The sequence below is a fragment of the Aquarana catesbeiana genome, linkage group LG02, assembly GCF_042186555.1.
Source record: "Aquarana catesbeiana isolate 2022-GZ linkage group LG02, ASM4218655v1, whole genome shotgun sequence".
Classification (NCBI taxonomy): Eukaryota; Metazoa; Chordata; class Amphibia; order Anura; family Ranidae; genus Aquarana; species Aquarana catesbeiana.
The window spans coordinates 149,460,963-149,533,051 of record NC_133325.1 but is presented as its reverse complement, the minus strand read 5'-3'; the positions used below and the strand labels follow the sequence as shown (position 1 = coordinate 149,533,051).

General features: G+C 44.6%; 1 protein-coding gene across 1 annotated transcript; it reads right to left on the bottom strand.

Annotated features, from left to right (window-relative positions):
• Positions 1-29,586: 29,586 nt before the first annotated feature.
• Positions 29,587-57,881, bottom strand: COPZ1 (COPI coat complex subunit zeta 1). Its single transcript, XM_073613630.1, has 9 exons — positions 57,751-57,881; positions 46,321-46,389; positions 42,309-42,390; positions 40,063-40,154; positions 36,534-36,589; positions 35,239-35,316; positions 34,514-34,565; positions 32,394-32,432; positions 29,587-30,636 (listed from the first exon to the last, which is right to left on the bottom strand). The coding sequence occupies exons 1-9, from the start codon at positions 57,766-57,768 to the stop codon at positions 30,589-30,591; spliced, it is 534 nt and encodes a 177-aa protein (XP_073469731.1). The 5' UTR covers positions 57,769-57,881; the 3' UTR covers positions 29,587-30,588.
• Positions 57,882-72,089: the final 14,208 nt, after the last annotated feature.

The following is a 72,089-nucleotide window of genomic DNA, read 5'->3' as shown; positions in this document are numbered from 1 at the left end:
AAGTTTTTGTTACGGCAGTGTGGCGGATTAGAGGGTCTGTGCAAAGAGGTGAGATAGTTACAAGCTGGCATGGTGTTACCCCCCTTGGTGTCAGTTGTCTTAATGGGAGCCTGCTTCCCTGAAAGTCAATTATAGTCAATTTTGAAGCTGTCCTTGAGCCAGTGGGGTGCAGATGGGGACAAGCGTGGGTTTTAGAAAGCTTTTTTGGATAGGCGGACATCAAGGACCCACTTCTCGTAACTGACAGTTGTTATGTTAAAGGGCTGCTTTGGCTGCTTAAACACACAACCTGCAGTCAGTGTGTTTTTAATGGGGATTTCATCCAGGGGATGGAAATTGCCGAATCCACCAGTCATGACTGAGAAGAGGTCCTGCCTGAGGAGCACAGAGCTAACTCTTATGCTCTGTACACACGAGCGGATTTTCTGACAGAAAAATCTTGGGTGGTTTTTCCAACGGAATTCCGCTCAAGCTTGGCTTGCATACACACGGTCACACAAAAGTTTGCGGAACTTTCGACCGTCAAGAAGGTGACGTACAACACTACGATGAGCCGAGAAGATTAAGTTCAATGCTTCCGAGCATGTGTCAAATTGTTTCCGAGCATGCAAAGGAATTTTGTGCGTCGGAATTGGTACAGCCGATCGGAACATTTTCCGAACGAAAAATAGAGAACATGCTCTCAATCTTTTGCTGACTGGAATTCCGCCAGCAAAAGTCCGATGGAGCATACACACGGTCGCATTTTCCGACCAAACGCTCTCTCATCGGTCTTTTGCTGGCTGAATTTCCAATCGTGTGTACGGGGCATTAGTAATTTAATTTTAATGACATATATTGGTCTACTTTTAGATTTCACTCACATGGGCATACTACTACAATGTATACCCATGTGAGGGCTATGTTTGTTTGCCCACACAGGCAGGCAATCCCATTCATGTCAATTGGGATGCAGCGGTTGCACAGATGCAGCTGCTGCTCCCAATTTGACAACCGTGCAGGTACATGTGCTTGCCCCCCGAAAATAACTTTCACTTCCTCTACCATAGGCAGAACAGGAGGTAAAAGGATATCGCTCCCAAAAATATGGAAAATCCTGTCTTAGGCAGTTGTCCCCACAACAGATGCTCCATTGGAATATTTTCCCTCTGATCCTGTTCGAGTGACAACTCAAAATGTTGGGTTTTGCCTCCCTTTCATCCCTGGTGAGAGTGGTCCAAAGGACAGACAGAGAGGGTGAATCTCCCAATCTGGGGTGCAGACAGCTATAAAAAGGTCTAAGCTTTCCCCACACAATCCAGTGTTTGAATCCAAGAGAGAGTGTGCTCTCGTGATAGCTGAGGTGAGTTTCAACGGCCGAAGAGTAGGCTGAAGTGTCACAGGAGGCTATTTACTAAAACTGCAAAATCTGGTGCAACTCTGCATACAAACCAATCAGCTTCCATTTTTTTTTTTGTCAAAGCTTAAAGTGATTGTAAAGGTTCGTTTTTTTTTTGTTTGTTTTTTTTTAAATAACACACATGTCATACCTACCTCCACTGTGCAGCTCGTTTTGCTCAATTGTGGCCCCCAACATCCTCTTCTGGGGTCCTCCGGTGGCTCTCGCGGCTTCTCCCCGCATCAGATAACCCCCTAGGAGAAGCGATCTCCTGGGGGGGGTTACCTTGTGGGCGCGCTCCCAAGCCCAGCATTTGCATTCACAGACACGAATGCCGGACTCGGCCCCGGTGCCCGCTTCATTGGATTTGATTGACAGCAGCGGGAGCCAATGGCTGCACTGCTATCAATTTAGCCAATCAGGACACGAGACACCACCTAGAGCTGGTGTGCTCATCCCCGGCGCGAGAAAAAGAGGGTTCAGGTAAGTAAAACGGGGGCACTGGGGGGGCTGCTGCACTGCAAGAAGTTTTTCACCTCAATGCATAGAATGCATTGAGGTGAAAAACCACGAAGGTTTACAACCCCTTTAATGGAACATGCTGAAGTTAGAAGCTGATTGGCTACCATGAACAGCTGTACCAGATTCTGAGTGCTCCAGTTTTATTAAATCAATCCCATAGTAACAAGAGTGAAATGGCCTATAGCAATAGCAGGTACGTTATTCAATATTGTTCATAGCAGCTCAGATTGTTTTCATCTACTGGTGTCCCTTAAACTGTATAGGCATGTTTAAACGAACTCTTTAGAGAAAACCCGGCTTATATAAAAATGCTGCGTTTTTATGAAGTGCACTGCACCACAACTAAACGTGGCATTATGGCATGAACAGACCACATAGAAAACACATTTTTAACTTGCATTGTTCTTTGCAGACCAATGCAGCTCAATGCATATATGCATATATCTTTCAGTAGAGATATCCAGTGGCATCATTAGGGTTGGTGTCACCTGGTGTGGTAAAACATGGTGTCAACCAGAGCAGTGGACACTGGGCATGGTAGAACATCAAGCTCTTTCATGTCTAGCCTGCTACGGTGCCGGATGGGGGTGACAACAGGTATCACTTGCTAATTGATAGTGTCACCTCTCTGACAGGTGTCACCCGGGTGCAGTCCACACCCCCATAGCGACACCGCTGGAGATAGTTTCCTTTAGGATGGCTTAACACCTGTCGACCGCTGTGCATTGCATTAACATCCCACGGACTGCCATCACACAAGAGCAGATGAAAAAACATACCTGCACCTTTTTTCCAATGCAGAGGAACTACAACGCAATACATGTGCATTGTAAAAGTGCGTTGGCATACCATTTAAAATAAAAGGCATCACAACCCACCAGTGTGTGCAATGTAATGGTGAGACGGGCTCATAAAACAGTATGAGTATGATCCCTTGCACATTGGAACTCTCTGATTTTTTGGAGCACAAACTACAACAGTTTATAAAGAATGTGAATTGTACCCAGCATCTCCAATGTATATTTAATAGAAAAAAATTAAAACCCTGACTGCACAAAATATGCAAAAAGCTTTTAAAATATAGCTTGTTAATAATTCATTTTATGGGACACGGTTCTTGAGAGTACTTTGGAATGCACAATGTACTTTTCAGAACTATGTACATTCTAGTCATTATAGCCAATGCCCTATAGACTACAACTTGCAGAGCACAAGTGCGGATGTACTTTATGGTATCTGCATTTTCTGCTTAGTACCCTGAGCCAAAATTCAGAACATTTTGTACCCAACATGTTTACTGATAATGAACAGTTTTGTTTGGGATTTGGTTTTGAACAATATTACATTTGAAATGCAATGTGTTACGGATAAATATGAATTAGCGTTTCATTATTTCGTGATACATAAAATTAGCCAGCGCAGCCTGTAGTTTGGGGGTGAACCAATACGTTTGGTGCTTTGCTGCAGATGTTCAATAAAATGAATGTAATACTCAAATCTATCACTGGAGGGCAGCAAAAGCCCATTATTTCTGGAGCTTTGGTGGAAGTAGAGTACTGTACAGTATAGTCATTGTACAATGCATACAGTTCGAAGTTTAACTTATACTCTTTATTGGCTAACTTAAAACAGAACTGAACCCTGAATTGTAAAGCGTGCGAGCATGAGGGATTTAAATGCAGAAGAGACAGACTTGTTTCTTCTGCAAAAAAAACAAAAACTTTTTACCTATCTCCTAGCAAGATGCGTTAGAATGAGTTGTGAACGCGCAGCTCAGTGTACATTCTCAGCATGCCTTGGTTCCAGGATAAATGAACTTTCATGTGTATGTGCGAGAGTTATGTCATCCCGGCCCAGCCAATCAAGGAGGCCGAGGAGCCCAAACACGGAAGAAGATGTCGGTGTCGGCAAATGAGCGTGCTGAAGCGGCATTGCTGGAATAATGGAAAGTATTGACGGGTTTAGTTCTGCATCAAAGCAGAATGAAACCCTCCTAACCTTTACAGCCAAGGAAGCTGCCATCTTAGACTCCGATCTGCGGTCGCTGTGGTGCTACACATGTAATCAGCTATGACACCAGCCATTTGATTGCTTGACAGGTTGAGAGCACAATCAACTGTGACAGTTATTATTCACAGCATGCCTTGAATGTAATTCTTTTGGGAAAACCTAAATCCATGAGTTTAATGGAAGTATACCCTCCTATCCTTCACAGCCAAGGAAGCTGCCATATTGGCCTCTTTTGATCTGCAGATGTGATCCGTCTTGACAGCAAATGATGGTTTGACAGTTTGGCTGGGATCTAAACTAAGCTCATTAGTAAAGGCAATTCATTGGGGGCATGCCTTCAATGTTACTGTATTTAGAAACTATGAAATCAATTGGTTTAGTTCCACTCTAAAGTGATTGTGAATGATCACCTTGTAAAACAACCCATTCAGTTCAAAAACAAAATGAAAGACATAACATTTTTTGTATAGTTATAAAATACATTATAAATAACTGTTTTTCCCTTTTTTATAAGTGATCACAATCCCTCTGTTCTCAGCTGCATAAGAGCTGGGGGAGCAGGGGGAGCAGAAGCAGCAGTACACTGAGCTTCCCAGTGAATGGCTGTGAGGGGGGGCGTGTCAGGACAGTCTGATCATTGGAGGAGAGTACACTGAGTTCCCAGCATAGCTAGAGAACTGGCCATGCTGTGCTCTCATGCTTAATGTGGTCAGTTTTTAATAGGAAAGCATAGGGACTGGCAAGAATACCAGGGATTTCACACAAAGGAAGCAATTCAAAGAAAACAGGATACTTTCTCATACAAGTACATGGTACAGCAGCCACATATCAGGAATATGAAGTTTTGGGGTAACAAACACTTTAACAACTTCCCTGCCATATAGCAATATGACTGCCGCAAAGTGGTTTCATTATCCTGACTGGACGTCATATGACAGAGCGGCACAGAGCGGCGATCGGTGGTATTGTGTGTCACTCTGACACACCACATCTCTGATCTTGGTAAAGTGCCTATGATGTAGGCTCTTTACCATGTGATCAGCTGTGTCCAATCACAGCTAATCACATCGTAAACAGGAAGTACCGTTCATCGGCTTTTCCTCTATTCGCGCTGACAAGGCGTGGGTAAAGGAGAGCCAATCGGCTGCTCTCCTGACAGGGGGGGGGGTCTGCGCTGATAATCAGCACATTGATTATCAGTGCAGACCCACTAAGAATACCCACTAGAGCCCACCAGGGATGCCCACCCGTGGCCACCGGAGATGCCTACCCATGACCACCAGGGATGCCTACCCATGACCACCAGGGATGCAAATCAGTGCCCATTAGAGGTGCCAATCAGTGCCCATCAGTAATGCCTGCCAGTGCCTACTCATAAGTGCTGCCTATCAGTGCCATCTATCAGTGCCACCCATCATTGCCCATCAGTGCCACCTATCAGTCTCTCGTGAGCGTTTGCCAGGAAGGGAGGGGGGGATGAATCATAATGGGGCCAATGAGAGCTGCAGAGCTGGAGGTGTGCCTCTGTGTAAATCCTGGAAGTGAACAGGTAGAAGCTTCAGCTGCCCACAGTTAAAATGGATGCAACCAGACTCAGTGCAGGGAGATTTTTACAGGATATTTGGCAAGTACAGAATCACAGTATATATAAAATAATTTGCAAAGTGGTTGGAGGGAAACTTCAGAATGGCAAAGATGTTTTTATTACAAATTATGTGAGCAGACTGCAGTTCCTCTTCAGGTAAGCCAATGATGAGTATCACTTAAAGTGAAATTAAAGTGGGGTTCCACCCAAAAAACAAAAATACCTGTAAAAATTCTAAAAAGAAAAACAAAAAAAATTTGGATATTTTTTTTTTTTTCCACTTAATGCCTGTTGCTAGGGGGTCCCTCGTAGTCTGCCTCTTCCTTTGCCTGGGCTGGTGACATCACTTCCCCCCAGGCACAGGAAGGGCTCCGCTCTGCTCCCTCCCTCCTGTCAATCATCTGGGACCCAATACAGGTCCCAGGTGATTGAGCGGCCAATCACGGCGCGCGGCGCCGCTTGCGCATGCGCAGTGGGTGCCAGGCTGTGAAGCCACAGCCCGGCGCCCACAGTTGAAATGCCGGCGCCGACGAGCGGAGGGGGGGGGACGAGCGGGGGGGGGACGAGCGGGGCTTCGATCCCCCGCATCGCTGGACCCTGGGACAGGTAAGTGTCCAATTAAAAGTCAGCAGCTGCAGTATTTGTAGCTGCTGACTTTTAATTTTTTTTTTTTTTGACGGCCCCCCTGGGTGGAACTCCTCTTTAACCCCAAAAGCAAACAATTATTCTGAATTACACCTTACTAATTCTTAGATGTTAAAGTGGTTCTAAAGTCAGAAGGTTTTTTTATCCTAATGCATTAGGATGAAACACCTTCTGTGTGCAGCAGCCCCCATCAGCCCTCCTAATACTTACCTGAGCCCCATCTTGATCCAGCAATGTTGCAGGAGAGTGTCAGCTGGCCATGACTCTCTCTCCTCATTGGCTGAGATAGCAGCGGGGCACTATTGGCTTCAAAGTCAGTGAACCAATGAGAAGAGAGAGGGGGCAGGGCTGAGCCGCGGCTCTGTTTCTGAATGGACACACAGAGCAGGCTCGGCTTGGGTGCCCCCATAACAAGCTGCCTGCTGTGTGGTCACTCGGCAGGAGGGAGGGGCCAGGAGCACTGGCGAGGGAACCGAGAAGAGAAGGATCTGGGCTACTCTGTATAAAACCATTACACAGAGCAGGTATGTATGACATGTTTGTTATTTAAAAAAACCAAAACAAACAAAAAAATCACAAGACTTTAGTATCACTTTACGGCTGCATTCCTTTCTTTTTTTTAGCCTTTCTTTCTTTCATTTTCACCTGGTGATCTTGCCACTAAGTCTGTTGTTTTTCAACAGAACAAGTTGTCTTGCTGATGTAGCAGTTAGGGTATTGAAACAAACCATTCACCACTGACAGGGGTGCTTACAATGACCAGCTTTTATTTATTTATGTAAAACCTTTATCCCAAAAGGAAAAAAAAGTGCTGTAACTTCTTATAAAGTGTTAGATGGAGTTCTGCTTCAATTTGTTAGTGTATCTGAATCTGCTAGTACATCTAACACCCCCCCTTACCCTAGATTAACAATGTTGCTGCCAAAAGGTGTCTCTGTTGCTCCTACATCCAGAGTGGAAGCTCTCTAATGCCACGTACATACAGTCAGATTTTCCGACGGAAAATGTTCGATGAGAGCTTGTTGCCGGAAGTTCCGACTGTGTGTAGGCTCCATCGGACATTTTCCATCAGAATTTCCGTTACACAAAATTTGAGATTTGGTTCTCAAATTTTCCAACAACAAAATCCGTTGTCGTAAATTCCGATCGTGTGTACACAATTCCGACGCACAAAGTTCCACGCATGCTCAGAACCAAGCAGAAGAGCCGCACTGGCGATTGAACTTCCTTTTTTTCGGCTCAACGTACGTGTTGTACGTCACCGCGTTCTTGACGTTCGGAATTTCCGACAAGATTTGTGTGACCGAGTGTATGCAAGACAAGTTTGAGCCAACATACGTTGGAAAAAATCCATGGATTTTGTTGTAGGAATGTCCGATCGTGTGTACGGGGAATAATACAGGAGGTATGTTACTGGCCAAATCACTAGATGAAAACAGAGGGAAAAAGCCTAAAAAAATAAGAAAACAAATGCAGCCACCACATCTAATGGTTGGTAAACTGCAATATACCTTTTAAAATGAAACCTGTACTGAAGCTGCTAACCTGCAGGCTGACATGTCAAGAAAGCACTTTGAATAAGCTGCACATGCTGTATGTTTATGTATCATTCTTTTCCCCAGAGTTCAGATTTAATGGCTCCTAAGGGGCTAGGAAGTTCCGTTCAGATAATCTGGACCCGTTCTTCTGCACCAAGAAAAATAACAGGCAATGGAAAAAAGTAAAACAAAAATTGCAAAGCATATGCACACATATAAAGGTTTAATACACAAATAAGAAAAACAAATACAACCAGCGCAGAATAAAATGAACAAAATGACATCCTTTAAATAAAAAGGAAAAAAAAAAAAAAAGTAAATAATTTTTATAATGCCCAATATTTAAATGTCAGTTTTGGTAAAATACATCAGGAGACATCTTCATAAAACCGTCAATCTGACACCGACCAAACATTTAACGTGGGTGAATCTTCCTGGTGCATGTGTTTTAAAGTGATTGATTCAGCACCCTCTAATTAATTGCAACTTCTCCTTTAAGTTATTGGGAGCCCACGGCCAAGATCTTGTAATGGGGAAGTCGCTATATACATCCCCCCCATTAAAACTACTGAATGTGACATCTTATAGGTGCCAAGAGAAATGGCCTGTACACACGATCCGAATATCGTACGACCGTTTTCTCTTAATAGTCGCAAGTAGAAACTGAATAGCTAAATAAAGTCACGAAAAATCTCGTACAACAGAAAAAAAATCGGAAGTGATGTCATGTGTTGTAATGTATTTGTATTGAATTTTCGGACAACTATACTGACTAACCGAAAATCGTACGATCTGGAATCGTACAAGGAAAATTTTCGTGCATGCCCGATCGAATAAGATCGGATGAACGGTCGTGATCGGCTGTCGAAAGTAGTGTACACATGATCCGAAAATCGTACGATCCTTCCTCGGACGACCGTTTTCGTACGATATTCGGATCGTGTGTACGGGCCAAAAGTAACACAGTCCGCCTGAGCAGAATTTGCAGGCAGCATACAATATATATTTAGGCTTTGCTTTAGGCCTGGTTCACACCTATGCATTTTTAGGGCTTTTTGCATTTTGTAGATTTGCACTACAGAACGTGTTCCATAGGAAACCATGTTAAATGGACTGTAGTGCAAAGCTGCAAATAGCACTAAAAATGCATAAGTGTGAATCAGGCCTTATGAAGCTGTATTTAACCACTTCTGCCCTGGAAGGATTTACCCCCTTAATGACCAGGCCATTTTTTGCGATATGGCACTGCGTCGCTTTAACTGACAATTGCGCGGTTGTGCGACGCTGTACCCAACATTGATGTCCTTTTTTTCCCCACAAATAGAGCTTTCTTTTGGTGGTATTTGATCGCCTCTGCAGTTTTAATTTTTTGCGTTATAAACAAAAAAAGACCAACAATTAAAAAAAAATCAAAACAATATTTTTTACTTTTTGCTATAATAAATATCCACAAAAAAAAAAATTTAAAAAGAAAATTTCTTCATCAGTTTAGGTCAATATGTATTCTTCTACATATTTTTGGCAAAAAAATTGCAATAAGTGTATATTGATTGGTTTGCGCAAAAGTTATAGTGTCTACAAAATAGGGGATATATTTATGGCATTTTTATTATAATTTTTTTTTTTTTTACTAGTAATGGCCGTGATCAGCAATTTTTAGTGGGATTGCGACATTGCGGCGGACAGATCTGACACTTTTTTGGGACCAGTGACATTATTAAAGTGATCAGAGCTAAAAATAGCCACTGATTACTGTAAATGACACTGGCAGGGAAGGGGTTAACACTAGGACAGTGTTTCTCAACTCCAGTCCTCGAGGCGCCCCAACAGGTCATGTTTTCAGGATTTTCCTCAGATGAAACAGCTGTGTTAATTACTAAGGCAGTGAAACTGATCAAATCACCTGTGCAAAATAATGGACAGCCTGAAAACATGACCTGTTGGGGCGCCCTGAGGACTGGAGTTGAGAAACACTGCACTAGGAGGCGGTCAAGGGGTTAAATATGTTCCCTGGGAGGTGTTTCTAACTGTGGGGGCAGTGTACTGACTGGAGGAGGAGAGAGATTGCTGTTCCTGATCACTAGGAACAGACGATCACTCTGTATTCCCCTGACAGAACGGGGATCTGTTTATTTACATTGACAGATTCCCTGTTTCTGGCTCTCTGTGGAGCGAACGCGGGTGGCCAGTGGACATCGCAGCCGCCTGCTATAGCTATTAAAAGGACCAACATACAGCTATGGCGATTCGTGCAGCCGAGCCAACCTGCTGCAGTATAACTGCGGCAGCTGGTCGGCAAGTGGTTAATGTCTTATGTTTTGCTGTAAAGTCTTCCTCTCCAGCAGTGCATACTCACTATTCTGGCCACCCTCCCACCACTGCTCCGTTCAGCTGCGGGACCAATTGAAAAACCTGTTACTCTCAGGTATGGAGCAGCATGTGACGCATCCCATATGATAGCACTAGCCCTTGTTGATTGGCCCTGGACTGTCACATGGGGCAGGGAGAGAGTCAGCCCTATGTAAGCTCCGGCACCACTGCAAGCTCTATAGAATGGGATAGGTGAGTCAGGCTCTCTCATTCATCTCTATAGAGCTTGTAGGCGGGGCCTCAAACAAAGCACCCACCTAGGAGGAACCACACACACTCACACAGGGCCTTCACTAGCATATTGCATTATATGGAAACTGTTCAAAGTTATAGAGATCACAATAAGATAACATTATGTCACACTGGTCAACTATTCTGACTCCAATTGTTGTGATAGTGACTATCCTTCCTGAGACCTCTATGCCGGGCCTGAATATAGCAGAGACACTCACAGGGGACAATCTTCGTCAGATAGCTGAACTCACCAAACACTTGAAATCCACAAATGTCTTTTTTTCATGCACAACGCAGAGGTAATACAATAAGATGCTGTAGACTTGATATAGAAGTGTCTTAGGTAAACAAAAATAAGTATTGGCTTTCCTAGCCCCAGTGTGAGTCTTGTATGGGAGAAAGGAAAAGGAAATGACCTCGCAAAAAGGGGAAGGAAATACAGAAAACAACATGCAATACAAAGAAAGGTCACAAGGTGGCAGCAATAATAAAAATCAATTAAAGCAGAGTTCCACCCAAAAATGGAACTTCCGCTTTAAGGACTCCTGACCTCCTGACATGCCACATTTGGCATTGGGTACCCAGCTCCCACTTCCACTCGTGGCGCTGTGGCGCTGAGTGGAAGTTCTCCTCTCCCTCCCTGCAATCTTCTGGGACACATCACAGGTCCCAGAAAGATTGCCTGGCCATTCAGATCGCACAGCGTGACTCGCGCATGGGCAGTGCGCACCTGGCTGTGAAGCTGCAAGCTGTCACAGCTGGGTACCCACAATTGCAATGCTGGTGCCATGAGGAGGAGAAGGAGAAAAGCAAGGCTTTGGGTGGCCGCATCTCTGGAACGTGGGACAGGTGAATGTCTGTTTATATAAAGTCAGCAGATACACTTTTTGTAGCTGCTGACTTTTAATAAAAACAGAATTGCGCGGAACTCCGCTTTAAACAGAAAGCAGGTTAGGCTGTATACACAATTACAACTGCATTATCTATGTACTGCGGAGACAGCACATCAACATAACAGTTCCAGTACAACTTCTGAAGTGTGATTTCAGAGTAAGGTTACAAGAAGACAGCCTCTTCTAGCCACTTCAGCCCTGGAAGGTTTTACCCCCTTAAAGACCAGGCCATTTTTTGCGATACGGCACTGCGTTAATTTAACTGACAATTACGCGGTCGTGCAACGTTGTACCCAAATAAAATTGATGTCCTTTTTTTCTCACAAATATAGCTTTCTTTTGGTGGTATTTGATCACCTCTGCGGTTTTTATTTTTTGCATTATAAACAAAAAAAGAGCAACAAGTTTGAAAAAAAACAATGTTTTAATTTCTGCTATAAAATATACCCAGTAAAAATATGTAAAAAATGTTTTCATCAATTTAGGCCAATATGTATTCTGCTTCATATTTTTGGTAAACAAAATCCCAATTAGCGTATATTAATTGTTTTGCACTAAAGTTATCGCGTCTACAAACTATGGAATAGATTTAGGGACTTTTTTTTTTTTTCATTAGTAATGTCGGCGATCAGCAATTTTTAGCGGGACTGCGACATTGCGGCAGACAAATTGGACACTAAGTGACACTTTTTGGGGATCAGTGACACAATACAGTGATCAGTGCTAAAAAAAAAAGGCACTGACATGGTATAAATGACACTGGCAGGGAAGAGATTAACATCAGGGGCAATCAAAGGGTTAAAAGTGTTCCCTATGTGTGCTTTCTAACTGTGTGGGGGATGCTGACACTAGACAATGAGAGAGAGATCAGTGTTCCTGATTAGTAGGAATCACAGCTCTCTCTCTTCCTCTGTGACAGAACGACGCTCTACCTTGTTTACATAGGCAGACCGCCGTTCTGTCATTCCCACAAATGATCGTGGGTGGCCAATCACAGCGGCACGCATCTCAGACCAGGAAGTGCGGACAACCTACAGGTACGTTGTTTCACGCAGCCAGCCTGCCCTGCTGCAGTATATGTGCGGTGGGCGGTCCGGAAGTAGCTAGAGGAGTGCCAGTTCCTTCAATAACCACAGATGAACTTGCTCACTGAGGGAAATTTTGAAAATGTTCTTCTAGGCACCGGAAGTGTCCCCTGACTATTCCTACTCGCCGGGAAACTTTTTCTGTGCTGAGCACTGTCCCTAACCAGCAAGTTGCTTTCCCTAACCTGTCACTTGCTCAAAGCAACCCCAAATGACATGTGATCCCTAATTCTAAACACTCCCTCATTAAGATGGCCATCTGCACTCTCACAGGGATTTGCCATGAAATTAGATACCTACCTTCCAAGAGAAGACTGATGAGTCCATAAGGAGACAATTTCCCAAAACAAACTCCTCTTCCCTTATAGCATTGGCACAGTGCCATCTACGGACAGGAAGAACGCCTGCACCTGCTTACAAGCTTGTGGAGTGTGTGCTCCTTACTCCAGTAAAGGTGCCAGGAGAAAATCAAATATATTGTATAAGTGCTCACTGGCACAGCAGAGAGCTGGGTATCATCAAGCTGCTACTCACTGTCTGTGAGGTTTGATTTTTGGGTACAATGAATTTAGAGGGTTTTTAATATAAAGGCAGTCCTGTACTGTAAGTGCATGCCTTAAAGTGGTTGTAAAGGCTGAAGGTTTCTACCTTCATGCATTCTATGCATGAAGGTAAAAAACCTTCTGTTTTCTGCTCCCCCCACAGCCCCACTAATACAAACCTGAGCTCCCTCTCAATCCAGCGTAGTGTACGAGAGCCTTGGCTGTCCCAGGACTCCTTCTCCTCATTGGCTGAGACAGCAGAGGGAGCCATTGGCTCCCACTGCTGTCAATCACAGCCAGTGAGCCAATGAGGAGAGAGCAGGGGGTTGGGCCAAGACAAAGCTCTATGTGTCTTATGGATTTATAGAGCAAGGCTCGGGAGCGAGCACGTACCAATTCCCCCATAGAAAGCAGCTTGCTATAGGGGGCACTGGTCAAGGTGGAGGAGCCAGGAGCGCCGGTGGGAAAACCGAGAAGAAGAGGATCAGGGCTGCTCTGTGCAAAACCATTGCACAGAACATGTAAGTATATCATGTTTGCTATTTTTTTTTTTTGACACCGTGGTCAGTTTACGTGCCTCCGTCATCCGCTCTCTCCTCTGTCCTCCTCCTCTCTCCCCTCCCTGCCTGTCTGCCCTGTGTCAGTGCCAGCCCCCTCCACTCCTGCTTCTCTCATAACTATTGAAAATTTACATATTCCTGCTGGTTTCTTAAAAAGTGCTCCTGTCTCTGTTTTATTAAAAAATGCCTCCTTTACCGTATTTCAGAGCGGCTACCTGCGATCACATAACCGGCCGGCTCTCTCTCTTTTTTCCTCCTCACTGACGTCAGCATGGGAATCTCGGCCCCGCCCACTGCATCTGTCAGCCAGGCAGAGGAGAGAGCTGACGGGTCATGTGATCGTGGGGAGCTGCTCTAAAATAGAGTAAAGGAGGAATTTTTTTTAATAAAACACAGAGACAGGAGCACTTGTTATTAGGAAACCAGCAGGATTATGTAAATTTATATGAGTGGGTTAACTGTGACAAAGCAAGGCCAGGTCTCCTGCACTTCCAGACAGGGCTGTGCTGATAGGGCTATGTCGATCTCAGGACTGGATGGACAGAAATACAAATCCTTTGACATGTAAAAAAGAACTCCCATGTATGTATTATATCTATATACTTGGCTGTTTGCCTGGAGCCAAGCTTTAATTTAATTTTATATTGCAGTTCCATGAATCAGGCCTATGAGGTACTGCTTTAGACTAAGCGTTTCATCACATTAAGATTTCTGGGTCAAAGTTCTACTCTAACTATTAGATAAATCAATTAAAATTTCTTACTTTGTCTTTGCATACAGTAAAAATAAAATGTATAGTTATATATTAACAATGGTATTGTTATTATTCATACACAATAGAACATCTTCCTGCATGAAATCCCCAGTCACATAACCGTAGCCACGTCTCCATCTGAGTATTTTAATTAAGATCCCTGAGCATAGAGGCATGAGAGTAATACATCTGATCGTACATTTGGCAACAACAAGATTTTGCTGCTTTTAAATTATTAAACTGTGATAAAAGTAGAGTCAATGAACATGAGCAATACACTGTATTTCATCTGCTTAGCTTAATCTCTTACAGGTTGCGTAGTACTCTGCACCTTCTTTATATGTCCCAGATGAGGACTAGAGATTGCCTAGTGTGTGGATTACAGTTAGTGGTTATGGGGAGAATAAAACTCTTCATGTAAATATTGCATTATGCTATGAATATACTGTAGGTTATTACTATTGCATAGAAAACATCAGTGCATAGAGTAAAGCCAGCCATAGACGGATAGAATCTCAACCGGTTCAGCTGAGATTCAATCCATCTATGGGCAGGTTGATTGTACACAAATCGATCCATCAATCAACTTGGGTACAACCAGCCTGTTGGATTTTTAGCATGAGCTATAGCCGTTAGCAGTAATCATTGTATTCTGCTGGCTGAGAATACAATAGCACTAGGGGAGACATTTCCTCAGCAACACAGTCAGTGTTGATGGGGGAATCAAGTAATCTATGGATAGCTATTCAATTACCTTTGTCCAAGAAAAGATTCCTTTTTCAAAGCATATCAGTTGCCTGATCTCCTGGATTAAAAATTCTTTCAGTTCTATGTTCAGTAATTAAAATTGAGGCCCAAAGTTCCGGTGTTGGAGCACTCAGAGGTATTATGATCCCACCATACCAGGCATAGGTACCCAAACTGTATCCTAAAATAGGTGACACTGTCCCCTAAACCAGTGAGCAGGAATTTGTGGCCTCCTCCCACTCTCTGCCCAAAACCAAAGGTGCCGGCTGCAACTCAGGACTCTGCGATGACAATCTGCTACAGAACCGGTGATGTCAGCAGACACAGGACTTCGCAGTGGCGATCCCTCACATCTATGACCTTTGGGTTGAGGTGGCAGCAGAGTTTCTCTGTATCTTAGACACCATGGTGAACCCCCCCAGCAGGCAGCTCTCTGACACAGAACCTCACTTTAATGGTCACCTCTCACTGTCCTCCCCTGTCCCGAAACCCTCTCCGCAAATACTGAGATTGAGCGGTTTATCCCATCCTCCAGGTCGTTTATGAATGACTTAAATAGGATTGGTTCCATTACAGAATCCTGGGGGTCTCCACTTTCCACACAGGATCACAGTACTCCCCATTTATCACTACCCTCTGAACTCGCCCCTGTAGCCAGTTTTCAATCCATGTACTCACCCTATGGTCAATGCCGACAGACCTTAGTTTTTACAGTAAACATTTATGGGGAACTGTATCGAATGCCTTTTGCAAAATCCAGATACACCACGTCTACAGGCCTTCCTTTATCTGGATGGAACTCACCTCCTAATAGATTGTTTTGGCAAGAACGATTTTTCAAGAACCCATGCTGATTACTGCTAATGATACCGTTCTCATTACTAAAATCTTGTATATAGTCCCTCATCATCCCCTTCAAGAGCTCACATACTACTGATGTTAGGCTAACTGGTCTGTAGTTCCCAGGTATATATCTTGATCATTTTTTAAATATTGGTGCTACATTGGCTTTTCTCCAATCAGCTGGTACCATTCTAGTCAGTAGACTGTTTGTAAAAATTAGGAACAATGGTCTGGCAATTACTTGACTGAGTTCTTGAAGGACCCTCGTGTGCAAACCATCTGGTCCCGGTGACTTATTAATGTTACGTTTTTCAAGTCTATTCCTAATTCTAGCCTCTGTTAGCAATGAGGGTGCTTCCTGTGACGTGTCATGAGGATAAACCTTGCAGTTTTAATTAATGAAGCCCCCCGTTTCTTTTGTGAAGACTGAGGAGAAGAATAAATTCAATGCCTTCACCATCTCTCCATCCTTTGTAAATTCCCTTCATCATTATTTATGGGGACAATATGATCTGACCTCCCTCTTTTACTATTTATATACTTAAAGAATTTCTTAGGACTTTTTTTTTTTTACTCTCCTCCGCTATGTGCCTTTTGTGTTCTATCTTAGCTGCCCTGATTGCACCCTTACATTTCTTATTGCATACTGTGTAAACTTGGAATGCTGATGATGACCCCTCCAGCACAGCCTTACAAGTGTCCTGTGTTCTCTCTCTCTCTCCTCTCCTCACTGGCAGCCAAGGAGAGGGAGAACTGGCTGTGTGTGAGAGGCTGCAGCGCTTGTGACACTGTCAGTGACAGCCCAATCCGTGAGGCAGCGGATGTGTGCACCATGGACTTGGGCTACAGTAGTCAAATTAAAAAACACAAAAACCAGCACAGGGGACATGGCCTACTGTTAATATGTTGTGTCCCTTGTGCTGCTGTCTTCTGGTTTTCTTGAAATTTTCCTCTTCCTCTTTCCATCTTTCAAACAGCTGTGGCTCCGCTATGTAAGGGAATGCTCAACAACAGCTATGAATTCCCCAAGCCGTGACAATACCCGCCAGCTCCCATTGCCCCTCCATTGTTGGCACTCCCTCCTCTTCCCTGACACAGGGGAGCCAGAACTGCTGGATTACATCACCAGATCGAACAGGATTAAAGAAAGGTATGTACCTAGATCTTTTTTAAACAGGCTTTGCAGTATAGGTAGAAGAAGGAGGGAGGTCTAGTTTGGTAACAGCCAGGCAGATAAGTACAGAATCACAATGAGAGACAGGCAGGGGTCAGCAATGTGCTGGCAGCAAGGTACAAAATCAGCAGGCAGAATCTTAGTCAAAAGTCCAGGCCAGGACCGGTAACATAAATCAGTAGCAGACATGAGTAGGCAAGGGCAATCCAAAGAAGAGTCAGATGGATTTAGGTAAGTAACAGGACCGAGCAGGCTTTCAGGAACACAAGTCACAAGGTAAAGCTGAACACCATCCAGCAATGATACTAGGCAGGCCTCTGTTTTAAATAGGCCACTAGGCGGCAGAATCTGTGGGAGCACCCATGCGTGCCGTATACCTGCACATGAGCGTACACATTCTCATTCTGCCAAGTCTGGTTATATATCTGTGCTCATGAAAATGAGCACAGCCAGCCTTAGGTTCCTGGCAGTTTGTTACCACAACACATATAACCACCAAAATATACAAATCTAATTTGTTGCGCTGTCATAAAATAGTGAATAAGAGCAGCTGACACAATATTGTTGGAAGCAATAAAAAGATATTTTTATAGCGCTACACTTATACTCCATACATATAACCACCAATGATTTTGTGAGCCTTTTGAATATGAGTCATTTTGAATGGCAACCCAACACATCTACAGCATACACCATTATGCGTGTTGGTGATTTTTCCTTTGTTGGGGGCTAATATAAATGAATCTCCCATGGTAACATAGCGCACCATAATGTACGGTAACACATGTTGTGGCACATGCCTTATTAAAACAATTTTAGGTGTGAATCAGGTTATGGAAATCAAAATATTACTTTTTGTTGTTGGTTTTGTCCCTTTTACTTATTTGTCAAAGGTGCTTTGGAAATTTACTAGTTTCGTTTCCATGTTATCATTATGGCAATATCCATTTTTTTTCTAATGGTTTCTAACTTTCTAACAAGTGGCAGTTAATGTCCCCTGCTGAACAAGCTGTGGGGATCCACTCTAATAGAAAACAACTGCAGCATTTCACAGCTGTTCACAACCCGTGAGGGTCCCATATTCCCATGTACAAAGTGACATTAATTGTCACTGGTCGCGGGTTAGTAAAGACAACTCATGAGAAATATCTAGCGCAGCAATGCCATTGTTTTTAGACAGCTGGCCCCAGAGAAGGTAAGCCATACTAATAAAGTGAATTAGTCATATTAATAAACTAATAGTGAGCTCCATTTCTTAAGCTGACTGTACAAGTGTAGACCTCTTAACAATTTTCTATTCATCATTTAACTCACTGCTGTAAAACTGAATCTGTCACCATTTTTTCTTCTAAATAACCAATTTTTAACTCACAAATGCCCCCTGTCTTGTCTGTTCTCCAGTAAACTGCCCTACTACCCGTCCCTAAGACCCCTTTCACACTGAGGCGCTTTACAGGCGATACAGCGCTAAAAATAGCGCCTGCATAGCGCCGCTCCGGTCTCTCCAGTGTGAAAACCCGAGTGCTTTCACACTGGAGCGGTGCACTTGCAGGACATTAAAAAGACTCCTGCAAGCAGCATCTTTGGAGCGGTGAAGGAGCAGTGTATACACCGTTCCTTCACCGCTCCTGTCCATTGAAATCAATGGGGCAGCGCGGCTATACCGCCGGCATAGCGCTGCTGCAGCAGCGCTTCGCGGTGGTTTTAACCCTTTCTCGGCCGCTAGCAGGGAGTAAAAGCACCCCGCTAGCGGGCGAATAGCGCCACAAAATTGACAGTTAAACGCCGCTAAAAATAGCGGCGCTTTACCGCCGACACACCCACCGCCCCAGTGTGAAAGGGGCCTAGCTGCAGCCCCGTAAAGAGGAATGCAGCTCAGTGCTTTTCACCTTTCCAATAAGGCCCCTTTCACACTGGGGCGGTGGGTGCGTCGGCAGTAAATCGCCGCTAATTTTAGCGGCGCTTTACCTTCAATTTCGCTGCATTATTTGGCTGCTAGCGGGGCGCTTTTTCCCCCCATTAGCGGCCAAGAGAGGGTTAAAACCACCGCAAAGCGCTGCTGCTGGGCAGAAGCGGTTTAGGAGCGGTGTATACATAACTCCTTCACCACTCCAAAGATGCCGCTTGCAGCAGTTTTTTTAATGTCATGCAAGCACACCGCTTCAGTGTGAAAGCACTCAGACTTTCACACTGGAGAGACAGGAGAGGCGCTATGCAGGCACTATTTTTAGCGCTGTAGCGCCTGTAAAGTGCCTCAGTGTGAAAGGGGTCTTAGGGTTGCCAGCCATAAATTTATAGACCCAGTGGCTCAGCAGCGCTTGGAGGTGGTGGGGGGAAGTTGAACAGTGATGCCACTGGCGCCTTTTATGAATTAGAAGGAGGACTGGAAGGGGAGCCAAAAGTAGGATCGCCACCGGCATCAGGAGTCAGGATGGGTCAGACTCCTGACTCACGGAGTCAGTGATGTATTATAACACTGGAGTGACTGGACTGGACTCATAACCTGCCAGTCCATTTTATGAAGCCAGTCAAACAATATGGACATGCTATGGTAAATGAGGGCCAAGCCTTACTGGACCTGAGAAGTGACTGTGAAAGGTATGTAAATCACTACTGCCCCGTACACACGATCGGACATTCCGACAACAAAATCCATGGATTTTTTCCAACGGATGTTGGCTCAAACTTGTCTTGCATACACACAGTCACACAAATGTTGTCAGAAATTCCGAACGTCAAGAACGCGGTGACATACAACACGTACGACGAGCCGAGAATAATGAAGTTCAATAACCAGTGCAGCTCTTCTGCTTGATTCCGAGCATGTGTGGAACTTTGTGCGTCGGAATTGTGTACACACCATTGGAATTTACGACAACTGATTTTGTTGTCGGAAAATTTGAGAACCAGCTCTCAAATTTTGTGTGACGGAAATTCCGATGGAAAATGTCCGATGGAGCCTACACACGGTCGAAATTTCCCACAACAAGCTCCCATCCAACATTTTCTGTCGGAAAATCCGACCGTGTCTACGGGGCATATGAGTGTGGCAGTGTAAATGTTTTAACAGAGTTTATATTAAATGAAGAACGATCTCTAGTGATTAAGTCATGAGGTACATTCCAGCTTTGCACTGGTAGTCTGTGACCATTGGGAGCCTGGGAGGACAAAAAGCAGCGAGTGACCGGGGTCATGCTATTGGTCCCCTGCAATATGCCTGCAGTCTCTGACCTTCTCTTGTACCATGTCCATGTACAGTACCAGTCTCTAACCATCCCTGTAGCATGTCTGCAATCTCTGACCATTTCCTGTGGTACAGTATGTCTGCAGTCTCTGACCATTTCCAGTAGTATGCCTGCAGTCTCTGATCATCTCTTATGCCATATCTGCAGTCTCTGACCATCCTTGTAGGATGTTTGCAATCTCTGACCATTTCCTGTGGTACAGTAGGTCTACAGTCTCTGACCATCTCTTACACCATGCGCAGTCTCTGACCATTCATGTAGTACGCCTGCAGTCTCTTACCATCTTTTATACCATATCCAGTTTCTGACCATCCCTGTGGAATGTCTGCAATCTCTGCCATTTCCGGTAGTTGTCTGTAGTCTCTGACCACCTCCTGTAGTATGCCTGCAGTCTCTGACCATCTCTTATACCATATCCACAGTCTCTGATCATCCCTGTAGTATGTCTTAAATCTCTGCCCATTTCCTGTAGTATGTCTGTAGTCTCTGACCACCTCCTGTAGTATATCTGCAGTCTCTGACCATCTCCTGTAGTATATCTGCAGTCTCTGACGATCTCCTGTAATATATCTGCAGTCTCTGACCATCTCGTGTAATATATCCGCAGTCTCTGAACATCTCCTGTAATATATCTGCAGTCTCTGACCATCTCATGTAGTATGTCTGCAGTCTCTGTGGACTCTGATGTAAGGGGGAGCTATGGACTCTGCCGCAAGGAGGGGGCTGTGGTGACCAGAGACCCTCTTGCATCAAAGTTTATTTTTACACAAGAAACCGCAGCAGATCCCCCTTACATCAGAGTCCACAGTGTTCCCTTTTACATCAGGTTCCACAGAGTTCCCCCTTGCACTGTAAAGGGGAACTCTGTGCTGGATTAAATTAACCTGACCTTCATGTAAATGGAGAAACATGTTTCTTGCCTTTTCTTATACCTTAAACACATTGCTTGTAGCACTAGCTACATATTTGTAGTTTAAATATTAATACAGAAAACTGTCATTTTATGTACTTGTTTTTTTAGGTGTCAGTAAAAAATTTGGCTCCCAAATGTTTTACTTACTCAGGTCACTACATGATTGGTATACTTTTTACTGCATTGTTATCTCTCCTTTTCCTCATTGCCTCAGACTTCATAGTTTCTATGCAAGTGGTACATAAATGAAAGACAGATGTGAGTTAAGCAAAACACCAAGGAATAGATGAACCCTCACAAGTTCCAAGCGGTTGGAATGCAGCACACTGCAAGCTGGTACTCTGCTACCACAGCTTTCATGTAGACATTAAAATGTCAGAATCAGAACGTATTTCTTCTTTGAAGTTTGTATTACATACACCTTCTTGCTGTATGGATGCGATTCTCTCCTACACATTCTCAAGCTTGGTTCCAGGAAAGATCTCACACTGGTCTGCGAAGTGTTCCATTACTGGTACAGGGATGGAAGCATTCAGTCAATGTGCAATTGGTTTAAAGCTGGACCCAAGGCTAACAGCTAAATATACAGCTGAAATAAATGAATATAATTGGTTTTACCTGTCAACCTTGTGATCCTGGAACCCCTGGCAGATAGCACAGCCAGGATAGTGACCTCACATTTCTCAACTTAGAGCTAAGCAAAACAGCTTCACTTTTCTTTGCTTAGCAAATTCCAGGTTGACACTGTTGTACAACGCAGTAGTCAAAGATTACATTTTTAATATTCTAATCCATCTATCCAATATTCCATAAGCAATTAAGTTTGATATTCCCAGCTGTCAAGCGTAAGTTTCCCTTAAAGTGTTTGCAAACCACAAAAAAAAATGGTCTTGTCTCTTTAAGGCATGAAAAACTGCATCCTGATCTTGCATGTAATTTAGTCATTTGCATGTTGTATAATACCTGGATGATCCTGCTTGTTCCTATGTCCCCCTCTGTAAACTGCCTATGATAATCATGGATGCCTATCCATGGCAGCATGGTCATTTTACATCTTACCATCATCCTGCTCTCTCTGCAGCGTCTCTGTATCCCCCCCACCCTGCTATTTCTGTTGTCTGTGTAAAGCTGCTGCCCTCCCCGTTGGCTTGAATGAATGACTATTCCCCTGCAGCTGCTCCTCCCCTCATTTTTTTGTTTTGTTTGTTTTTTAACACGGGACCAGCGCAGCCAATCAGTACACAAGATCAAAGTGTAAAGATTCCCCTCCCACTTGAGTCTCTCTGCTTTAAAGAAAAACACAGAAGCTGTGCTTAAAAAGGTATTTAGAAATGTAATAAAAAAAAAGTACCATTACTATCGCCCTAAAAGAGAAAGTATAATGGCAGTTTAAAGCTGAGATTTGACAACTAATTCATTCTAACATACATGGCAGGTAAGGGTATCAAAGCCTAATTGAACCTTCAGGTTAAAATCAGCTAAATACACTGAGATGCATCAAAACAACAAAGGGTGCCATCTTAGGTTTATTTTCTTTAGAAAGAAACCAACCCCCTCATGTTGAGTCAGATCTATAGCTCTGCAATCAGCAAAAAAAAAAAAAAACATGCTCCTTGCTGATTGAAGAACTCTTGTACTGACTCACCACAATGTGTTCCAGACCTCTGCAGAGAGACCACTGCTTCAACACAAAGCAAGGGTTCTGCTCTGCAGCATGCTGATTGAGGTTAACCTTTTCTACTAAGGATATGGCTGCTTTCTAATGCAAACTTTTTACTAACTGCTAAAACCATCAGCCCATACACTTACTACTAGACCTCTCCTTTGCACTAAACTACTCCCTTGGTCTCAGATTCAGCTCTTTCCAGGTTCTCCTCCTATCTATCACAGCACCCCTTCAGGGACACCTGTAACTCTGTCTCCTCTCCATTTCCTTTTTCTGTAGGGGTCCCCCAAGGCTCTGTTCTTGGACCCTTTCTATTTACACTTCTTCTCCTGGTCATTTGATAACCTCCCAACACCATCTCTATGCAGATGACACCCAAATCTCTCGCTCTACTCCTCACCTCACGCCTTCAGTCTCCTCTCGCATTACTGACATCAGCGTGGATGTCGCATCACCTTCTTAAACAAAATCTCTCTAAAACCGAGCTTATAAAATTCACCCCCCCACCACCACCTGTGCCCTCCTCTATGACCTTTTGTACTACTTGCCCCACCCTATTAGATTGTAAGCTCTTGGGAGCAGTGCCCACTTAACCCTCTCATATGTTGTATTGTATCTGTATTGTCTTACTTTGTGTATTGTAAAGCGAACTGCTTGCACTATATAGATCCTGTATAATAATAATAATAAAACAAGCTGTGAGACTTTGCATTCCTGTTGCATTTAGAATATATTTATCAAATTTAAATGAAAAGTTCAGTTGGATTTGAATCTATCTGTATTATAGTATTATTATATAGTATATTATATTATCTGTATTATAATGTATTCTAGTAAAGTTAGTCTGTAAACTAAGGTTCGTTTTGTTAGTTTATAGCAGTAGTTTGTTATTTTATAAACTTGCAGCAGGCCGTGGACATCTTAAGTGTGGGCATCTGAAGCCAGACTGTATTTCTTCCTGCATCTCATCCTTGCAGATCTCACACATGGTCAGTGCAGCACAAGCAGTGTAATAGGTTTCAGGTCAGGTTTCCATAGCAACGGCAGTGTCAGAGGAAGTTGCCGCCCCTTCCCAGAAGGCATTGCAAACAGGCAATGATGCGATGGGCCAGGGAGGAGGAAGTGAAAAATGAATACAGCAGATATACAGTAGGTGCTGAAGAAAAAAAAAAATATCCAATTCGTTTACAGTGCACAGTTTAGTGAGGGATGCTGAAGAGTTGTAAAAGTGGGTGGAACTCCACTTTAAGGACCGAGCCTCTTTCTGAGATTTGTTGTTTACAAGTTGAAAACAGTTTTTTTTTAAATTACTTAGAACCCCCAAACATTATACATTTTGTTTTTTTAACACCCTAAAGAATAAAATGGCGGTCATTGCAATACTTTGTCACACCGTATTTGCGCAGAGGTCTTACAAGTGCACATTTTTGGAAAAAATACACTTTTGTTACGCCGAGTAAATTGATACCCAATATGTCATGCTTCAAAATTGCGCCCGCTCGTGGAATGGCGACAAACTTTTACCCTTAAAAATCTCCATAGGCGACGTTTAAAAAAATTCTACAGGTTGCATGTTTTGAGTTACAGAGGAGGTCTAGGGCTAGAATTATTGCTCTCGCTCTACTGATCGCTGCAATACCTTACATGTGCGGTTTGAACACAGTTTTCATATGCGGCCGCTACTCAGATATGCGTTCGCTTCTGAACGTGAGCTCGTTGGGACGGGGTGCGTTTAAATTTTTTTTTTTGTGAACATCCCTTGTAATAGAAAGAAAAAAAGGGGGGGGGGCCCTCTCCTGCCACTGATAAAAGTGATCTTGCGGCAAAAGCTGACCCGCCCACTGAAGAAGAGGATACCGGGTTTATGGCAGCTAGCTGCTGCCATAACAATGATATTCCTCTTCAAAGTACCGACGTACAACGACGGTGGGCAGTCCAGAAGTGGTTAAAGTGCTTGCAAAGGCTGAAAGTTTTTCACTTTTTTTTTTTTTTTACTTCAGCATGAAGATAAAAGAAAAATAAAACCCCTTCTGTGTGCTGCTCCCCCCACAGCCCCTACTAATACTCACCTGAGCCCCCTCTCAAACCAGCGTAGTACACGAGAGCCTCGGCTGTCTAGGGACGCCGTCTCCTCATTAGCTGAGACAGCAGCAGGAGCCATTGGCTCCCGCTGCTGCCAATCACAGCCAGTGAGCCAATGAGGAGAGAGCTGGGGGCGGGGCTGAGCCACATCTCTGCGTGTCTTGGGGATGCATAAAACAGGGCTCAGGAGCGAGCGCACACCAGTGCCCCCATAATAAATGGCCTGCTATTGGAGGCACTGGTCATGTGGATGGAGCCAGAAGCGCCAGTGGAGGATCCAAGAAGAAGAGGATCGGGGCTACTCTGTGCAAAACCATAAGGCTTCGTTCACATCTAAGTGTTGCTATTTAACAGCCATTTTTGCAGAGTTCTTTCAGCATTTTTGTACAGGTGCTTTGAAGTTGACAAGTCACCAACGTAAAAGCAGTAAAACGCCTGTAATCTGCCAAAAAAGAAGCTCATGTACTTTTTTTTGAGCGACAGGAGTTTTGCTTTAGACGGCAGAACGCTCAGAGAAACGGGTTTGTCTTGTTGGGTGTTTTAAGAGCTTAGAGCAGAAAAACACCCAAAAGATGCCTAGATGTGAATGGAGCCTTCTACAGAGCATGTAAGTATAACATGTTTAAATACCACTTTCATGTTGAACTCGGGGCAGAACAGCTAGTTATTACATTGTAAAAGTAGCATCGTCATCACACATAACCTGTGCAAGGAGCAGAGCTGTGGGAGGCACCCAGGTGGCTCACCCACTACAGTCGGCCTAAAGAAAACTAGAAGAGGTGGCACATACAAGTCAACCTGCAGAAGGGGGAGAAAGAGAAAGAATGAAAGAAAGAGGGATTGCTCTTTATTATAGAAAGGCAAAAATTCATGCAGATTATGGAAAAAATCTGGGGCACACACAAAGCACACCAAAATCCAAGAAGAGGCTCAGTTCCATAGAACGTGTAAAGCAGTTTGTTTATCTTTTTGTACAAAAGCTGAGCTAAAAGCATACAGCCAATACAAGTGAATGGATATGCATCGACTGTACAAACTCACCCACACAGCCGAGTTTGACAGGCACACGGGGCAAGTGGTGCACGTTCCAGACACACAAGCTCTGCATCAGGGTGCGTTCACCTATTACTGTGTAGCCAAATTCAACTGTGCGGGTGAGTCTGTACAGCCAGTGAATAGCCATTTACTTATATAGGCTGCCTGCATTGAGCTCAGCATTAGTACAAACCGATAAATAAGCTGCCCTACATCCTCTCTGGGGCTGAGAGTGAGCACAGCCCACAACAAAAACTACTACATCTAGTATTTCGTATGACCTCCATGATGTGTAAGGACAGCACCAAGTCTTCTAGGCATAGACTGAACATGTTGGCAACATATTTTTCCATTCTTCAAGAACAACCTCTTTTAGAGCCTGGATGCTGGATGGAGAATAATGTTCAACTTGTCTCTTCAGAATTCCCCATAGGTATTCGATTGTCTTCTGATCTGAACCCATACTTGGCCACTGAATCACTTTCACCCTGTTCTACAGATATGCAACAGTGGCCTTAGATGTGGGGAATGTGGCGCTGTTCAAAAGTGAATGAAATTAAAATAGTACCCCAGAAAAATTGTTACGATATGTGAGAAGTACTGTAAAAAAAGGAGGAGGTGTCGGTGAGGTAAGAGGAGGCAGGCGGACCGAGCTCCTCCTTCCCGGCCATACAGCGGAGCCTTCCTCCCGATATATACACCGGGGACACCCGACTACCACACGGAGCTGACCACCGGCCGAGGCGAAGGACCAGAGGAGACCGGAGATTCCCCACAGGAGCCCAGATGGATACGCTCTGGTGGACTTTTTTAAAGGACTAGCGGTAACCCAACCAGGAAGGAGATCGTGGAATCACAGAGGGGGATACCGATCAATTTCTGCCAGTGGATTTACATTCATATGCTCATTACCCCTGCAGGGGTTGGGCTTTTCGGTGAGTGGGGACACAATTGGGGGTTCCAGAGGAGGAGATCACATAACAACCACAACAATTCACACGGGATCCTTTGGAAGCAAAGACACTTCTCACAGATTTTTTCTTTTTTATATATAGAACTTTATTTTTGTTTGGACACATATCATTTGGATCTTATTTTTGATCATTTTGGCGCACCATCACGTCAATTATTTATTACACCATTGATTCTAATTGTGCATTCTTTGGGTATACCTTATGCGTTTTTTTGGAATTTTTAAATCAGCACTAATATTACGCACATATTTATTTATTTTTTTATGTTTACTTTTGGGTGCATGTATTTCTTTTAGGACTATTTATACTCCAGCTTTATTTGCACTTGACATTATAATATTACGTGATGTTTTACACATGACATACTGTTTGTTTACTATTTACACATTTTTTTACAGTACTTCTCACATATCGTAACAATTTTTCTGGGGTACTATTTTAATTTCATTCACTTTTGAACAGCGCCACATTCCCCACGAGAGTTTTTTAGTTTTTTTGGATTTCACCTCGGTGTTTTTCCATTTTTTTGGGGGGGCTGCAGTTCTCTTTAAATATTGTCCTAAGCGCGGAATATTTGAGTTAGTGGCCTTAGATGTGTTTTGATTAGTTGTCATGTTCGAAAAGAGCACGACGACCAAGGGCACAGAGTGATGGTAGCACCTTCTCTTTCAATACACAACAGTACATCTGAATTTCATGATACCATCAATGAAATTCAGCTCCCCAACACCAATAGCAGTCATACAGCCCCACAGAAGGACACTGCCACCATGTTTCACTGTAGGCACCATGCATTTTTGTTTATACTCCGAGTCCTCACCTTTGCGAAGCTGTACAATTTTGAAGCCATCCGTTATGAAAACATTAAATTTGGTCTCCTCACTGCAGAGTACAGTCCCAATAGTCGTCTTCTTTTTCAGCATGGGCCCTGGCAGATTCTAGGCGGGCTTTTTTGTGCATGTGTTTTAGGAGAGGCTTCTGCCATGCCAATCCTCTGCAGTGTACGACGTATTGTGTCACAGGAAACAATCACCCCAGTTTGGCTTTCTACTTCTTTAGCTAATCGCAGTGAACTTGTATGGCAATTTTCTTCAACCCTTCTCATCAGAAGAAGCTCCTGTCGAGGTGTGAACTTCCGTAGACGGCCTGGACGTCTCTGTGAGATGGTTGCAGTTCCATCTTTGTTAAATTTTTGTACCACGTTTGCTACAGTATTCTGACTGATAAGTAAAGCTTTGCTAATCTTCTTGTAGCCGTCAGCGATCATGTAACCCCCCCCCCCCCTTGCGGGAGACAGATGGCGGGTCATCCAAAACAGCAACCCCCCGCGGGAGACACAGATGGCGGTGATCATGTAAACCCCAGCGGCGGTCACTCGAGTGGCTGTCTTACCTTGACAAGGCAGGGAGAAGGAAGAGCCGGTGTTCTGCCGAGAAAGTTCCCCTCGGCAGATAAGGACCCCCCTGTACTGCGCAGCGCTTGCGCAGTACAAGCCGGTGGAAATAGCCGAATAGTTGTAAATCAGCTGTACACGGCGCCTGTAAGAGGGTCCCTCGCGGGCTTGCTTCGTTCGCCACGCTTCGCTCAGCACTTTTTTATTCTACCTCTAGGTCCACTTGGATGGTGGGGCTTGAACTGGGACTCAGGGCGCAGGCGCCGTGTACAGCTGACTGAAGGTTTTCAGCTTCGGCTATTTTCGGTGGCTCCTTAGTCGTTCGTACTGCGCAGTACAGGGGGGTCCTTAACAGCCGGGGGAACTTTCTCTACAAGACACCTGGCCGTCCCAGTGAACACACAGGAGACATTCTTCTTCCAGCCAAATAGATACAGGAAATGTGTCCTGAGACTCCCTGGCCAATAAGGGCTTCTTGATTGGCCGGGAGGAGAATGAGGAGCAACAGCGAATATTAATTCGCTAGTGTCACAGACCTGGGCGGGCTCGTAGCGCATTGCTCTGCGCCCCGAGCCCACCCTATTTTAAAGCCTATTACAGCCTCTGGCTCTAATCAGGTGCTTCAAGAAAACACCCACCCTGCATTGGATATGCATACGCCCGGCGTCCTAAAAGGGGCCAGATGCATAGATAGGGGGTGGCGGACATGATGGATAGGGGTGGCGGCGCCTGTATGGACGGGCTGCCCCTGATGTCTATATACTTACCTGCTCTGTGCAACGGAGTGGCCGCGAACCTACTCTTTGAGTTCCCTGCCGATGCTCCTGGTCCCTCCCTGCTGTTCAGTGCCCCCATGGGAAGCGGCTTCAGTGACATGCATTTTTCCTTTTTAACCTTTTTATGCCCAGTTCCTTACATGCATGCTCTGCATTAAAGAGGAGTTCCGCCTGGGGAAAAAAAAAAAAAAAAAGTCAGCAGCTACAAATACTGTAGCTGCTGACTTTTAATATAAGGACGTTTACCTGTCCAGTGGTTGTGCCACCTGTCTATTGACTTTAGGATTAAGCTTTTGGGATTCTAAACACCAATAATGTAAAAACAGAAGCAATGATTTAAGGCATTTCTGTTTAGGAAGGAGATGTAGCAAAATACTGAGATTTGTATATAAACTAGGGGACTGATTTATTCACATGTGAATGAAACTTGGGCCCAAATTACAGTTGTGCAAAGTGGGGTGACATGAACCGGTATTTTTACAACTTCACACATTTTACATTTTAGTAACTCAGATCCTGGGTGTTCAATTCTGACTGCAAATTAAAAATAGGACTGGTCTTAAAGTTATTGGAGAGAACTTGCTGTCAATATCGAAAAGAGCAATGTAATCAAAACAAAATATTAATATTTGTATGTCATTTATTAATCATTATAAAGTTCTCAGATTTGTACAGCACCTTGGATAGCAATAGAAGACCACAACCTCAGTACAAAGCAGCTGCTTCTGGACTTCAGTATAAGGATTTATGATCCTACTATCAAATACAGAAGCAAGTTTTAGTATTAAAGTTGTGCTTTCAAGGTGAAGTACATAGCACAAGTATACATGGCATACTCTACATTGGTCCTCAAAATTATAATGCACAATTTCAGTTTGTTAAAAAAAGAAATGCCGCCCCTTGATCCATGCATCAGCCCTAAGCTGGCCACACATACGACAATACTATTTTACAATTTTGTGTTTACTAAGAGCTATGTAGTCCAACCCAATTGCAATGCGTGTGGCCATCTTTAACCTGTGTGCTGTGGATATAAAAATATAAATATCCCTACATGAGTAAATCAATTTCTTAACTGTTCAAATGGGTAAGGCAGTATGTGCATAATCTCCCATGAAGCTGAGAGGGATAGAGATAGTGTGAACCATTTTCTGTCCATTATATAAATTTACAATGCTGTTTCCAATAATAATCACATTTATAACTAATTGTGGCCCTCAGTAATCTAAGTAATTTACTGAGTGACAGCAAGAATGTAAAGCATGAATTTGTTTGTAATCTCTACAATAAAAACTGCAACTTGACACAATGACTGATCATTTTTAAATGTTAGGGCTGTCATATGTACTTTATCTATGCTCTCACCATCAGCAGGATAGGAAACCAATTACACACTGTTCCCACATACCAGTAGCCAAATGTAAAGTTGGATACATAAAATAAAGATTTTAACAAGAAGGCAAACATTTGTAATGCAATGAGTTATTGCCTCTTGCTGCTGTGGTAGACATCAGTGCCACTGCTCTAAACCATAGGAATATAAACAGTCAAAGGGTAGGAACTGGGAACTGTACAGGAGGTCCCAATAAGATGGAATGGACATGTTCTGGAACAGATGAAGTCGCTATCGGAGGAGTGACCACTTGATTTGCTCTTTTGCAGACTGCAGCACCTAAAAAAAAAAAAAAAAAAAAAAAAAAAAAAAAAAAAAAGGAAGAAAAAGAAGATAATATTAATGCACAAAAGACAACACTATACCCAGATATTAACTGACTTTTTTTTTTTTTCTTTAATTTGCATATATTCTGTATTTCTCCAATTAAAGTAGACCAATAAATTTACACAAGTTAACCACTTGCCGACCAGCGCACGTCGATGTACGTCGGCACAATGGCGCGGCTGCGCAAATGGGCTTACCTGTACGTCCTTTAAATCCTGGGCTAGTGGGCACGTGCGGCCACGGGTCCTGTGGACTTGATGTCCGCCGGTGGCCCGCGATCGTGACACGGAGAGGCAGAACGGGGAGATGTAAACAGGGCATTTCCCTGTTCTACCTAGCAACATGACAGGGATCTACTGCTCCCTGTCATCAGGAGCAGTGATCTCTGTCATGTTCTAATGAGCCCATCCCCCCTACAGTTAGAACACAGTGAGGGAACACAGTTAACCCCTTGATCGCCCCCTAGTGTTTAACCCCTTCCCTGCCAGTGTCATTTACACAGTAATCAGTGCATTTTTATAGCACTGATCGCTGTATAAATGTCAATGGTCCCAAAATAGTGTTAAGTGTCCGATGTATCCGCCGCAATGTCGCAGTCATGATGGGAAAAAAAACACAAAAAAAAAAACCAAAAACAAATCGCTGATGCTTTAATAAAAATGCCATAAATCTATCCCCTATTTTGTAGACGCTATAAGATTTTGTGTAAACCAATCAATATACGCTTATTGCGGTTTATTTTACCAAAAATATGTAGAAGAATACATATCAGCCTAAACTGAGGAAGACATTTGTTTTTTTATATATATTTTTGGGATATTTATTATAGCAAAAAGTAAAAAAAAAATGTTTTTACCCATAATTGTTGCTCTTTTTTGTTTATAGCGCAAAAAATAAAAACTGCAGAGGTGATCAAATACCACCAAAAGAAAGCTCCATTTGTGGGGGGACATCAATTTTGTTTGGGTGCAACGTTGCATGACTGCGCAATTGTCGGTTAAATCGACGCAGTGCCGTATCGCAAAAAGTGCTCTTTTCAGGAAGGGGGTAAATCCTTCCAGGGCTGAAGTGGTTAAAATGTTACTAAACCCACATTCTAAAAAAAACTATCAATAAATTGTGTATTACATGCCATTCATACTCACTCAGTCACTATGAGATTCTTTTTTGTATTCTGCTACTCTCTATCTCCACCTTCTGTTCATGTCCCCAATTCAGCTAGGGACTTGGCAGCTGTGGTGCACATGCTTAGTTTTCAGTGAGTTTCTATGCTACGCATTTCCACCCTATCACATCTGAGCAGCACAGTGGTAAATTACAGCCCACTAAAAACACAATGGGGGCGGGAATATTACATGTAGATTAATGGAGGCTTCATCTCCAAATTATTGTACACAAAGCCCTTTTTCAAAGCCCAGGTCAATCAATGTATAACTTTGGGAATGTAAGAATCCAAGCAGAGCACAATACTTATCACACACAAATAAAAAGATGTAAACTGTTGCCATTGCCAGCCAACGATAATGGAAAGGCATCACTAAATGGCAAACTGTCACTCTTACATATTAGACACCACTTACATTACTTCTGCTAAGGGTGAGGAATGTGAGCTCCTTGTAGCACTTTTAAATCCCTATCCCCCTCTTCCCAACCACACAGTAAGTAATGTCATCATGGAATCCTGATGTACTGGAGTTAGGGATGCTTACCTGAGAGACCGTTTGTTCTGTGAGAGGAACATCATCACCCTAAAAATAGAATTAGAAAATGACTCCATAGGCTACAATAATAATACCAGGAATACAATTTTAAAACCATTCCACCAAACACTCAGACAGCACCCCAAGCACCCCCTTCATCCCCCGCTATGCCTTTCTCCATATTAACCTCCAGACTTCCAGACACCCCACTGATCTTTGCTCTGCTACAGTGCCAATGACACCTATTCCATCATTTGGTAGCTCTGCAGGTGGCTCTGCCAGTAGCTGGGCACAGATCCCTATGAGAGCACAGCAAACAGTGTAACAGCATGCTAATGGGGTTCATAAATCTGCCTTCTCAGCAGGCCGTTCACTGTGAGCTGTGTGGAGGGCCCATGGGACAGATGCTAGTAAGAGAAACAGCATATGGTGATACGGCACTTAACCACTTCACCACTGGCAAATCTAACGGCACGCTCAAAAGCGCATCCAACAGTTCCTATATTACTCAACAAAGAGCTCTTTGGAAAAGAAAAAGGCTTTTACTACTAATGTACACAATCTACACTGATATTTATTTAAAATGGCTGCCTGAATGACGTAGGGTAACAATGTGTTCAGGCAAATGTCCTCAATGTAATCTTGAAGAGTATGATGGGACAAATATTGGGACATTTCCAGGTAAAGTATCAGAAATGGGCACTGCTAGAAAAACTAGATTTTGTGTAGCTTTATTCTTTGACATGCTGAGTGACACAAAATATCCTTTTGCTGAAAAATAATATACATCCCTTACATAATTGCCCTGTAATCTATTTTTCATGAAATTATTCCTTACTGTGTTTTTCTACCCCCTTATAATGTTCTCCTTTAGATTCCAAACCTATTTTACCCCTCACTTCTATTTACGGAAAAAGCAGTACACGTCAGTGGTGGTCCCATGGTCTCCATTTTAGCTCTGGAGCCAACAAGGGAAGGTGGCTACATTCATGAATACAGTGGGACTATGGAGAATGAACAGCCACTCTCTAACAGGAAGTTGGATCTCACTAGTAAAAAAAATAATAATAATAATAATATAAAATATTTAAGATTTGGAGGAGTTTGAGCAAAATGGAAGTTTTTTTTTTGTGTGAATACATACTTAAAAATATTTTTTTTAAATCAGTTTTGTGTCTCTTTAAACTCTGTGGTATCTAAAAGGTAATCCTAAAAAACAGTTAATACTTGCAACAGGTTTGGGCAAGAAGGAGTTTGAAACCAGTTCAAATATCTGATTCTTTATTGCTTTCAATAATCAGTGCATATGCAAGCCTGCTTTAGGCTCGTTTCACACATGTCTGGCCGATGTTTCAGCACAATTTTTTTTTAAAGGAGTCCGGTGCAATTATGGTGCAAATTTTTACTGAATCTGCACAGGACTCTCTTTAAAAAACGCACCGCGGCCGGCCTGCAGATACGTGAACCGGCTCCATAAGAAGTTGGTTCAAAACGCATCCAATATGCAAATATGTGAACCCAGCCTAACAGTCTGTGCAAACTCATGAGAAGGGAACAAGTGTTTTGTTAATTCATGAAGCATTTGCAGCACTTTTGGTTCTGACAGCGACTTGTGCACCAAATTCAGGTTGTTCTAAAATGAGCCACCTTTACCTTGCGTCACACTGATTGCGCCAAATGTCAAAGTGGAGCTAATTAAGACCAACTCTTTTGGTCTACAGAGAGAAAAATTGGCTCAGACAGATTTTACAAAAGTGTCTCTCATGCATTCTAAAAGTGGCGCAGCATGAGCCAAATCCAAGGAAAAGTTCTAGACAGGTGTATGAATTTAGTGCATTCTAAAAGTGGTTAAGAATGCGCTAAATTCATACACCTGTCTAGAACTTGTACTTGGATTTGGCTCATGCTTCACCACTTTAAGAATGCACGAGAGACACTTTCTCAAAATCTGCCTGGAGTTCATAAAGACTGGCGCAGGCAATGTCTATTCTATACAAGTTAAGCATTTAATATGGAACAACCATTTAGATTCTCCCTTATGTATCTAGTGCAGTGTAGAGTAAGACAGGGTGAACCCCAGCGGCTTTTGCTCTACAAATTTCAAAGTTTCATACACTGTTTCAACATACCCTCAGTGCAACACGATGAACCACTTGCTGGGGGTCACTCTCCAAAATGACTCTGTACAGAGAGAAAAAGAAAGACTGATTAACGGCAACCAAATCCTTCCAGACAAAGAAGAGTTAAAGAGAACCCTCTTCTTACATGCCATTATAGCTGAAGCACGGAAGCTCAATCTGCAGAAGTCTATGATGGAATCAATCCTAATGATGTCATTACACGGCTACATAGCAGCACTTATGCCGTAATGACATTGTTAGGAGCTGTTCTCCTTGTAGAGTCTCTATGGTGGTAACGGCTGCTCTCTCACAATTCAAACAAAAACAAGCACAGACGGAAAATGTACAACTTCCAGATTAACACTTCTATTTACAATCACAGGAGGATTTTACGGTCTTCATTTGTGAATGTGAATTGCCTGGATGTTCATGTTGGATGTTTAACTACTAAGCTGCTGGCAGTTATTTAAGCAGACAACATTCTGGCTTTTTAAGAGACAAGAAATCAATGCAGTATTTTATGTTAAAGACTTTATAACCCGGAAAGTAGAAGTGAAAAGCAGTTTTGGTTTATATGGCATAATACCAAACTAGAAACGGCAGCACTATGGGGTACGGCAATACTCCATAGATTTCCTTATTGATGACACTCAACGCTTAGTGAAAGCACAGATGTCACTGTATATTAGCTGTCACACATGAAAAGTCAGGACAGACATCAAGACGTCTCTTACCCTCCATCTATAATTTCATCAACTGCTAGGAACAGCCCTTCCATGTTCTCCAGGAGTGTTCGTTTCTCTACATTTTTTCTATTAAAACCAAAAAAGAAAAACATATTTGACTTCAGACCAATAAAAACATATGTTTCACAATTAAAACAGAACTCCAGTCATACAACTAAGGGAATATATTTGAAAAGTATTTTTCATACCTTATTTTAAACTCAACAATTTTGGTCATTCAGATGTCCCTCCTCTATTTCCTATATGGATGTAGAATGAGGGAAGAGTAAAAATAGCGATGGTGCGTGATGGCCCCAAAAATCTCCTAAGACCACAGTGGCAACACCATGTTTGGGGGGGGGGATTTTAATGTGCAGAGCAACGCAAAGAGTATGACTTATGCATGACAAAAAAATATTCAGCCCCACTCTTTAGCATCCCAGGGCTCCTTTGAAACTCTTGTCAAGAGAAGGGAGAGCCTTTGTATGACAATAGAGTGTCTGTATACCCTTTTGTACCAAACACCTACCAGACACAGGATGCTTGTCGATGCCATCTTGTTAGTCTGAGAGGACCAGGATGCAGGTCTCTGATCACAATAATTCTAACAAAGTTCCCCACCAGCACTGGAAGTCAGTGGAACATGCATAAACTAAAAGTAAACATGGTAGGTGAAGTCCTTTTTTAACCCTTCAGTTTGTGCTGTGATAGGAACTAAACATTAAACTCTTCTCAGTTCTAAACCTTATATTTAATATAATTCACAATGCTCCTTCTTTAAAGGGGTTATTCCACCCAAAACTAATAATGCAGTTTGTGGAAATGATATAGTGCAAACCTCCTAACAGTCTCTCATCTCTCTCTATGGGACTTTGGCGATTATATGCTCTTCGTTCTCCAGACCCGTACATCTGCCATAATGGGGCAGACCTCTTCTCAGAGACATCCGGCCACAGGTGTCCACAAAAGATACACAGGAACACAGTTGGCAACTACTTTGAGGGCCTAACCCTTTACATTGTCACAATTCCTAAAGCAGGTCTTAAAATGCTCAACAATTGAAAAACACATATTTAAAGGAGCCATCATGCTCATCTAGGCGAGGAATGGGCAAGTGGGAGCAAGCACCTGCATAAACGGTCTTTGCGTCTATATGAGGATATGTGTAAACTGTGAGTAAAGGTCTCCTTTAACTATATAAATACAGCTGACAACACATGTATGATATAATGGAAATTGGTGTCACTAAAAGGAAGCACAGGACAAAAATGTTTTGGTTACATGGCAAATATCTTATCACGTACCTGAGCATCTGACTTAATGAATCGAAAAGGCAATTCAGAACAGCCATCAACATGAGCTGTATGGGAGATGAAAAGAAATGCGGGATGTGAGATTACACTAGCAGCCAGAAATTTAACATGCAGATCAGACAATCTACTACAAAATGGAAAGCGAGACTACTCTAGCAAGTGACAAGCATTATTTTCAGAAAAGCTGGAATGATTTAACTAAAACTGAACTGTCAAATGGCTCATTACCAGCCACACAGATCGTGGAAATTGTCACTGTCACAGGACTAATCATAATTCAAGTGCAACTTCCCTCTCATGCTGCAGTGGTGTGTGTGTTGCTGCACAGGATTAAGAGGTAGAGCAGTGACAGAACCAGAAACACAGTGACCTGAAAGTAGCTAAGGGCTGTCTGGAAAACATTAACAAAAAAGACTGAGATACACCTGCTGTGTATTATAAAGCCACAATTTATGCAATAATTTTTTTTTTTTTTAAATACAGACCGTAATAAAAAGAAAAATGACATGCAAAGCAATGGTTATGTAATAGTACATAATGACAACACTGAACAATAGCAATGGGGAATAAATATATTCAGCTGCCTGCCCCTTCTCTGTCACCATGGATATTATTAAGCCTAATCATAAGAATATATATATACACATTATATATATATATATATATATATATATATATATATATATATATATATATATATAATAAAAATCCTGGCGTATTAGGGTCTGCATAATGGCTAAAGTAGAGCTCCATTGTTATTCGTCAGACACGATCAGTTTGTTTTGATCTGACAACAGAAAAGCCTTTGCTGAATACTACAGTTACAACGCAACAGCGTAAGGACAATGAAAATAAATGGTCTAAAAGTGTTCTTCCCCTTTAATAAACCAAAACCCAATATACCTTTTCCAAGACAGGATTTTAGCTGCTGCAGAGATATCAAGCTACAATCTAGAACAGCAGTAAGGTAATTTCTTGTAACATAAATCTATATTTAATGCAGTGTGAATGTAGGCCACAGAGTTCAAGATTAAGTGCTATTGAGAATCATTTACTGAACTATATCAGGTTGAACAAACAATTTAAAGTGACCCTAAAACCAATAAGTCATAATGGCTTATGCAAGATGACTTAATAGTTATTTGAAAGCCATTAGAGAGGTTCAGGAGTGTCAGTATTTACCTCTACCAAAACCAGTTAATGGCTGAGTTCAATCACTTAAACGCTATTCCTCTTTTTCAATATCCTAATTCAATGATAGAGCAGGAAGAGGAAAATTACACCCCCAAAACAACATTTAGTGCAAATCTACGGAATTCATGAAACCCATGTTTTACACTACCTCGCTGCTTTATTGCAGTAATCTGATAATCGGTGACCCTTTTCAGGATAGGGATTGTCCGAAAACATAATAGGTGCCTTATTGACACAAAGAGGTTATAGACCTCTATGACCAAGGCCCCCGGTGGGCAGGGTGAAATATATCAGAGGGGCATGGCTTAGGAGTAGATCCAGGCTGAGGCTGTTCACATTCTTCTCCACCTGTTAAGCTAGTGGTGTGCAGTGTCTCATCCCCTCATGCTCCACTGCTTTCTGGATTGAGCACAAGATAGTCTACGCCCCTACATTGCTGTGAGATACTGGAATTATTTACCAGCCGAGCACCTGAAGCAGCACTATGTAGTTACAAGGTTTTGTAAGGACTTTTACTTATCTAATCAATTGCTTTCCTCTTCTCCCCGATGCTCCTGCTTTTTGGCAACCCTTTGGGGTTCTCACATACAAAGCAGGGCTATTAGTCCTACATTGTACTTGATGACATCAGAGTGCCTGCTACTGCAGGAGCACCTCCCAGAGAAGAGACTGCAGGAGCACCTCCCAGAGAAGAGACTGCAGGAGCACCTTCCAGAAGAGACTGCAGGAGCACCTCCCAGAGAAGAGACTGCAGGAGCACCTTCCAGAAGAGACTGCAGGATGGGCGATTCAAACTGATGGTAATGTGAAAAGTGAATGTCATTGTGATCTGTACATAGGATATAAAAAGCTAAAATTATATTCTAATGTAGGTTTTGCCTGGACTGTCATTTAATCTCCCTAGTTTCCCTACTAGCCAATAAGACCACCTATCAGAAAAAAGCTCAAGTATCGGGATACAAAAATGGGAGCTTTCATTGCGGACAAGTTTTTGAAGGCACATGTTCCAAAGCTGTCATTCACTTCATTGCTCCAGTACAGTCAATGACCCAGAACTAGTCCAGTATTAAAAGTAGTAAATTACCACCACATATTAAAATCCTTATTAAATCTCCCAGGTGCTCCATTAGTTAACTCCATGCACATGGTTCCATTCCTATATGTGGCTCAGTTACTGATCTAGCAAAGAGACAAATAATGAACAAATCAGGGCTGACTGACAGCACAGGTCACTGGCAGCAGGCACATGCTGGAGATTAGCACCACCATTTGGCACAGCAGGGGACTGGGACAACTCCACTAACCACAGAAGCATTACTAAAAGATCAAAGTTGTATTGGCTTTGTGATCTATCAGATGGTGCTGTGTATGTTTACAAGCAGCTGGCAGATAAAATCACACAGCCCTTTTGGCACTGAAAGATCTTTTATTCTTGTGAATGAACGTTCAACACTGGCAGGGGCTGTGTGTTCTATTTAGTGGCTGCTTGTAAACAAACAAATGCACCAGCAGATGGACTACACAGGTATTTGACTGACTATCCGCATCTTACCAAGCGTTTTGGTGCAGCGCAAAATAACAATTAAAAAGGATTGTGCCATTTTTGCAGGTAGGGCAGCCCCCTGAAATTAATGGGTTGCCTTAAACGCATCATGCAAAATGGTGTGTGCACTGTCACACCTTCATGGTTGTGAAGCAGTGAATGGATCCCGAGTTGGAAAGCTGAGAGGTTCCCAAGATTCAGTGAGAACAGGAGTAGGAAAAGAGTGTATCTGTTGTGAACATTAAAGATGAAGTTCCTGCACAGTGCCTATAGCTACAGAGGTGATTGAGGGCTTGTTGTTTTTAAGTGCTCTTACTTCTTAGTGTGAATAGTCTGTACACAGGCTCACTTTAAGAGAACAATAGAAATATGAACTCAGTCATCTGCCTTGCCTTTCACAGGCTAAGGAAAAGACCTGCAAGTGCACTTCCAGACAGTGATGTGCTATGTGTATAGCACAGAACTGGATGGACAAATAAATGAATCTGTGTATTTAGCAGTTTTCCTAATGTTCAGTTTTGATTTACATGTATTGCAAAGCACGCATAGACTAAACAAAAAGCAAGGGCTCGGCCATACTGGGATAGTTAAATGTATGATAACCTAATGTGAAGACACGCAAAAAAATCATAGGTAGTTCATTTTCACATTTAAAAAAACTAAATTGAATTTGCTTTATTGCTTACTAAAACAAGCAAAGAATGTAACGCATTACACAAAGTGATATGTAAAGATGACAAAAGAAAAAAGGGATTTACAAGAAGAATACACTGTTTTAATTACCTCATTCTCATGGGAACTTCCAATAACATAGAAGTACAGGTCAATGCTGCTCTTATATACCACAGTCAGACCCTCAAGAAGAGCTATTTCACCTGCAGAGACAAGACGAGAATGACAAATCCAATCTATGGCAATTCACAAGAGACCGTCTAAACCGCAGATAGCATTGTAGTGGAGAATTCCTTTACAAAAAGGGTACACAGACGAGGCATAGTCCTGCTTTTCACAAATATCGGGTACTTCCAAAGACTGCAGCTGGTGAATAGGAGAGAGAGGAAGCATGAAATAGTAGTAAGAGAAGGTGGGAAAAAAATAGAACCTGATACTTCCTTTTAACTGGCGAAGGGCATTGGTTTACTTTAAACTAGGGTTGCACCGATACCGATATCTGTGGCGATACCCAGCATTTGCATGAGTATCATTACTCGTGCAAACGCTCCAATACCTGAAACCGATACATCCAGGCTCCGTTCTTTCAGCTGTCAGTGGGATTACCCCACTGACAGCTGTTAAAAAATTAAAAAAAAAAAAAAAAAGCCGGCAATTACAGACCGGAAGATTTCACTGTCTAATGACCAGGCCATTTTTTGCAATACGGCACTGCGTCACTTTAACTGACAGTTGCGCGGTCGTGCGACATTATAACCAAAGTTGGCGTCCTTTTTTCCCCACAAATAGAGCTTTCTTTTGGTGGTATTTGATCACCTCTGCGGTTTTTATTTTTTGCGCTATAAACAAAAAAAAAGAGCGTCAATTTTGAAATATATATATATATATTTTTTTGCTTTTTGCTATAATAAATATTGCCAAAAATGTTTTTTTTTTTAAAAAAACAAAAAAACAAAATTTCCTCATCAGTTTAGGCTGATATATATTCTTCCACGTATTTTTGGTTAAAAAGGGCTATACGCATATATTGATTGGTTTGCGCAAAAGTTATAGCGTCTACAAACTATGGGAAAGATTTATGGGATTTTATTATTTTTATTTATTTTTTTTTTACTAGTAATTGCAGTGATCTGCGTTTTTTAGCGGTACTGCGACATTGCGGCGGACAGATCGGACACCTTTGACACATTTTTGGGACCATTAACATTCATACAGAGATCAGAGCTATAACAAATGCACTGATTACTGTGTAAATATCACTGAAAGGGAAGGGGTTAACACTCGGGGCGATCAAGGGGATTAATGTGTTCCCTAGTTAGTGTTTCTAACTGTATGGGGATAGGACTGACTGGGGGGAGGAGACATATCATTGTTCCTACTTACTAGGATCAAACGATATCTCTCCTCTCCCCTGACAGAACAGGGATCTGTTTCTGCTGATTTTTTTTTTTTTCACTTCTATTTTATAAACTATTAACAATTAAAACTTTTTTTGTTTGCTTTGTCCGCTAATATTTTTACACTTTAACATATATTTACAAGTTTCACATTGAAAAAAGTGCAAAATTAATAAAAAAAAATAAATAAAAAAAACCCCACACATTTATTTCATTTGTAAAATATCCTTTCAATGCTTCGTACCATTGCTGACAGCTGAAATGTAAACAAAACAGTTGCCCGCAGGCATTAGTAATTGGTATCAGCGAGTACTGGAGAGAAAAAAAAAAAAAAAAAAAAAAACACACAACACTGCCCACCTCTTGCATTTCTAGCTTTTTTGATCATGTAAAATCCAAACAGACCAAAAAAATGAACCAGTGGGAAGTGGAGCCGAGACTTCTACTTGGAGATCTCACAAATTGATTCATGTCCACACAAATTAGAATCAAATCAATATTCTGATTCGATCTATCAAACACTGATGCATTTGTGGCCAATCAGGTCAAACTGAAGAATAAATGATCATAGGTATTGGAAAATTGATTTGTGTTCAGTGTGACTTATGTTTATAAGCAAACATTCTTTTTTCAAAATAACTTTTTTCCTCCCTAGAGCATGGTTTAGGATAAGATGACTCAGTATGTCCTATGATGCAAGAAGGAGCAACAGTACATTTTCTGTAAGTGTCAGATTAATTTAAAAACCTCTTATCTGATATAGATACTCTTGATAGTTGAATAAAAATGTATATACCGTTTCCCATTTCCCAGTACACAGTAACGTGCACATAAAATCTAAAATGAATGCATTCCCTTTTGCATTTGTCTGTAAAATAAAAATGGCAGAATGGTATGTCTGCAGTACTCACATCCATGAGATCTTCAGCAATGGTACAAAAATAAAAGATCACCACTTACTGTCTGTTCTGTGCGTTTTATTAAAGATATTCTTCTCAAAGGACTTTTGCTCCTTCACAGTGGGATATGTTTCATCATAGTACTGTCAATAATAACAGAAAGGTTATAATCAAGTTAATCGATTTCTTTAAATGGGCAACAGAGCTGAAGGCAGGAGCCTGACATTGTACACACGATCTAATGATCATGGGTGCAACGATTTGCAGCCACCTGTGAAAAATAAAAATGCACATCTTTTTCCTGCAAAAATATGTGCATTTATTATTTTTTTAAAAAAGGTCAAAGTAATCTTAAAGTCAAAAAGTTTAAAAAAAAAAAAAATAACTAATATACTTGCTGTATGCAGTGGTTTTGCACAGAGCAGCCCCAATCCTCCTCTTCTTGGGTCCCCCACTGACGCTCCTGGCCCTCCATCCTGCAAAGTGCCCCCAGAGTAAGCAGTTTGCAATGGGGCCAATTGAGCAGGACCGGCCCGCCCCCTCTTTAACCACTTGCTTACTGGGCACTTAAACCCCCCTCCTCCTGCCCAAACCAATTTTCAGCTTTCAGTGCTGACGCACTTTGAATGACAATTGCGCGGTCATACAACACTGTACCCAAATGAAATTTTTATCATTTTTTTCACACAAATAGAGCTTTCTTTTGGTGGTATTAATTCACAACTGGGATTTTTATTTTTTGCTAAAGAAACAAAAAAAAATGGAAAATTTTGAAGAAAAAAAAATCATGTTTCATAGCTTGTTATAAAATTTAGCAAACAGGTAATTTTTCTCCTTCATTGATATGTGCTGATGAGGCGGCACTGGTAGGTTGCACTGATGGGCACAGATAAGGCAGCACTGATGGCCACTGATAAGAGGGCACTGATGGGTGGCACTGATGTGCAGCACTGTTGATGAGGCACTGATAGGTGAGAGATGAGATGAGTTGCATCTTGATATATCGCAGTGATTTACCCTGTAGGATCCCGACACGCTTACAAACACATACATATACACATACTAGGGCCAATTTATAGATCTGATTAACCTACCAGCATGTCTTTGGAGTGTGGGAGGAAACCGAAGTACCCGGAGGAAATCCACGCAGGCACATGCAAACTCCAGGCAGATGGTGTCGTGGTCAGGATTTGAACCAGCAACCCTATTGCTGCTAGGTGAGAGTGCTCACCACAAATGGGTGGCACTGGTAGGCAGCACTGTTGTCTACTGCTAGGTGGCACAGGTGGGTACTGAGGAGCTGGTGGCAGCTCTCTGTGATCGGGACCAATGTCCCTCTCACAGCTGCCGGTGATCGTTTTGTTTTTCTCCTCACGCTGTCAGCACGAGGGGAAAAAATAGCCGATTACCGGCTCTGTTTACATCACATGATCAGCTGCCATTGGCTGACAGCTGATCACGTGGTAAGGGGTTGGGATCGACCCCTTACTCCGATCTGTGCTCAGCGAGTCTCAAACTCGCTGATCACAGAGAGCGCCGCGTGCGCCCTGCAGGAGGTGCGCAGGCCACTCGGGCAGGGAGGACATCAATAGATGCCCTCCCGACAAAGCAGGTCTGCGATGTAGCCGTCATTCGGCTATAGCGCGGATCTGAAGAAGTTAAAAGGTAGGAAACCTTCAGTCTTTACAAACACTTTAACTTAGCCTTTAATAAAAGACTTTCAACATAGCCTAAAGCCTTCAAAATTTAAAGTAGATCTTCACCCTCTATCCCTCCTCCCCTTTTCTTCACGAAGAGGGCAGTGTTTTTTAACTTTTATTTACCAGCACGGCACTGCCCCTCCATGCATGTTATTCACCTTGGTAAATGACGTGCACAGTGCTTGTTTGGTCTCCTTGGATATGCACGTCACATATTCCAGGAGACCCTTAGGCTTTTATTCAGTAAGTAGAAGGGGGAGGGGGCCTAGTGGTGCGTCATCAGAAGGCCCCGTTGGCTGAACTTGGAAGAGCCAGCGAGCCTCTTAGTGAGGTCACATCTATGATGGTGGTGCAGGAACGAGTGATGTCTGTTGACAGAATGATGTCAGCAGGACAATGCTAGATTCAGTGGCTGGGTTTGTAACCGAACTGTGCCTGCAACACCACCTGGTAAGCGGAGGTAAAGAAAAAAAGAAATAGTGGGGGCGTGGAGAGGGGTTAGGCCGAAGGTACTCTTAAAAACTGTGGAAAAATACCAAAATGCCATACACATCTAATTTACAGTATATGATCTTTAAAACTACACAGGCAATTAAGTGGTATACTTTGCGCAGAAACTTTGAATGGCGGTTCTTAGGAGCATAGACAAGTCTCCTGCATTCATACGGTTGACATGCTTTCCCACCATTCAGCTGGCCCAAGGTTCTCCACGGTACAAATCTGTATCTTACTATCCTTAAGATTCCAAAGGATCTGGAAGTCATTGCATGGCATGGTGGGGAGGTAAACAGGAGGAAAAGTTTAGTCACTAGGTCTGGGATACAAACTGAACTGTAACCTTAAGGCTGTTTTACTGAGGCGGTTTCAAGCTGGATAATTATTAAACCAAGTGTCGAAAGTAAAGAACAAAAAGAGATGAGTCTTGAATTGATGCCAACACCTCTTGGATTCTTTCACTGACTTGCTCATAGACATTAGACAGTAGTTGAGCATGAAGAGGAAAGGATCGTCACTACGCCCAACCAACCCAGGTGAACAAATGATAAGGAGAGGCCTCAGCCTACAGATCTCCACCAAACCACACACCTTACTACATTTAACCCCACCCACAGAGGCTTGGACCCCATGACTAAGCCCTGGTGGGCGGGGCAAAATGCATCAGGGTGTGTGGTGCAGTGGAGACATATAGACTGAGGCCGCTCCTTATCGTTTGTTCACCTGGGCTGGTCGGGAGTAGCGGTAATCCTTTCCTCTTTACATTTACCAGCCCTCTGGATTGGTATCAGGATAAGTTTGCACCCCATACTCTGGAACACGTGAATATACTTTCACCTCTACTTTGAGCAGCACCAAAAGCAATATAACAGGTCACAATGGTTGAGCATGAGTTCACAACGGGACTCCAAAAACCAATGTTTTGTACATCAAGCAAAAAGTACCAGTGGTAAGCCTCAAAAAGTTGCGAGGCAAAGACATGTAATCCTTGACATGAATAATTTTCAAGAGCAGGAAGCTCTAAACCTGCAATATCAGACCATGTACATGCACACTGACACAATAAGATGTGCAGAGAGTAGTAACCCAAAGCAAGAACATTACAATTTACTGGAATAACAGGAAAATTGTGGATTGGCTGCTACAACTACAGCACTTTGTATGAGGGCTGACCATACACTATGCAGCCCATCTATAAAATCTTAAAACTTTAGATTTACCATCAACTATGTAGTGTGAGGGCCTGTCCGATTAGATACTACCTGAATAGGTTGCTCAGGTTTGTCTTCATATCACCTAGTTTTGGTAATTGTACAAAAATTATACAATCAAATAGTGTAGTGTATGGCCAGCCTAAAAAAATAAATTATACAGAATAAAAAATGACTAAGGGCCCTTTCACACTGGGGCGGTTTGCCGGCGCTATTGCGCTAATAATAGCGCCTGCAAACTGACCCGAAACAGCCGCTGCTGTCTCTCCAGTGTAAAAGCCACTGGAGTGGTGCGCTAGCAGGACGGGAAAAAAAGTCCTGCTAGCAGCATCTTCGGAGCGGTGAAGGAGCGGAATATATACACCGCTCCTTCACCGCTCCTGCCCATTGAAATCAATGGGACAGCGCGGCTATACTGCCGGCAAAGCGCCTCTGCAGAGGCGCTTTCCGGTGTTTTTAACCCTTTCTCGACCGCTAGCGGAGGGTAAAACCGCCCCGCTAGCGGCCAAATACCGACAGTAAAGCGCCGCTTACAATAGCGGCGCTTTACCGCCGACGCCGCCCCAGTGTGAAAGGGCCCTAATGATATCCAGGTGTGAGCCTGTGTATAAGCCACTGTTGACACATTTGCAGAGATTAATCATACTGTGTGATTTTTCAAGCATACCTTTGCAAAGAGCCTCTCGCCATCATTGTCTAATATGAGAACAGCTTTCACTGTGTACAACGAGGGGTCCTGCCAGAAGAAAGAGCAAAAAAAAGTCACCATCATTCCACAAGCACTCCCCACCTCCCTCCCACTATAAAATGTAGGAAATATGTTAGAAAAGAGTTAAATACAGAATGGATCCACATTTATACCACATTGTGGCTTGTAACTTGAGCATTTTAATTACTCCACTTTGAGGATCTGTTCCTGTGTAATTCTACATAAACCTTTAGGCCTCATACATACTACAAAAAGGTGACAGCTTTAGCTGTAGAATGCCACTTTCTGCATCTTTTTTTGCTTTAGCGTTTTTTAGCGAAACTATACTCCCACAAAACTTTATAGCTCAAAAACGCTCAAATGCTGAATAGCTGCGTTGGTCAGCATTTTTCAGAGTCTGAGCGTTTTTACAGCTGAAAAACTCCTCCTCAAACCCGCCAGTTTGGCGTTTTTTCCAGCCAGGAAACACCCCTGCCAAAAAATGCTGATAAAAGACTATGTGTGCATGGACACATAAGATACTAGATGGGGAGTTTACTGGCTGCAGAAAATAAATGCCTGAAGCCAAAAACAGCAGCTGTAAAAATGTCCAGTGTGTATGAGGCCTAAATATAGAAAAACTTACGTTTACCCTTTACATAGTCTGCTTGGCTTGCAAAAGTTCATTACCCAGGAAGAGAAGCCATGCTCTTACTAAACTTATATTAACCCTTATCAAAGCATACCATTCCATAGAGACGTCACTCATTTCTGGTAAATCAACAGGCTGCATTCCACAAAATGCCAGTACAGTCCAAACTTTTACCATCTGTACCTTGCAGCAGTTAATGTCTGCATCTGGCAAAATTGAATAAAGTGCCATTGGGAACAATTGGGAAGTAGTACAGAAATGTAAAAATCAGTTAACCATCCAAACCAGCAGCTACCTCTTCAAAGGACCCGATTTTCCTGCTGCATCAGAGCCCTCGAGACAAAGTTCTGTGATGCACTGACTTCCACATACTCACAGCCTGAGTGTATAACAGAACTTCACCTCAAACACTGACCACAAGGTTCCATCAGCTATGTATACCGTCTAGTTGAAGGGAGAAGAATGCTGTATTTTCTGTTATGACGCATGTTTTTCTTCTTTTAGCATACATCTAGCTTTTGAGGGATCACTCAGGTGCCCAACGTCACCTTTACTGCTTATTTGGTGCAGCTGAGTAAACTACAAATCCCATGATGCTTTGGGATATTAGCAATGTGATAGGAGGGATTCTTGGCATTGACGAGGTGCTCAGGAGCATTTTCTTAACTATCAAACCTGGAGGGGCATGTCAAACCTGAGAGTTCCCTCACTCCTCAAATACCTGATGCAAGCAAGGAAAGGCAACAGACTCAAAGTCTGAGCAGGTTCACCCATGGCAGTGAGCTGTGATATCGTTTTACTGCTGATGTAAATGAACTATACAGGGGTAGTTACAAGACAAATGGCCCTGGGGAAGGAGAGGGCATAGAGGATAACTCTACAAAAAGGAAATTAACAGGAATGAGCCATGGAAAGCATAGACTAGTCAAATTATTATTCAGGGGTAGCAGCATGATCTGTAAAAAGAAAGAAAAAAAAAACTCCTTATTGATGCATAGCAAGACACAAAAGTGCTTTAAGATTTCTGACTGGAGTTCAGCTTTAAAGGGGAACTAAACTACATCTGAGCACCAATTCATTTTAAATATTCAAAGCAAACTCGCCCATCCATCCATGTCTCCATTAATTTTTATTTCAAAATCACTTTGAAAAACACCACCCAAACGTTTCTAGCCATGGCCATCTTGACAAAGGGTAGATGATTAATGCTACTTCTTGGAATCCATCTGCCCTTAGCTCATGCATGCAGGCAGGAGGGTGTGGTTAGCTGAGAAAATTCCCCTCCCTCCCGAAGACTCCTGGAATGTATGACAATATTTTGACCTAGGCCAGGAAGCAACTGAAGAAATGGTAAAGTTTAAAACAAGTAAATATAATAAACCTTCCTATTTACTAATGGTAGCAGCATACAGATGAGAATAGTTGAGAGACAGTTTAGTTGCTCTTTAAGCACATTTTTTTTTTAACATAGCATCTAACATTATTAAGGCTGGGTTCACACATGTCCGGCTGCGGTTTGCAGTCTGGAGTCCGGTCTTGTTCACCAGTTCAAAATTTGTGGTGGGTTATTCAAAACCAATGTTATACTTTACATGTATATAGGAGCATCTTAATAAAAAAAAAAAAAAAAAAAAAAAAAAAAAAGAGGGTACACATTAGAGGTCGACCGATATGGGTTTTTCTCTGGCCGATGCCGATATTTAGAAATCGCGGTGGCCGATGGCCGATATGTGATGCCGATTTTTTTGGGCCGATATATTAGGCCGATTTTTTTTTTTTTTTCTTTTTTTTCCCCCCTTCATCTCATAAAATCTAACAGTTAGACCCCTTTCACACTGGGGCATTTTTTTAGGCGCTTTTGGGCTAAAAATAGCGCCTGTAAAGTGCCTGTAAAACGGCTTCCCTACAGTCTCAGTGTGATATCCCGAGTGCTTTCACACTGAGGCGATGCGCTGGCAGGATGTCTTTGGAGCGGTGTATACCACCACTCCTGCCCATTGAGATGAATGCGCACCGCTGCCGAAGCGGCTGCAAAGCGTTTCAGCAGCAGCACTTCAGGGGCGCATTTAACCCCTTCCTCGGCCGCTAGCTGGGTTATAAGCGCCCCGCTAGCAGCCGAATAGTGCCGCTAAAATGACGGTAAAGCGCAGCTAAAACTAACAGCGTTTTACTGTCAACGCTTGCCCGCTCCAGTGTGAAAGCAACCTTAAGTAATAAGTGATACAGAAAATTTTTTACATTTAAACATTTATTGAACAAAACAAACCTCCAATCAGTTCACTTTTATGTAGAATTTAGATTAAAAAAAAAATAACTATATCTTAAATATTAAATACACAAAAACAGGTAACCAAAACTTTTGGACGAAAAAAAATGGGCTAACTTTACTGCTTATTTTTTTTTTTTTTTAAATTAATGTATTTTATTTAAAAAAATTGCTTTTGAAAGACCGCTGCGCAAACACTGTGTGACATAAAATATTGCAACAACCGCTATTTTATTCCCTAGGGTCTCTGCTAAAAAAAATATATATGTTTGGGGGTTCCAAGTGATTTTCTAGCAGAAAATACAGGATTTTTACTTGTAAGCAACAAATGTCAAAAAAGATTTAGTCTTTAAATGGTTAAACTGAGAACTTCTACACACGGAGTTCAGTCTATTGATAAAAGAACCTGAAGAGATACAAATGTATCTTCTTATCAGACTTGGCAGGCTGCCCAGAGGAGGACAGAAGACAAACTTCAGACAACTTGCAATTGACTTCTATTACAGAAGTCATTTGCAAGTCCCGCTGAAGTTATAATCGGCTTTTTTTATCAGCACAATCGGCTGATGCCGATTAAGTAAAAAAAGCCAAATATCGGCCGATATATCGGTCGACCTCTAGTACACATACAAATTTTAGTACGCAAAATAAAAGAAAATAAAACTGCAAAAGTTCAACATTCACCAATATATTTTTCAAAGGATTAATTTACAAAGATCAATATTTTATTTGATACAAATGGTAGACAGAACTCAGCAGGTAGGGAAAGGTTACCAATCTCTATTGGAAATCAGTAGTAGTAAAAACTTAAAACAATAACAGATATCCGAGCCACTGTGTGTGTGTGCTCAGAAGTGTGCCCACATGCTATAGGGGCAAACACAGAACAGAAGGCGCTGAGGGGACCCCAGAAGAGGAGGATGGGGGCTTCTTGGTGAATACCATTGCACAGAGCAGGCAAGTATAACATGTTTATTATTTTAGGGGAAACAAAAAACAACTTAGCTTTTCCTCCTCTGCTGTAGCAAACAGGACACAGTTATCAGCAGACACACAAAAAAAAATAATCTCAGGTAACAATTTTCATTTTTCACTATTAGGTACATGTTGTACCTATAAATGCCAGTGTAAACAACATTTTAGCATTTGCAGCAATAACCTGGGTGATGACTAAGTTTGGAAGTCACACCTGTGGTACTAATGAACGACCAAAGCTTTAATTGCAGCAGTTTAAGGCTGGGTTCACACTATTGCGAATTGGATGCAGTTTTTCTGCATCCAATTCACAATAGCAGGAGATTTTGACTGGCTCTCTATGGAGCCAGTTCACACATCACTGCTGCGGCTCCGATGCAAATTTTGGTCTGTTTCAGTTCCGAATTCAGCCAAAAATTTTGTCTGAAATCAGATCCGAAAGGTAAACGGGGACACACAGGACCCCTGTGGTGAGCCACATGTGAAGATAGTGTGAACCCAGCCTGAGTGAAGTCCTGTTAAATCCTTTGGTAAACTTGCTTTGTAGAGACAACTGCTACCAGAGGACCAGCTAAAGCATATTACTAGGCCAAATTAAAGCCACTTCTAACCCCATTCATTACCTTGATGCTTTGTATTAATCAGAAAACAACTCATTATTAATAAACCGAGTACATTTAAAGAGCTCCTTTAATCATTTCACAAATCTATTGCTACTAGACAAAAATAGCTACAAGGCGCTCCAGGGTTTGATTAATCTCACTCTGGAGATGGAAGATGAGTGATTTGGATCTGATCGTTATGCTGCTGTGGCTGCTCTAAGGTGGAAAGTAATTAATTCTTATGCGCATATTATTTACTAGTAGTTCAATTACCTCTCAAAGCTGATGTAAATAAATACTGACCCAGCCATTAAACACTGGACTGGCTGTGACATTGCTATATGACATGGAGCTAATTGTTTATGGGATTTAATAACATCCATCCAATCAAAATGTTCCTAATCAAAAGGAACTAGCCATACTTTGTTCCTAACATTAACCCATGAATGTATTCTAGATCATACTAGACAACCAATCTCATCTAAGTCAACACCAAGATTTAAAAGTAGAACTATAGGCAACCCCCCCCCCCCCATTTTGGATAGAGCAAGGGAGGGTTGTAAACCCTGTCAGATTTTTTTTCGCCATCTGTGTCCCATTGCGGAGAATTCCATTCACTTCTTGTCCCGTAGCCAAACAGGAAGTAAGCAGAAATCCCTTCAAATCAAGGGAATTCCTTGAGGACCCCCAGGTTACCAGAACTAATGTCTTCATTGGAAGATTTCCTCTCTATTACTTTTCTGTGGACAACCCAAAATTTAGGATTTGCTTTTACTTTCACTGATAACGGTAAACAGGACAAATAGAGAGGGTGTATCGCTCTAACAGGGGAACAGACAGCAATAAAAACTGACAGAGGTTCTAATCCACCCCCACTCGGAAACAACAACAAAAAAAGTTTTGCCTTTAGTTATACTTTAAGTCTGCTGTAAATCCAAATCTTACATACTGACGCACAAACTCTCAATAGCTAGTGTAGCCCAGGAAAAGAACTTCAATAGACTCAACAGATGATACCCGTGCCCTCACTTACTAGTTAGCATCTTTCCAAGTGCCCTGATAGAAGTTGGTGTTGTTTATTTGACCCAGGCATAATGGCCCATATTTAGTAAGAGTGTCCACTGATCATGTATTTTCAGGACATGGGTTTTAACACTTCTGGTACCCAGGACCCTGCAGATAACCCTTTTTTTCTGTGCACCCTGTATCCCTATTCACCATAAAGAAAGGTCTCTTGCCCAATTTTTTTTTTTACTTATTAGTGACAAGAGCTGTGATTCCTAGGCATTGGAACACAAGCACCTTCCCCACCGCTAAGGGATGGGTAGATAAACTAAGTTCCCTTATGCGAATAAAAGAGCTAACTGCCCCTAGATTCCCTTCTGATTTTCAAACAGTGATACCTTGATGGTATGTTCCCGGATTGCTGCATACACATCTAGGGATGTAGATTAGAGCTGCTGTTGTCTGACAGACTGCCAGTCTCCCCTGTACCTTATCCCTTTCTCACTACCTCCCTTTCTTCTGCTAGCCCTTCCCACCCCCCCCACCCCATTTCAGATCTCTGCTTTAGAGTGTTTGTAACCTTAAAAAATATAATCATGACAGCCGATCCATGGCAGCATGGTCAGTTTACTTCTCATGTCATACCACTGACTGTACAGGCGCGCTGTGCAAGTTGTGTGTCTGTAACTTCTGTAGTCTGTGCAAAGCCTCGCCCCTCCCCTGGTCACTTGTCCTGCCTCCAGCCGCTCCTCCCCACCCAATCATTTCCCCTCCAGCCTCTCTATCCCACTCATCCTTCTCGTCTCCAGTCATTCCTCCTTGTCCATTCCTGCCCATCCCTCCTGCGCTCCTCCCCTCTTCTTGGAACAGAACAGCAGCAACGTCATTACCAGCAATGATGTATGCCCCTAGTCTGTACACATCTGCTAGCAGGTCCGTGAATCCCTTGGGAAGCTATAGCGATAACGTGACCTGCACTTTTGAAAGCGAGCAGTTCAATGTAGGCAAGTTAGAAAAAAAAACAGATTTGTGGTAGCCTTAAATGAATGTATTTAAAAGTGTATTTTATATTTGGTAACTTTACAACCACTCTAACACAGGCCAGGGGACTCTTCTATCTCCCTTCTTCTAGCCCTTGGATTCAAAACATTGTTTGAAGAATGCAGGTTTCCTACAATGTATCCATCACTTCAGTACATATATGCTACACAGTTATTATATTGTGCTTCCCCTGGCCTGTAGCCGGGCATGCTGTTTTGCTACACTATCTTATTTTGTTTTTATTAAATACCTCAATAAAAAAAAAAAAGGTTTCAAGTCTAAATGACTTTTAGTGTCCGCTCCAAACATTGTAAAAACGGGACAGGAGTTTATACCATTTGCTCTGCTTTTAACAAACTTCATCTAACTCCATTTCAGCTCCACCTCTGTGCATTTCCCTACCATATTTATGACCCACTCACACATATTTCTAATTGGTTGGCTAAATACATGGTTTATATGCATAAGAGGGAGTTTTTTCCTTCTAAATATTTGTATTTCTGGCCATTTAATCCTGAGATTTACACAGCATAACCAGGATGACACTGCTTTCTCTGTTACAATTGAAGAATAAACTGCTGACATCACCCTGCCAATTGGAGAGTGAAGGAGCAGCAGCAGAGTGATGAGATGATCTCTCTGCCAACTCTGCTCTTTTCCCATTTCCGTGTTCTTTATCAGAATATCTGCATGCAGCTAACCTGGTTTTACTGCCCCTGCATCTCCTAGGCCCTAAATGCACTAGCCACAAAAAAATAAAAATAAAATAAAAGGCAGAATTGAATGTTTAACCACCTTCCTGTCCATTTCCTGCATTGCCAATCACATTTATAGGCCAAGTTCACCTATAAAATATAATTTTTTTTACAAATGCCTGCAAAGTATTGCAGCTGCGATTAGTTAGTTGATCATGGGTGCAATGTCAGGCTTCTGCACACTCTCCCTTCAGCTTTCTGCCCGTACCTCAGTATTGGGCTTTCAGTTTGAAAGCTTAAAAAGAGAGAGTGAATGGACAGTTCATTGAAACTACAAACCTGTCTGCTGCGGCAGAAGAGGGGACTTGTTTTTTTATCAATTCACAAATCTCTGTAAATGAATGCTGTGGATCTGCATTTATTATTTTTTGTAGAAAGGTGAACTTATTCTTTAATCTGCTGTGATAATAAAATGTCTTTAAATAAAGCTGTTATCTGCAATAAAAGTTTGATTTTGCTCAGACAATAACGTGTCAATACATAGGCCAATACCAACCTTCTAGGGTGACAGAAATGTCAGGAGACTGGAGATGTGGTGAGAGGATAGCCACATTAGAATATGTATACAGACACAGTACTACTTTTATTGAATACAATTTATTGATTAATGAATATGGCATATTTTACTTATATCTCTTAGTCAGCTCCTAGCCACGTTTAATGTGACACAAAGGTGACTGAAGGAATACATTGATTACCTTTGAATGAGAACTTTTTATCTTCATATCAAAGTGACAGCAAGCATCACAATTACAATTGAAGCTGACAATATATACCTTCCCTCCGACCCATCAATAACATCATGGTCTAACGTTTTACATAGCAACAACTTATAAAAATATGTTGCTTATAGAACTGAAAAGGCTGCTGTATACTTCAATGAAGCAATTTGTATTATGGTTTTAAGAAAGCTCCATATATCTTTGACTTGAGACGGGAGGTGAAGCTGGAGATCTGCCAGTGTCTGGAGTGTCTTCCTTCTATTGGCTGAGATATCCCTATTTAAAGCTGCCAGTTCTAACACTTCACAGATGAGAAACTTTAATTGATAACTCAAGCTTCATGAGGAGATGGCGAGACGATATGAAGGAGAAAGTCTCAGATCAGGCCCATTTGGTAATGAGCAGGTCTGAGCTCAGTGAAGTCCTGATATGAGAGTCCGGCACAACACAAAAACAATGTTTAAATATGTACATGTTTGTGATAGGAAGTTCCGAACACTTAACCAACACAGGGCTTTGTTTGTGTATTCTCTGGCATCCTATGGAATATTTGCTAGTTATCTGGCCCTAGCATGGTTGTGCGGGTCTTCATGCTCCAAGCAGAAGGCAGCATGACCCCAATTCTCTATGACTTCATAGGATACCAGGTACCACGGGGCATATTTCAGCAGTGTGAGTCTGAAGTCTGTACTGCTTTAGAGAAGTTGGATGGAGAATCCAAGAAGGTCCGTTATATGGTGCTCATAAAGTGAAGTTATTCTTTCAGCTGGACTCATGCTCAAATGTTACTCAAAAACCATATTAACAATCTTGTAGATACAAGTTGATGAAATGCAAAAGGAAGTCTGAACTACTGCGCTGAAGGAAAAGATCTGAGTTCAGGTTGGTTGATCAGAGATCACATTTTAAAATGTCTAGGCTTGTCCTTGTGTGACCAACCTTCGAGGTCCTCCAGTTGAGGGAAGCATTTTACCCACACCTTTACTATTCATCCATCACAGCAAGCATTTAAAAGTAGTTGAAAACCCTCACATACCCAGTGAAGTGACTGGCCTCTGGTGATACGCAGAGATGAAAGAAATCCTCCTACATAAGTTGTACCTGTCTATCAGCAGCCATTTCCTGTATAGATCATTCTAAAAACACAGAGATCAAATAATTGTTTCTCAGCTCTAGCTGCAGGGGGCAGGAATCTGACTTCACAGTGCTGATTGGAGGGAAGGAACACACCCCCCTTTCACACAGTACAGGGAGAACATGCAAAGCTGAGGATATCAGTCACAGGCTGTGTGCTAAAGCTCAGGTTGCGCCAAGTTTACAGTTGATCACAGGTTAGCTGTATACACATCTGTTTTTGGTTAATAAGTACTAAACTGTTAACAGCCAATCACAGCGAATACATAAGCTGTATGCCAGTCCCCACCTCCCAGCATTTAGAATCTCTTAAAGGGCTGGGAGGGGGAAGGGTCAAAGTGTTTGTAAAGAGAGATTATATATATTTTTTTAAATAAACATGTTATAGTTACCTGCTCTGTTCAATGGTTGTGCACAGAGCAGCCCTGATCCTCCTCTTCTCTAGGCCCCTCTCCCTTTCCCCCATAGCAAGAAGCTTGCTATAGGGGCACTTGTGTGCGCTCACTCCCAAGCCAGCAATCTATGTCCATAAGACACAGGGGGCGTGGCTCGGCCCTGCCCACGCCTCACTGGCTGTGCTTCAGCCAATGGCTCCTGCAGCTGAATCTCAGCCAATGAGGAGCGATAGCTCTAGGAGAGCCTTGGCTCTTGTGCACATTGCTGGATCAAGCTTAGGTAAATATTAGGGGGGGGGGGGCTGTACATTGATGTTTTTTTTTTACCTTCATGCATAGAATGAATAAGGGTAAAGAACCTTCAGCCTTTACAACCAATTTAAAATCCAGTAATACACGGTCTCACCCTGCTCTGCACATGTTCAGTTGCTCTCTATTTTTAGGCACTACCGAATTTGTAGAGGCCAATCTGACAGCCTTACAGTAGAATTAAACGCTCCTATACTTTACAGCCAAGGAAGCTGCTTCTGTTTGATCTGCAACTGCCATGAAGATCAGTTATGACACCGAACATTTGATGGTTTGACAGTTTGGTTGAGGACACACGCAAATGTGACAGTTAGCAATCCCAGCATATCAGGAATGTATCTTTTTTTTCTGAAACCGTTAAATCGGTGGGCTTAGTGCTGCTTTATGATTTACTGCTGTTCAGGGGCTTTTGGAAAAATGAATGCAGCCATCACATCTAATGCCGTGTACACACTTTCCAGAAGAAAAGGTCCAACAGAATCATTTCATCGGACATTCAGATCGTGTGTGGGCTTCATCTGACTTTTTCTTTCGAAAATTCTGACAGAAATAGAACATGTTTTAAATCTTTCTGACAGAATCAATTCCTATCGGGAAAACCGCTGGTCTGTATGCTGTTCCGACGGACCAAAAACGACGCAAGGGCAGCTATTGGCTATTTAGCTTCCTTTTTCTAGTCTCGTCGTACGTGTTGTACGTCACTGCGTTCCAAACGATCGGACTTCCGTGTGATCATGTGTAAGCAAGTCCGTTTCGTCGGAACTCCTTCAGAAAAATCGTCAGAGTTTATTCTGACGGAAAAACCGGTCGTGTGTACGCGGCATAAGGATTGGTAAGCTGCAATATATTAAATGTTTTTTTTGGGGGTTTAAGACTGCTTCAATGAATTGTCACTAGTGACATTTCAATAAAGTTCTAACAAAAAAAAAAATGGTAATATGCCTGGATCAGTGCAGTATCCTCCCAGTGGCTGTGTGATCAGTGAAATAAACGTCCCATAGAAAAGCATTAGGATTGACTGTCACCACAGAATCCCCATGGCTGGGTGACAGAATGTAAGAGATGGCGATCCCATAGCAGTGATGGTGAACCTTGGCACTCCAGATGGTTTGGAACTACATTTCCCATGATGCTCACGCATTCTGCACTGTAATGGAGCATCATGGGAAATGTAGTTCCAAACCATCTGGGGCGCCAAGGTTTGCCATAGGGAGTGTATGGTATATATGGACTGTATGAGGAGGATATGGAGGTCTCTGTGGGAAGGTAATACACATCTATGGAGGGCTGTCCCCTCATCAGTCACACATGACATGGGATTATGTGTCACCGTCCTGTACATTCATAGAACACACAGCCCAGTGTAACCGGTGACTGATGGCTCCTATATGGTCCCATATGTCCGCTACAGGAAGACAGCAGCCGCTGGCCCCTCCACACACATACAGAGCCGGTATAAGGCAGGCCATGTAGCCGCACACAGAACACCCGCCTCTCCTCTCAGTCAGCACACACCGACCTCTCTTCTACCCTCATTCTGCGGCCTCACTCACCAGTAACACCGCGTCCATCTTCCTCAATCCTGCCGACGTGGAGGAACGCTCAGGTTGGCCACTGGAGCTGTCAATCCGCAAAAGGCGCACCGCCCACACTCCTAGCCCATTGGTCGCAGCGGGTGGGAGGCTGAGCCATCGCGCTGCGAAGCTTACTATTGGTCAACGTCATCTAGCGCCGCCAGTAGGACGCTCGTCTGCACGCATTTTCTAAGCGGAAGCGTCTGCTATTGGCTAGCCTTGTTCTGTGAAGGATGCTGTAACCCTCACGGATTGGTGGACACATCATTGCCCCTTTGGTCACTTCCAGTTCCACCTCAGCTTTCTATGGGCGGGTCTACCTCGGGCTTTTCACGTCATCTGATTGGACCTTTGTGGAACAACCTGCCTACCAATGGAGGGGTTAATCCAGTTGCTATGGTAACTGGTAGACTGCAGACGTGGCTTGCTGTAGCCGTAGTGTGGCTGATGATGACGGATAGTAATTCTCACTCAGCACTCTGTAGAGTCAGGAAGAGACAGAACTAGAGGCAGTATGTGGTGATAGTGAAATGACAGGAGATGGTGCTGTGTGTCTCTCTGAGGGCTCCTTCACATTACTATACTGAGGACGTGCATTGTGCTCTATTGTAGGGCTCATTCACACCATACATACATGAAAACCGTGCAGATTTCACTGGCAGAGACGTCCTTTTACCTCGGTTTTTATGTACGTCAGTTATGTGCCCTGTACACACCAATGTTGATGTCACGTCAGGTGTTCATTCATCTTCAATGCTGAGAAAGGGATTGGGGGATCTGTGTCCTCAGTCCTTTCTCTGTCTCAAAGGGGAGATGTCAGGGGTCTGTTTAGATCCCTGATATCTCACCAACGCCCCTAAAAAATATATATAAATAAAAAACTGCTGACACCACTCTCCCCTGCCCTACCAAAGCATTGTAAAAACAACACCGTCCAACTCCACATACCCCCCACCCCTTCCCCAGAAGCACTGTGAAAAAAAATTGAAACAGTGAAAAATGCCAGGGGGGGGGGGGGGATTGCGGGCGCGGGGAGCCACTTCCCTAAAATGAGTTTTTGCAGGTTGGGATGTCTGCTTACTCCATCTAGGTGGCAGGCAGCAGCATCAGGCAGGCATGTCCTCTCATCTGTCATGGCAGCCAAGTGTCTCCCTCCCCTCCTCATAGGCGTCCAATCCTGTGACAGCCAATCCTGTGACAGGTCTCACGACCCACTTCCTGATTGGCCGGGAGGAGGATCAGTGTTATAATAGGGAATATACATTTGCTATTGTAACACACCTGGGTGGGCTCAGAGTGCATTCTCTGTGCCCCCGATCCCACCCTATTTTGAAGCCTATTAGAGTCTCTGGCTCTAATCAGGTATTTAAAAAAAAACATTGATGCATCCGGGGTCCTGAAAGGGGCCAGACGCATGGATGGGGGGGGGGTGCCCGTGTGCCCTTAGAGGACGGGCCGCCCCTGACAGTGGGGTTTATTTACTAAAGCTGGAGAGTGCAAAATGAGGCTCAGTTCTGCATAAAAACCAATGCGCTTCTAATCTCATCTTGTTCAATCAAGCTTTGGCAATCAAACCTGGAAGATGATCGGTTTCTATGCAGAAGTGAGCCTGATTTTGCACTCTCCAGCTTTAGTAAATAAACCCCACAGTATTATACTTAAAGTGCTTGTGCAATCCTCCACCAGTGTAAGATTGGCCACTCACCTCACTCTAAGACCCCTGTTTTACCAGTGGGTCATAGCCAGCAGTTCCCTATTAGGGATGTAATCAGGTCTGTGTTCCGCTTTCCTTACTTGGCTCTTTGTATCACGGGATACAGTATCTCACAAAAGTGAGTACACCCCTCACATTTTTGTAAATATTTTATTCTATCTTTTCATGTGACAACACTGAAGAAATGACACTTTGCTATAATGTAAAGTAGTGATTGTTCAGCTTGTATAACAGTGTAAATTTGCTGTCCCCTCAAAATAACTCAACACACAGCCATTAATGTCTAAACCGCTGGCATAGGCGTCCTTAAGGGGGGGCTATTGAGGCTTGAGCCCCGAATGTGGGGCCAATAGCCCCGAGTGTCTAAGCGCAGTGGCCCCAGCTGCAAGATCTAGAGCGGCGCATTCCGATTCCCGTGCGTGCCGCCATCAGTGTTATATTACATACAGCCTGTACGAGCGCTTAGCTGGGCAGCGGGCGCTCCCTGATTGGCTGTGCAGGAGGAAGACATAAGGGTCTGTGATCGGCCCGGTGGAGCTGCTGACTGGTCACATGTGGAGGCGGGTAGGGGCTTGACTGTGGGTGATCGCGGCCGCCCGGAGCCCCGCCTCCCTGCCTGGCGCGCGCTGTGTCTCCTCCTGACGGAGGCGGGGAGGGGCTGGACTGTGGGTGATCGCGGCCGCCCGGAGCCCCGCCTCCCTGTCTGGCGCGCCCTGTGTCTCCTCCTGACTGAGGTCTCTCTGTTATCTGCCCTTCCACTAGTCTGTCAGCGTGCCACTCTCTGTAAGCCCACCCCTCTGTCATCCCGCCCCTTTGTGTAAGCCCACCCCTTTCTGTCACTGCCCCCCTCTCTGTCAGTGCACCCCTCCTCTGTCAGCACCCTCCCTCTGTGTCAGCACCCCCCTCTGTCAGCCCACCCCCCTCTGTCAGCAGTGCACCCCCTCTGTAAGCACCCCCCTCACTGTCAGCCCACCCCCCTCACTGTCAGCCCACCCCCCCTCTGTCAGCACCACCAACCCCTCTGTCAGCACCACCCCCCCCCCCCCTCTGTCAGCACCACCCCCCTCTGTCAGCACCACCCCCTCTCTGTCAGCACCACCCCCCCGTCAGCCCCCCTCTCTGTCAGCAGTGCTTCCCCCTCTCTGTCAGCCCACACCCTCTCTCTCAGCGACCCCCCTCTCTCAGCACCCCCCACCCACACCCTGTCAGCACCCCCCCACTCTGTCAGCACCCCCCCTCTCTGTCAGCACCCCCCCTCTCTGTCAGCACCCCCCCCTCTCTGTCAGCACCCCCCCTCTCTGTCAGCACCCCCCCTCTCTGTCAGCACCTCCCCTCTCTGTCAGCACTCCCCCTCTCTGTCAGCACCCCCCCTCTCTGTCAGCACTCCCCCTCTCTGTCAGCCCACCCCCCTGTCAGCACCCCCCCTCTGTCAGCACCACCCTCCCTCTGTCAGCACCCCCTCTCTGTCAGCACCACTCCCTCTCTGTCAGCACCACCCCCTCTCTGTCAGCCCACCCCCCCTGTCAACCCCCCTCTCTGTCAGCAGCCCCCTCTCTGTCAGCCCACCCCCCCTGTCAGCACCCCCCTCTGTCAGCACCTCCCCGTCAGCCCACACCCTGTCAGCACCCCCACACTCTGTCAGCACTCCCCCTCTCTGTCAGCACCCCCCCTCTCTGTCAGCACCCCCCCCTCTCTGTCAGCCCACCCCCCCTGTCAGCCCCCCCTCTCTGTCAGCAGTGCACCCCCCTCTCTGTCAGCCCACACCCTCTCTATCAGCGACCTCCTCTCTCAGCGACCCCCCTCTCTCAGCACCCCCCCGTCAGCCCACACAATGTCAGCGACCCCCCTCTCTGTCAGCACCCCCCCTCTCTGTCAGCACCCCCCCTCTCTGTCAGCACCTCCCCTCTCTGTCAGCACCCCCCCTCTCTGTCAGCACCCCCCCCTCTCTGTCAGCACCCCCCCTCTCTGTCAGCACACCCCCTCTCTGTCAGCCCACCCCCCTGTCAGCACCCCCCTCTCTGTCAGCCCACACCGTCTCTGTCAGCACCCCCCCTCTGTGTCAGCACCCCCCCCGTCAGCCCACCCCCCTCTGTCAGCAGTGCACACCCTCTGTAAGCACCCCCCTCACTGTCAGCCCACCCCCCTCACTGTCAGCCCACCCCCCCTCTGTCAGCACCACCCCCCCTCTGTCAGCACCACCCCCTCTGTCAGCACCACCCCCCTCTGTCAGCACCACCCCCTCTCTGTCAGCACCACCCCCCCGTCAGCCCCCCCTCTCTGTCAGCAGTGAACCCCCCTCTCTGTCAGCCCACACCCTCTCTCTCAGCGACCCCCCTCTCTCAGCACCCCCCACCCACACCCTGTCAGCACCCCCCCACTCTGTCAGCACTCCCCCTCTCTGTCAGCACCCCCCCCTCTCTGTCAGCACCCCCCCTCACTGTCAGCACTCCCCCTCTCTGTCAGCACACCCCCTCTCTGTCAGCCCACCCCCCTGTCAGCACCCCCCTCTCTGTCAGCCCACACCGTCTCTGTCAGCACCCCCCCTCTGTGTCAGCACCCCCCCCGTCAGCCCACCCCCCTCTGTCAGCAGTGCACCCCCTCTGTAAGTACCCCCCTCACTGTCAGCCCACCCCCCCTCTGTCAGCACCACCCCCCCTCTGTCAGCACCACCCCCTCTGTCAGCACCACCCCCCTCTGTCAGCACCACCCCCTCTCTGTCAGCACCACCCCCCGTCAGCCCCCCCTCTCTGTCAGCAGTGCACCCCCCTCTCTGTCAGCCCACACCCTCTCTCTCAGCGACCCCCCTCTCTCAGCACCCCCCACCCACACCCTGTCAGCACCCCCCCCACTCTGTCAGCACTCCCCCTCTCTGTCAGCACCCCCCCTCTCTGTCAGCACCCCCCCTCTCTGTCAGCATCCCCCCCCTCTCTGTCAGCACCCCCCCCCTCTCTGTCAGCACCCCCCCTCTCTGTCAGCACCTCCCCTCTCTGTCAGCACCCCCCCTCTCTGTCAGCACCCCCCCTCTCTGTCAGCACTCCCCCTCTCTGTCAGCACCCCCCCTCTGTCAGCACCACCCTCCCTCTGTCAGCACCCCCTCTCTGTCAGCACCACCCCCTCTCTGTCAGCACCACCCCCTCTCTGTCAGCCCACCCCCCCTGTCAGCCCCCCTCTCTGTCAGCAGTGCAGTCCCCTCTCTGTCAGCATCCCCCTCTCTGTCAGCCCACCCCCCCTGTCAGCACCCCCCTCTGTCAGCACCTCCCCGTCAGCCCACACCCTGTCAGCACCCCCCCACTCTGTCAGCACTCCCCCTCTCTGTCAGCACCCCTCCTCTCTGTCAGCACCCCTCCTCTCTGTCAGCACCCCCCCTCTCTGTCAGCACCACCCCCTCTCTGTCAGCCCACCCCCCCTGTCAGCCCCCCCTCTCTGTCAGCAGTGCACCCCCCTCTCTGTCAGCCCACACCCTCTCTATCAGCGACCTCCTCTCTCAGCGACCCCCCTCTCTCAGCACCCCCCCGTCAGCCCACCCCCCTCTGTCAGCAGTGCACCCCCTCTGTAAGCACCCCCCTCACTGTCAGCCCACCCCCCTCACTGTCAGCCCACCCCACCTCTGTCAGCACCACCCCCCCTCTGTCAGCACCACCCCCTCTGTCAGCACCACCCCCCTCTGTCAGCACCACCCCCTCTCTGTCAGCACCACCCCCCCGTCAGCCCCCCCTCTCTGTCAGCAGTGCACCCCCCTCTCTGTCAGCCCACACCCTCTCTCTCAGCGACCCCCCTCTCTCAGCACCCCCCACCCACACCCTGTCAGCACCCCCCCACTCTGTCAGCACTCCCCCTCTCTGTCAGCACCCCCCCTCTCTGTCAGCACCCCCCCCCTCTCTGTCAGCACCCCCCCCTCTCTGTCAGCACCTCCCCTCTCTGTCAGCACTCCCCCTCTCTGTCAGCACCCCCCCCTCTCTGTCAGCACTCCCCCTCTCTGTCAGCCCACCCCCCTGTCAGCACCCCCCCTCTGTCAGCACCACCCTCCCTCTGTCAGCACCCCCTCTCTGTCAGCACCACCCCCTCTCTGTCAGCACCACCCCCTCTCTGTCAGCCCACCCCCCCCTGTCAGCCCCCCTCTCTGTCAGCAGTGCACCCCCCTCTCTGTCAGCATCCCCCTCTCTGTCAGCCCACCCCCCCTGTCAGCACCCCCCTCTGTCAGCACCTCCCCGTCAGCCCACACCCTGTCAGCACCCCCCCACTCTGTCAGCACTCCCCCTCTCTGTCAGCACCCCCCTCTCTGTCAGCACCCCCCCTCTCTGTCAGCACCCCTCCTCTCTGTCAGCACCCCTCCTCTCTGTCAGCACCCCCCCTCTCTGTCAGCACCACCCCCTCTCTGTCAGCACCACCCCCTCTCTGTCAGCCCACCCCCCCTGTCAGCCCCCCCTCTCTGTCAGCAGTGCACCCCCCTCTCTGTCAGCCCACACCCTCTCTATCAGCGACCTCCTCTCTCAGCGACCCCCCTCTCTCAGCACCCCCCCGTCAGCCCACACAATGTCAGCACTCCCCCTCTCTGTCAGCACCCCCCAATCTCTGTCAGCACCCCCCCTCTCTGTCAGCACCCCCCCTCTCTGTCAGCACCTCCCCTCTCTGTCAGCACCCCCCCCCTCTCTGTCAGCACCCCCCCTCACTGTCAGCACTCCCCCTCTCTGTCAGCACACCCCCTCTCTGTCAGCACCCCCCTCTCTGTCAGCCCACACCGTCTCTGTCAGCACCCCCCCTCTGTCAGCACCCCCCCTCTGTCAGCACCACCCCCCCTCTGTCAGCACCACCCGCCCTCTGTCAGCACCACCCTCCCTATGTCAGCACCACCCCCTCTCTGTCAGCCCACCCCCCCATCAGCCTCCCCTCTCTGTCAGCAGTGCACCCCCCTCTCTGTCAGCCCACACCCTCTCTATCAGCGCTCCCCTCTCTCTCAGCGTCCCCCCTCTCTCAGCACCCCCCCGTCAGCCCACACCCTGTCAGCACCCCCCCTCTCTGTCAGCACCCCCCCCTCTCTGTCAGCACCCCCCCCCCTCTCTGTCAGCACTCCCCCTCTCTGTCAGCACTCCCCCTCTCTGTCAGCACTCCCCCTTTCTGTCAGCACCACCCCCTCTCTGTCAGCACCACCCCCTCTCTGTCAGCCCACCCCCTCTCTATCAGCGTCCCCCCTCTCTCTCAGCATCCCCCCTCTCTCTCAGCACCCCCCCTCCGTCAGCTCACACCCTCTCTGTCAGCCCACACCCTCTCTGTCAGCACCCCCCTCTCTGTCAGCCCACACCCTCTCTCTCAGCGTCCCCCCTCTCTCTGCGTCCCCCCTCTCTCTCAGTGTCCCCCCTCTCTCTCAGCATCCCCCCTCTCTCTCAGCACCCCCCTCCGTCAGCACCACCACCTCTCTGTCAGCACCACCCCCTCTCTGTCAGCCCCACCCCCTCTCTGTCAGCACCCCCCTCTCTGTCAGCCCACACCCTCTCTCTCAGCGTCCCCCCTCTCTCTCAGCGTCTCCCCTCTCTCTCAGCGTCCCCCCTGTCAGCCCACACCCTCTCTGTCAGCACCCCCCCTCTCTGTCAGCACCCTCCCTCTGTCAGCACCCCCTCTCTGTCAGCAGTGCACCCCCCCTCTGTCAGCACCCCCCTTTCTGTCAGCACCCCCCCGCCTCTGTGTCAGCCACCCCCTCTCTCTCCTGCCTCCTCCCCCCTTTCACTCACCCCCCTTACCTCCTTCTCTCTCACCTCCCCTTTCTCACCTCCCTTCCCCCACCTCTTTCCCCCCCTCAGGGGGTGGAGGCCCCATGATTCCCAACAGCGGCCCTGTGAGTGAGTGTACCAGTTCAAATGTGTCTTGCCGACAATGGAAGGAAAATGGCACTACAGAAGAGCAGCTTCGCTCCACCCCCAAACTCCGGCTTCCACACTTCCTGACTCTAAATGGCTCTCGGTAAAGCAGTCTAATGGGGGTCTTAAGGGGCAGGGGACACTGATGGGGGGAGGGGTCACTGATCTAATAGAGATCTCTAAGGGGGGTGCTGATGTAAGGGGACTCTGAGCTAATGTAGAGGGGGTGCTGACTGCTGGTGACCCATTAGATCAGCAGTCAGTGCGTGTCAGGTAGGTCAGTGTATGTCAGCCAGGTAGGTCAGTGTGGGTCAGGTAGGTCAGTGCGTGTCAGGTAGGTAACACCCCCCCTCCATACAACCCCACTGCCCACCACCCCATCATCCCCCCCGGTGCCGGGCTCTGACTTCGGGCTGAAGCCCCTGGTCTTTTTGCCACCTAGCAACGCCCCTGACCGCTGGCAACAAAAGTGAGTACACCCCTAAGTGAAAATGTCCAAATTGGGACCAAAGTGTCAATATATTGTGTGGCCACCATTATTTTCCAGCACTGCCTTAACCCTCTTGGGCATGGAGTTCACCAGAGCTTCACAGGTTGCCACTGGAGTCCTCCTCCACTCCTCCATGATGACATCACGGAGCTGGTGGATGTTAGAGACCTTGCGCTCCTCCACCTTCCGTTTGAGGATGCCCCACAGATGCTCAATAGGGTTTAGGTCTGGAGACATGCTTGGCCAGTCCATCACCTTTACCCTCAGCTTCTTTAGCAAGGCAGTGGTCGTCTTGGAGGTGTGTTTGGGGTCGTTAGCATGTTGGAATACTGCCCTGCAGCCTAGTCTCCGAAGAGAGGGGATCGTGCTCTGCTTCAGTATGTCACAGTACATGTTGGCATTCATAGTTCCCTCAATGAACTGTAGCTCCCCGGTGCCAGCAGCACTCATGCAGCCCCAGACCTTGATACTCCCACCACCATGCATGACTGTAGGCAAGACACACTTGTCTTTGTACTCCTCCCCTGGTTGCCGCCACACATGCTTGACACCATCAGAACCAAATAAGTGTATCTTGTTCTCATCAGACCATATGACATGGTTCCAGTAATCCATGTCCTTAGTCTGCTTGTCTTTAGCAAACTGTTTGCGGGCTTTGTTGTGCATCATCTTTTGAAGAAACTTCCTTTTGGGATGACTGCCATGCAGACCAATTTGATGCAGTGTGCGGCGTATGATCTGAGCACTGACAGGCTGACCCCCCACCTCTTCAACCTCTGCAGCAATGCTGGCAGCACTCATACGTCTATTTCCCAAAGACCAGCTCTGGATATGACACTGAGCACATGCAGTCAACTTCTTTGGTCGACCATGGCGAGGCCTGTTCTGAGTGGAACCTGTCCTGTTATTCCGCTGTATGGTCTTGGCCACCGCTGCAGCTCAGTTTCAGGGTCTTGGCAATCTACTTATAGCCTAGGCCATAGGCCATCTTTGCGTAGAGCAAGAATTCTTTTTTCAGATGCTCAGAGAGTTCTTTGCCATGAGGTGCCATGTTGAACTTCCAGTGACCAGTATGAGAGAGTGAGAGCGATAACACCAAATTTAACACACCTGCTTCCCATTCACACCTGAGACCTTGTAACACTAACGAGTTACATGACCCTGAGAAGGGAAAATGGCTAATGGGGCCCAATTTGGACATTTTCACTTAGGGGTGTACTCACTTTTGTTGCCAACAGTTTAGACATTAATGGCTGTGTGTTGAGTTATTTTGAGTGGACAGCAAATTTACACTGTTATACAAGCTGTACACTCACTACTTTACATTATAGCAAAGTGTAATTTCTTCAGTGTTGTCACATGAAAAGATAGAATAAAATGTTTACAAAAATGTGAGGGGTGTACTCACTTTTGTGAGATACTGTATATGTGAATAAAATATAAGACATTTAGTGCTCTCTGTGTCTTTATTCCAGTAAAGATAAAAAGGTAGTACACTCACAAAGATGGCACTCAACCATGATAGTAGAATAGGCTCATGTAACAATCTCAGCTTGCTTCAATGAATCTCAGTGTTGCCGCGGTATAACATCAAGGGTCTTGCTCCTATCTGAATCCACTGAGTCTCTCAGGCCCTGGTGCCCAACCTGCATTACTTGGTATGTGATGTGCGGCCCTCAGCAGTCTGTAGTGAGAAAATTGATTAGGGAAATAGCGTTGATCTCTACTAGCCTCTTGCAACATCTTCCCAGTTTCGTATTGTCTTCTGCAGTCATCCCCAGTGAAAAATGTATCCTGTCCACACTCTCTGATCCTCATTTCCTCTATTAGATCTGCAGTTTCTGACAGTTATCTCAAGTATCACATACAGGGGTTGGACAAATTTAAAAGAGCAAAATCATTACCTAACATGATGTTGGATTGCCTTTGGCATCCAAGACAGCCTGCATTCTCCGGGGAATTGAAAAATATACATTTCAGATGGTGGATAATGGAATCTGATACCACTCTTCATGCAAAAATCATTGCAGTTCTCACAGAGATGCTGGAGGTGGCAAACAAGCCCAAAGCTTGTTCTCCAAAATTGACCATAGGGGCTCTATGATATTGAGGTCCGGTGGCTGCGGCTCCAAGGGAAGATACCAAATGAGCAAACAGTGAGACCAGGCAGTGGAAAAAAGCGAATAGAATTCTAGGATGCATCACCAGCAGGAGGAAGGAGGTTCTGATTCTCCTATATAGATCTTTAGTGAATTTAGAATACTGCGTCCAGTTCTGGAGACTTCACTTACAGAAAGATATCAATATATTGATAAGATAGAACGAGTCCAAACATGGGTAACAAAAATGGTAAAAGGTCTGAGGGATAAAACATATCAGGAGCGACTTCAGGAACCTAATATGTACAGTCTGAAGAAAAGAAGGGAAAGGGGAGACATGATTGGAACCTTTAAATATATCAAGTGGGTGAATAAGGTTCAGAAGGGCAGTTTTTTCAATATGAGACCAAAATCAAGAACACGGGGACCTGACCTCAAACTAACTGGAGGAAAGTTCAAAACTCATTTTAGAAAGTATTTTTTTACTGAAAGGGTAGTTGATGCTTGGAATAAACTTCCAGCAGAGGTAGTAAGATAGTCGACAGTAAATTACTTTAAACATGCTTGGGACAAACCTGGATCTATACTCAGACAAAAAAGTTAACAAAAAAAAAATAGGCAGACCAGATGGACTACTCAATGGTCTTTTTCTGCCATCACTTTTCTGTGTGCAAGACTTAGTCTGCATTCTTGTCAAACCACGATTTGACAACACCAGTTGTGTGAATCTGAGCATTTTCAACTTGGTAAATCTTGGTAAATGGCGCTGTCTTTGGAAAGCAATGGCAGACATCCCAAGTCCCTCGCAAATGCTGCCCAATATCCTGGCTGCGGGGGTGATCCTGGATGGTCGCCTAATTCACAGTTGGGGATGATCGGTACAGCAGGAGGGACAGCTGTGAACACCGATCTCCCTGTATAGCTGACAGCCGCTTCTCTCCCTCCCGTGGCTGTCAGCTCAAAAGCTATACGGGGAGATCGGTGATCACAGCTGTCCCTCCTGCTGCAACGATCATCCCTGACTGTTCCTTGTATCCTCCTCTTCCAGCCGTGTCCTTCTCCCCCCCTGTTCTTCTTCCCCCATTCTTCTACGCCTCCCCTCCATGTCCTTCACCCCTCACCTCCTCTTCTTCTCCAGCTCCCGGTCCTGCTCCTCCGCCTCCCCTCGTCCCCCACAGCCAGATTCCTTCCTCTCCTGTCCTGCCGGCTGTGGGGATCTGTCAGGATGGAGAGCGGAGGAAGGGACCAGTCATTTACCAGCCCCTTCCTTTTCTGAATTGTACACAGTGAGCGAGATCGCTCCTGTGTCCTGTGAAAACTGAGCAGAGTAACCTGTGTGTTACCATGCTCAGTTTATGAATGGACAGGAGCCTCTGTCTTCTGTCCATTCATTTTCAATGATGAGAAAGGGACTGGGGAATCAATGTCCTCAGCTACTTTCTCTGTCTCAAAGGGGAGATGTCAGGGATCTGTTTAGACCCCTGATATCTCACCAAAGCCCCCCCCAACAGGGTTGATTAAAAGAATGCAAAAAATATTTAAAAATTAAGTAAACAAAAATTATAAAAAAAAAATTATAAAAAAATATATAAAACAAAAAACTACTGACACCACCCCTTGCCCTACCAACACTGTCCACTGCCCCAACCCCCTTCCCCCCAAAAAGCATTGTGAATTAAAAAAATAATTAATTTGTATAAAAAAAATATGTAAAAATAAAAACTACTAACACCATCCACTGCTCTACTGACACCATCAACGCCACATACTCCCCACCCCTTCCCCAGAAGCACTGTGAATTTTTTTTTTTTTTAATTTAAAGAAAATAAACAACAAAATGTTAAAAAAATAATAGAGAAAATAATAAAACCCTACAAGAAAATAAAAAAAACTACTGACACACTGCTCTACTGACACTGTCCACTACCTCCCCCACCCCCCAATCATTGTAAAAAACAAAAAATACAAAAATAAATTGTAAAAAATAATTTAAAAAATAAAATTGTAAAAAAAATAATAATAAAAATAAAGAACTACTGACACCATCCACTACCCTACTGACACCATCCTGCACATACTACTACACCACTGTACACTCTGCACTCCTCTCCTGCACATACTACCCACCACCATACATGCCACACTGTACATTCCCTATTTAACATTACTGCATTCTGCACTATGTAAGTCATCTCAGACTCTATTAAACCACACCCATTTAAGCCACACCCAATATGTAGCATGGTTTAGGCCACGCCCACCTCCACCTCCCTGAAATGAGTTTGCCACCTCCCTGAAATTAGTTTTTGCAGGTTGGGATGTCTGGGGTTGATTCACTAAAGGCAAATCCACTGTGCACTTGGAAGTGAGGGGAAGATCTGAAATGAGGGTAAGCTCCACTGATTTATATCATCCAATCACGTACAAGCAAAAATGCTGTTTTTTATTTTCCTTGTATGCCCCCCTCAGATCTACAGCGACTGCACTTCCAAGTGCACTTGTAGTGCACAGTAGATTTGCCCTTAGTAAATAAACCCCAATGTCTGCACTATGGAGTGCACATGGTCGGCCAAAGTTTGTACATAGTTGCTGGTAGTGACTTTACCTTTCAAGGTGACGATGGAGCCTGCAGGATACCAAGATACAGCTGCCCAAACCATGATTGTGCCACCACCATGTTTTAGCGTTGGCACAAGACAGTCCTGGTCCTAAGCTTGGGAAGGTGTTTGCCACATGTAAACACATTCGGTGGTTGGGAACAGTGTGAAGCTGGATTCATCGGACCATATTACAATCTTCCATTGATCAATAGTCTCCTCTTCTGAGCATTAATATCAGTCACTAGTGGTTTGGCAATTGCAGCTCGCCCATGAATGTTTTGGTTATGGAGGTTCCTTCACACAGTTTTTGTGGACACGGGCTTTGGAAGATTGAGCTCTGCAGTCACTTTTGCAGAAGTTGTTTCCTTATTCTGGGTCACAATACTGCACAATGTCCTTTTGCCATTAATGTGACCTTTTCTTGTTCAGTCAATGTGAATAGTATACAGTGCTATGATATGTATCTGTCATGCAGCTATACACCAATAGTAAAATATAAAAATCAATATATTAAGTTTTAATAAAGCATACAATAAAGTATAATATTAAGAATAGTGAATATTATCAAAGTATTCAAATTGAAATAAATGGGATACCCCCGTATAACAGCATTGTTATACGGGGATATCCCATTTGTTATAACAGGAATACAGCAGTATATAACAGGAATACAGCAGTCTAAAAGCTAGAACTATGTCTAATGCCGCGTACACACGACCGGTTTTGCCGTTGGAATAAACTCCGAAGGTTTCTCCGACGGAACTCCGATGGAATTCTATTCAAGCGGTCTTGCCTACACACGGTCAAACCAAAGTCCGACCAAAGTCCGACCGCCCAGAACGCGGTGACGTACAGCACGAACAGCACGTACAACGGGACTAGAAAAAGGCAGTTCAGTAGCCAGTAGCCAATAGCTTCCGTCTCGTACTTGCTTCAGAGCAAGCGTCGTATTTGGTCTGTCGGAACAGCATACAGACGAGTGGTTTTCCCGATAGGAATTAGTTCCGTCGGAAATATTTAGAACATGTTCCATTTCTAGGTCCGTCAGAATTTTTGAAAAAAAAGGCATACACACGATCGGAATAGACGAAGAAAAGATTCCGTCTGACTTTTTCTATCGGACATTCCGCTCGTGTGTACGCGGCTTTAGGGTTAAAAAGAGACAGGAAAAATAAGAGTAAAGAAATCATAAAAAGAAAATAAAAAAGGTTTGCAGTTTACAAGAAAATAGATTAAATATTTAAAAATGATTAATACAGTACCTTGAAAAAGTATTCACACCCCTTGAAATTTTCAATATTTTGTCACGTTACAACCAAAAACGTAAATGTATTTTATTGGGATTAATGTGATAGACCAACACAAAGTGGCACATAATTGTGAAGTGGAAGGAAAATGATAAATGGTTTTCAAAATTTTTTACAAATAAATATCTGAAAAGTGTGGCGTGCATTTGTATTCAGCCCCCTTTAATCTGACACCCCTAACTAAAATCTAGTGGAAGGGGGAAAGATATCACCGCTCCAGGAGTATTAGGCGGACAGGAAGTAAAATCCTTCTCGG

Bases quoted from the DNA above. Each gene is read 5' to 3' on its own strand.
- COPZ1 (XM_073613630.1), bottom strand. The intron at 40,155-42,308 runs GTAAGTGGTGAT...TTGTCTCTGCAG, and splicing joins TAAAACGCACAGAACAGACA to GTGAAATAGCTCTTCTTGAG. The intron at 32,433-34,513 runs GTATGTTGAAAC...TTCTATTTTTAG, and splicing joins TTCATCGTGTTGCACTGAGG to GGTGATGATGTTCCTCTCAC.